A 72089-nucleotide genomic window follows, 5' to 3' on the forward strand; every position below is an offset into this window, starting at 1 on the left:
GAGCCTATAAAACCTTTCATTTAAAATAAAAATATTAATTAAGAATTTAATTTTAACAGTATTACTGATAGGCCTAAAATATATAACTTTGAAAACAGTTTTCCCACTTCAGAAAATATTTGCAAAAATTGTTGCTATTATTGAAATAAAAATTATAAATTTTAGGAGTTGATTAAAAAACAAAAAGGATATAAAATAAAAAAGTTCACAACATTAGATAAAATTCAGATGTACATTTACTTTATTTTGTCAAAAATAATTATAAAGAATGGAAAAGTACACGTCTTTGTAAATGTTATTAATAGCTTTGGTAGCATAAAGACTTAAGATGTAAAAAAAGAATAAAGCATTTTCTTATTAAAAAAAATGTTAAATAAAAGCTGTAAAAAAGAATCAAGTTTTTTTTTACAAAACAAACTTGTTAAATAAAACAACTTAGTTAAATAACAACAAAGCTTGAATGTTAAACATTAATATTTTTTAGATACAATGTGAACATATAAATTCAAACATAAAGATTTTTAAACATAAAATATACTATTTTTCTTTTTTTTAACTTGTTATAAATTTATAATACAATTGTACACTTGTTAAAATAAATAGTAATAACTTATTCATTTTAATCTTATATTGAAAAAGTTATATAAAACTTATTTCAAAAACTTTTCATCAAACATAGATAAAAGAATTTAACTGATATATATTTTAAATTTAGTAAACCACTCTAAAATGTATAAACTTATTTTACAACAACAGATACAATCCATATTCTTAATTCATTTAAAGAAAATATAAAATATTAAAATATTCATACCATTAACAACAATGCTTGAAGAAAGATAAAATTTACAGTAATATTTAAATAAAATTTGAAACAAACTTTATATTTTACATAGTTGTCTGAAAACATCATTCAAAGAGCTTTTTCTTGAAGTACTTCTCTATAACTCATTGTAACAAACTGAACTTCAGATTGATTGACTTTTTTAATAGCTTTGAGTGTCAATGGTATTTAGTGGGTGGTTTACTTTCAAATGATATTTGCATAATTTTAACCTTAGAAAACTTAACTTTTAAACTTAGTTTAAAAAATCTGTGAAACAACTAAATTTCATAAAATCCACACAAAGTGTACCAAGTTTACAGTAGTAAAACAAATAAAACTCAAAACAATTTTAAAAATGTAAAGCTAACTAGAAAATACAAATGTACTAACTTATTTTTTTGTAAATTTGTAAACTACTTAAAAGTTTTTAATATAAAGATGAAAAAAAACAGAGATAATGAAAAATTTTTGAAAGTTGGGAATAAAACCAAAAACTCTGAAAAGTTCTTCATATAATAAAATAATATGCATAGAAAACAAACTCATTGTAAACAAATAATATAACAATACAGGTAAAATAGGTATTAACAACAGCTCTACCCTTTAACCAACACCAATTCCAGGATTTTATTTTTGAATTTTTCTTTTTATTTTTTGAAATAAGACTAACTTGTTAAATTTATCAATGTATTTTTACAAAATTGGTTATAAAATATAAATTTATTAAAACTAGCTAGTAAAATCTTATTCAAATCTAGAAAAACATCTGTTATGACATGAGTTATCCAGAATACTTTGAGTGTGTGGCTACAATGTACAACTTATATCTTTCAACTTTTCTAAAAAATGCAATAAAAACTTTAAGTAAGGTAAGCATTTATAAAATCTTTAAAATCTGTTTTAATTAAAAAATTAAGTTCTGAAATATAATAAAAAAAAACTATAATTTGTTTATATTAATCTTGAAAAATAAAAACTTTAACTTACTAAGAATTTTAAAAATCTTTAAAACAAGTTTTAATTTAAAAATAAAGTTCTAAAATATAAAAAAAAAATATTTGTTTATATTTTTCTTAAATAAATGTTTATATTTTTGAGTTTTAAAATTTTTCTTCTTCTTGCAAGCTATTTGTCTTATTGTGATATTTTTTCTGATTTAATAGATTCCAATCTTCTTGATAAAACTTCAGGAAATCATAATAGTATCACTGTTTCAAAAGTTTTTCATTTTTGTATATTTGTCAACCACAGGGATTTAATTTTAAAAAATTCAACTTAGATAGTCAGCTTGATTTAAATCAGAAGTTAATTCTTCATGTTACTTTATTTTGAGGTTCATCTATTCTAAAATTTATCATTTCATATATCTTCTATCTGTATTTGCTCTTTTGTAAGACAAAATAATGTAAAGTTCTTTTTGACTCACCACAAACATTTTATACAAGATCCTCTCTCACACTTACTTTTTTTTATTCTCACATCATTTAAACCAAATAAATCTACAGCCTCGAAATGGATGTTTTTACAATATTTTGCTATTTGATAATATTTTTTTACACCAAGCCATTTGTATACAATTTAGATGTATTCAATTTGTTTAATATTTACGACACTAAAAGTGGTACAGAGTCCGTAAAAATAAAATCATTTCTCAGGAGTGCAAAACTAAGTATAAACGATTACTTGAAGCTAACGAAACAAGGTCTTAAAAGCTGAATAATTGAAAGGGAAGCGAGTTTTTTCGCACAAATGTTTACGTTTCTGTAGATTTTCAGAAACGTACCAAGCTACGTGCCTGTATTAAACTAAAGTTATACAAAACAGTTTTTATTTAAACTACAGACCTTTTTGTTATTGATAACTAAATAAACAACTTTTCAAATTACTCTTTAAATTGATTACTAAGACTTTACTTTTTTAATAATTAAGTTTGATAAATATATATGGAAGATAAGTAAAGTCCTAAAATTTTTAATTATTAAACTTATAGTTTTGAACTTCAGTTGTTTTGATTACCATAGTAAGTTTTTAAGTTAATTAAATTATTCATGTGCCAATACGAATGCATCTTAAAAAAAAAAAAATTTTATGTTTTTTTAATATTTTTACTTTATAAAAACAAATTCCCTCACAATAATATCATTTAAATTTCAACACTTTAGTTTTAATTTTGGTAATTACCTAGCATGATGTTAAAACAATATCGAACTGAAATTATATTATATTCCATGTCTTTACGTTACTTAAGTTAGACACAGATTCGAATACAAATTCTATATTCGACTTACCCTCCATTACCCATCCATTACTCTTTGAATGTCCTTTAATTCAAGTTAAAATATATCAGTCCATAATATCAAGAAAAGTGACGATTATTGACGTCATAGTCAACTGTATAAACCAAATACTCGTAGAACAACAAATTATCGGAAAAACTTCTCCATTTTCCCTCCATTACTCTTTGAATATCCTTTTAATATTTCGTATATACAATTTAGAACATCTCCTCTTGACGTTAGTATAATATCAAGAAAAGTAACGATTATTGCCGTCATAATTGACTGTATAAACCAAATACTCGTAGAACAACAAATTATCGGAAAAACCCCTCCATTACTCCTTTTACTCCTAAAATATTCTTTTAGTATTTTGTACCAAAAACTTATAGTTTTTTTTTTGTTTTAATTACTGTACATTTGTTGCTGTTTCTACTTGTTTTTTTACTAATAGCATTCTGAGTGTATAATTATGTAAAATTGAATATTAAAAATGACATAATCTAGTAATACTAATTTATTGTTCATAAAGTAATTACTATATTTTTAGTAATTTTTTCAAATAATTTTTTAATAATGTAACATACTTTAACTAGTTAAAGAGTGTCATTAATTAAAATAACACCTTCGCATATAAAAAACCGTCAGTCATATTGAAAGCCAAACTTATTATAATCAAAATAAAACTAAACAAAAAATATCATCTCGTAAGTATTAACTATTAAACAAGTTGTATGTGTTTATAAAAAAATCTTCTTTAAAACACTCTTCGTCAGAACTTTGGACGTATCCACAAAGTGCGCAATACCACTTCTTCTTAACAAAAGACTTAAATATTTCGTTTTAGTTATTGTATGGAAGACAACAGAAATAAAACTATTTATTGCAGTTTGAGCATCCTAACTGAAAATAAAGATAAGTTTCTAACACAAAAAACTAAAAACTGTTGTTTATTTACAATAAGATAGTATGGATGGACAATTAAAAAAAATAAATATAAGCTTACTAACCCATTTTACCTTTTCATTCTTGTTTTATTTATGCATAGCAGGGTCGGCTCTATGGCATCGATAGCAGATGTCTTGATTTATAACTGAAAGAAGTTATAACTAGATTAATTGATTATAAAAAAAGCAACTTCGTTTATCCTTTTTATTTTTGCTTGGTAGTGATTTTTATTTTATTTAACTTAGTTTTACCTTCGTTTTTTATTAGGCTTGTCGCAATTTCCAAACGTTTACAAACAAGGTGTTTGCTGTTAGTCTCTACATGTATTTCTTTTAGTTGGTGAGGGAAGCGAGAAATAAACTGTTCGGCAGCCTAAAATGTAAAAACACACTTAAATAATAGAATACTGTCAAAACACTGTAGGGATAATAACTGCTTCTTAAAAAAAAGCTACTTGTTCTTACCTCAATGACATGTATCCCACAGCTAACACCATCATTTTGTCTGCCATGACTAAACCAATAGTTTGAAAATGTTCTGCTTTTTCTTAAAAACTGTTGTCGTTTTTTAATTGATGTCTATTAAAAATAAATGTACATTTAAGAAAATGATAAAAATTTAAAGCTATAAGTCTGTCATAATTAGAAGTTATAAATTAATTATTAACTACCACTAAAGATATTAATGAACTTAAAAAAACTTTGGCTTTAACTTTAACCTTTTATTTGTTGTATATTTACAATAAATGCCAATAATAAAAGTTAGAAAAGCTATCTGATATCTTTTCAATATTGTTAAATGTTTTATTTCCGTTTTTTAACTTAAACTTTAGTTTAAAATAAAATTAGACCCTAAAACGTGTAAATTGAGTAAAACCTGGAAGAAGTTGTTAAAACCTGGAAAAATAGGCCAAAACCATTTGGAAACCTTGCAATAAGTTAAAGTGGGGTAAATACGACAAATTAGTGTTTTTACGAGTATTTGGTTTATACAGTCGATTATGCAACAATAATTGTCATTTTTTTTTCGATATTATACTAACGTCAAGAAGAGATGTTCTAAATTTTATATACGAAATATTAAAAGGATATTCAAAGAGTAATGGAGGGGAAGTCGAATATAGAACTTTTATTCGAATGTGTGTCTAACTTGAGTAATGTCCATAATTTTAGGCTAAAAAATAAATGTTTAAAGTCTAAATATGCTTTATTTTAAACAAGCTATATAAATACATAGTAAAAATTAAGTTTATATATGATAAACTAAAATATCTAATCAACTTTATTTTACAATATTGTAATCATTATAAGTTATTGTATTGATATAATGGCTTTATATTGCCAAATAAAAGCTATAAAAATTTAAGTATTTTAGTTTATGATAAATAAGTTTAATTTTGTTATGCATTTATAAATTACAAATTCTTAGCTAAAAAGTTTGGTTGTAAATGACATTAAATGAATATATTTTCAGTTTGATATTGGTTCAACATCATCCTTTGTAATTACATGTTTAAAGCCTTGTGTGTTTAGTCTAAAAAGATACTTTGTTTTAAACAAGGTTTATAAATACATAAATAGATTTAAATTTATTTTTGTGAACTATTTTTCACAATTTCAACTATTTAGTTAAATAATAATTTATTTATTTCATTTAGTTCTTACTAAGTTACAAGATGCATTTAACAGATTTCAAAAATTCAAAATAATATTTGAGATATAGCCAGTGGAAGAGACAACAATAGATTACTTATGGGAGATGCAAACTAAAAAAAAATACTATTTGACTAGTAATTTATATTCTTCCACATTTTTTGAGATAACTACCTCAACCTTTCAGGAAATGTTCCTTGGAACATTTAGGAAATTCTGTTGCAAAAATAAAAAAATAGAAAAAAAAGTACAAAAAAACAGATTTTTTTTTTGTTATAAAATTTTATTTTTAAAATTTTCAAAATTTTGTTCCGACAGAATTTTCTAAATATGCATGGAACATTTCCTGAAAATTTGAGGTAGTTAGCTTAAAAAATGTAGGAGGAGATAGATTTTTAGTGATTTCTAGTTATTTACTGTTTTAGTTTGCACCTCCCATAAGGAACCTGTTGTGGCTTCCAACTTTGACCAGCTATATCTTGAAAATTATTTTGAATCTTTAAAATCTGTAAGAAGCATCTTTCAGCTTAGTAAAAGCAGGGTTGCCACTTTACCTGGAACCCTTGAAAAACAATTTAGGCACAAAAAATCTGGAAATACCTGGAATTTTAGAAATTTTCACATGTTTAGTAGTAAAATTTTAATTTGACTCAAAAAACCTATCATGTAAATAAATTTTTTTTCTCCTTATTAAAAAGTTTTTTTATTAAAAACATATTTAAAGTAGATTTACAGTATCTTTTCATTGTTTTTATACTTTTTAACACAGTTTCTTACCTTTAACTTACTCTAAACTATAAATAGACCAAAAAATGTGTACTTTTAAAAACCTGGAAGAAATTTGGAAAGCCTGGAATTTTTTTTGAAAAAATGAGTGGCAACCCTGTAGAAACTAATTAAAATAAGATGAAATTGTGAAAAAAGTATTCAGCCCCCTTTACCATTAAAGTGAAAAATTTTAACATACTATAGTATGTTAAGGACTTCTTATCTTTAATTATAAAAACATGGTTTTGGCAAAGTTATAGAATTTTGTTATAGATTATAAAACTGATTATAAAGTTATAGAAATTTGTTTGCATAAAAACCAATATTTAAAATTATTCAAATTTCAAGTCACTCAAAAAAAATATCCTTAGATTTTTACTTTTTTTTTTTGTATTGTTATGGTTTTATAATAACTGAATGGATTGACTTAAAATTTAATTTGAAAAACATAATGTTCTTTAATAGTATGTAGAAAAACTTTTGCAACCATAAGTGTAGAAACTTTGTTAAAAACAAGGTCAAATCAGAGTGGTCTCTCGATAAGATGTCTTCAAAGTATGGTTGATAGAACTTAAATAGTTAATTAAAATGAACTATTTCAGTTCTTAATATTAAAAGCTACTTTGTGTTTAAAATAAATAATCCAATATCAATCAAAATTCCATGCTTAAAAGCGTGTGGGAATTAGTATGGTTGTTATAACTCATCTTAAATATTTAAGTTTTTATTTTCAAACGGCCATGTGTAATCATACAAGCTATTGCTAGATACTGAAGCTAATTTGATACTTATGTATACAAAAATCAAACTTACTTGTTTTTGTAGTTTATTACTATACAAGATACTTATTTTGCCTGGAAACCTAGAACTTGAAAGTTTAGGAAAAAAAGATAAACCTGGAGTTTGATACTTCCTTATAAATATTGAAATTTTGACTAACTTTTTCAAGTAAAACTTTGAAACTAAAATTAGATACATTTGTTTTTTTCAAATTCAAAATACATATAACCATTTTCTTAGAGGTTTGTTTGTAAAAAAACACACTTGAGGACCTCACATTATATTTTCAGTACTTTTTACTACTATAACCTTTTTTCTTAAGGGCATGGGGGGATAATCACTTTTTTTAATAATTAAATCTTATTTTATAGAGTTTTAACAAGATGCTTTTTACAGATTTTAAAAGTCCAATTTTTTTTTGAGATATAGCAGGTCAATTTCAGAGGCAACAATAGGGTCCTTATGAGAGGCGCAAACTAAAATGGCAAATAACTAGAAATTACTAAAAATCTATCTCAAAAAAGACTATCTCACTAAAAATATTTCAAAAAGCTTAGGAGATATATTTTTAGTGATTTCTAGTTGCTGTATTAGTCTGTGCCCCTCATAAGGAACCTATTGTAGTCTTCAATTTTAGCTAGCTATATCTTTAAAAAAAAATGTTGAGTATTAAAAATTTGTAAAAAGCAACTTGTAGCTTAGTTAAAACTCAACAAAATAAGACTAATTTGTAAAAAAAAGTGTTCACCCCCTAGGACCTTAATTTAATTAGTCTACTTAAAAGATATAAAAAATAAAGATGAAGTTTGAAAAATCAGGAGGAAGGTCATAAAACCTGGAAGAAATTGAAAAAGGTGGCCACCGTGTCCAGGCCAATTCAGGTTAGTTAGAAATTTCATAAAAACTCAAGAAAGCTTGTTTGCAGTTTTTATTCACTTGTCATATTGGATTTGTAATAAAATTTTAGGCTAGTTTAAGTGAACCATAATTTTTTGTAAAAACTTATGTTTTATGCTTCAACATACAAAGTTCGTTCTTATTTTTCTGATGTCAGGGTTGCCACTCATTCAGAACACTCAGGATATTCTGAAATTTTTGAAAATATCAGAATATTTTGAATGTATTTTTAAACTTAAACTGACTCAAGATAGTTTTAAGATTATTTAAAATCTCAGGATAGGTTATTTTTCTAGATTTTTAATGAGAGCTAGTTGATTTAGTTTCAATATTTGTTCTTTTATAACCAGTTTTGTTCATTTTATAAGCTTTTTTTTTTAAGATTTGAAAAAACTTAAAATGACTCAGGACAGTAACTTTGACAAAAAGAGTGGCAACTCTGTAATGTTTAAAATGAATTACAAAAGATTATTATTGAAATTTTTCAATATTTAAAACTTAAGGTTACACAGGCTAAATTGTAGCTAATTTTTAAATTAAAGTTTAAAATAAATAACATAATTTGTTAAAATAGAAAAACTAGCACATTCAACCAAGGCTTATAGCAATAATAAAACATTTGAATTTCTTTAATTCTCATTTTAATGAATTAAAAAGTAAAAATGTTATAAAACACCAAAGTAGTTCATTATTTGTTGTAGATTTTTTAGATTTATAAGAACATTATTTTCAAATATAACATTCTTATTAGCTCATTTTTTAAGTAAATATGTCTGAAAATCCCAAAATAATCCACGATGACAGGGCAGAAATGCTTGAGTTGGTAAAAGTACAAAAAGAGTATGAGGTTTGTAATTTTTTTTTATTTAATTTATATGTTTATAATTAATTGTATATTGAGGTTTTTTCAAGTTTATAAAGGTTTATTGTTTTTTGATTATGTTCTATTTTTTAAGTTATTTATTGGTAATTGAAAAAAGTGAAAATATTTTTTATTTATATTTATGAGGTTTGTATTTTTCATTAATGTTGTTTCTTTTTTTCAAATATTTTATCAAAGTTTAAGTTGTTTATTAATAATAAAAAAAATAAGTATAAAATTTTTTTTAATACAAAATGACATTGAAGAGTATCTTGACATTTTATTTACATCAGAAGCTTTTAAAAGCAAAATTCTTATTGTCCACTGCTGAATATTTATTTTTATATGTAGGCATCATTTATAGTATACAAAGACAAAAAAGTAAATAATCTTTTGAAATGTTAATTTTATTTTTTGATATATTTAATGTTCGTTTGTTAATTAAGATAAAATTTAAAACATCCAAAGAAAAATACAGATTTAAGAATGTAGAACTTTTATTTATAAGTTTTCAAAATGTTAATCATTTTCTTATTATTTCAGGACAGTCTCCAGAACATCCAAAGACAAATCCACAATTTTGAAGGAAACTATATTGAAGAAACCAAACAATACGGAAATATCCTCGATGGTTGGGACAAATATTTGAGTAATAAGTAAGTTAATCAATTTATTTTATCAAATTTTTATTATTTATCTTAATGTTTAAGCAATGTGGTAACATAAGAAATAAAACTTTATAAGTAACAATATTTTTAATATCAATACACATTAATGTTTATATTAAAACACAATGGCAGTATATTGGATGGGTAGGAAAAATGTTTTTGAAATAAGTTAATTCAAAAAACTTAAAATATATTTTAAATGTTAATTATTGAAACATAATGGGAATATTTTGACTGGGTGTGTTAAATGTTTGAGTAATATGTTAATTTATCAATTTAATATAGTTTATTTTTTTGATATTTATCTTATTTTTCAAATAGTATAGAATTATTGTATATGGTTATGATACATTATAAGTAAAATGTTAGTTAAATTTTATTGTTTTTTTAAGGGCATAGGAGGGGAAGTAAATCCCTTTTTCACAATTTAATTTATCTAAAAGAGTTTTAACTAAGCTACAAGAAGCTTTTTACAGATTTTTAAAACTCAAACTAAATTTTGAGATACAACAGGTCAAAGTTGTAGGGGCAAACTAAAATGGCCTATCACTAAAAATCTATCTTCTACGTTTTTTGAGAAAAATATTCCAAACTTTCAGGAAATGGTTCCACACAATATTTAGAAGATTTTGTCAGAAAAAGTTAAAAAAGAAATTATAAAAATAAAAATATGTTTGTTTTTTTTTTTTTTTTGTCATTAAATGTCGCCGCTGATTTTGACCTGCTGTATCTTAAAAGTTAATTTGAGTTTTAAAAATCTTTAATTAACTCAGTTAAAACTCTTTAAAATAAAACTAAACTGTGAAAAAGTTGATAATTCTTACTCCCCTATGCCCTTAATATTTATAACAATGCAGCAATATTTTAATTGATGGGTAATAAGTAAAATTTATACTATTATACATTATTTAATTAACTACAACAATATATAAAACTATACTAGGCAATTAGGATAGATGTGTAAGCAGAATGTAAATTTATATTTTGTCTAAACAATACTGGAATATTTTAAACAAGTAGGGTCAATACTAGAGTAACAAGGTTGTTTAAAATAACAATATAAAACATTTTCTATCTAATTCAACAAAGTTAAATTTCATAAATCAAAACAACATGCAGGGTTCGTGCGCGTCAGGCTAAATCAGGCCAAGTCAGGCTAAATCAGTTTTTTATTTAAAAATTTGAGAATCTCGATTTTTCTCAGTTCAAATGCTTGAAAATTTTTGATTAAAAAAAATTGAGAAATCTTTTTAAGATCAAATTGAGATGTGAATTTATTTCCAAATAAAAATATAGTTATTAAAGACAAAATCAGTCAGTATTTGTAAAAATAAATGCTTATAATCTTTTGTTGAATTTAAAAAAAAATTATAAAGTTTTCATTATTTTGTTTTGAGTAGATTATATTCTTCATAATTATGAAAATTTGTAAAAAAAAATCAGTTTAAATTTTACTGTTTAGTTCAATAACTTTGCTGTTTGTTCGAATTTGTTTACATCAACAATGTTTTAAGAGCTTAGTCGGTTGAACTGTTTTGATTTATAATTTAAAGTCTTTATACCAAATACTTTTTAGATTAATACTTTTAGCAGTTTATTCATATATTTTACTGTTTATTTAAAGTCATTAGAGATTATCACAACACTAAAACTTAGCTTTAAGATATAAGTACTAAATTTTTTTGGGAGTACAAATTTTAGGTACAATTCATTTTTCTTTACACGAATAAAATATTAAAGGGGTTTTTAACTTAAAATTAAGCTTTTTAAATCTGATACGACATCAACAATCAGTGTATCTATTTAGAGTTTAGGATTTATAATTATGCATCAATTTTAAGTATTAGTCAAAATGCTATAAATTTTATTTATTTATTTTAATACTTGTGTAAGCGTTATATTTTAAATGTTAAAAAACACGACAATGCAGGTCGCTTTATTATAAAACTTCCTGTTATAATGTTTTTACTTAGTGCTAAATTAAATTGAACAATTGTGTTTAGTAATATATATTAAATTATTACACTAGTAATAGATTATATATAACACTTATTTTAAAACTTATCACTGAATTTGTTATGTTAAGGCATAGGAAGTCAATCACCTTTTTCACAATTTAGTCATATTTTTATTGAGTTGTAACTAAGCTATGAGTTGCTTTTTGCAGATTTTTAAAGCTAAAAACATTTTTGAGATAAAGCTGGTTGAAGTCAGAGACTACAATAGTACTAATCAAGACCCCCCATTACCTAAAATGACTTCTAAGGGGGATTTTCTTTACTTTGAAAAAATGTCAGGCTAAATTGGTCTCAGTCAGGCTAAATGAAAAAAATTTCGCGCACGAACCCTGAACATGGGAGTATACTAAATGTATTGAATAAGTATTTTATATAACAATAGTATTTGTTGAAGTAGAATTAACACATATTATGTACTTAATATTACACTATAATTTATAACAATAGCTATATATGAATATAATTGTTTGGTACTATAGTAGTAAACTTGTTTAAAAAGTTTATCAGGTTCTATATTTAAATTTCCACAATTTTAAAAATAATACTTTGACATGTTGAAAATTTTTATTTTTTAGTAAATCTTGTCTGTTTCTCAAAAAGGCTGCTGATACCTCTAATAGAGTTTTTTTGTAATAGTTATTTGAAAGTTTTCAAAATCATAACAAAATAAATTCAACAAGTAAAATAAATACTCAGCTTAATACATTTTTAAGTTGATAAGAAGTTTTTTAGTAAACAAAAGGACAGGGTTGCCACACACCCAGCCTAGCTTGATTTTTTTATATTCAGGCTTTTTGTTTAGTTAAACTTTATTTTTATGTAACTTATTAAATGTATATTTTCAAGGACCTTCAACACCAAAGACAAGAACAACGCGGGCAAACACAAACCATACAAAGTCAAGGAAAGTGACAGGCTGTTCAGTTCATCCTCCGTTACTTACAAGTCATCCATATCACAAAAGAAAATTAGCCAAGGTAAGTATAATTAAACATTAAAAAATTAATAATAAATTACCTTTTAAATACAAAGTTTTATCTTCCGTTACTTACAAGTCATCCATATTGCAAAAGAAGATTAGCCAAGGTAAATTATATTTTAGATAATATCATTTTAATATCTTGGAATTAATATAATTAATTGATAAGTATGAAGACAGATTTTTAATAAATGTATTTAAAAATCTTCTTTATCACAAAAGAAGATCAGCCAAGGTAAGTAAAACATAACTATTAGGAAATTAATATCATTTAAATAATGTAATTATAATTGATAGATGTGTAGACAAACTTTTAATATCTGTATTTAAAAGTATACTATATCACAAAACAAAGTCTGCCAACGTTTATAGAACTTTTTTAATAACTTAGTTACTATTTAAATAAAAATATAAAGTTCTGCAACATGTTACCCTACTTCTCTCAAGAAAATTGAAGGTAAATATAATTAAAAATGCTATTATATAAATGTTTTTAATCCTATGGTTAATTACTACAAAAGAAAAGATGATGGTTTAATAACCCATGACTAACAAAAGTTACCTGAGATTAAAGCAAAGAAATTCAAACCAATTTTTTAGGATAACTATGACTCTTTATGGTTTTACTGCTAATAATGTTGATGGTGAATGAGATATAATTTCTACAAAATAGTGGAACTTTCACTTCTTAATTTCTGATGTTGTTTAAGAATAAGTTTAGTTTTCACAAGCATTAAAGAATGTCATCTATTCAGGGTTGCTAAAGAGTGTGGAATCCTTGAATTTGACAATTCAGGCTAAAAAAACGTAGAAAAATCTGGAACTTCAGAAATTTAGATAAAAAACCTTAAATATTAACAAAAATGACTAAAAAACCTGGAATTTAAACAGTTTGTACATGTCTAGTAATAAAATTTTAATTTGACACAAAAAGTATATCATATAGATAAAAATAAAAACACATTTAAAGTAGCTTTTCAGTATATTTTCAATTTTCTTATACTGTTTCAGCCAGTTTCTTATTTTAAACTTAATTTAATACTAAAATAGACGCAAAAAACTTTTACTTTTGAAAACCTTGAAAAAAAAATTCAAAAACCATTGGCGACCTAGTTTTAGACACCACAAATGATACCAAAAAAAAAAGATTAAACTGAACAGAAAACATCATATTATCTGCTGATAACAATATATGTTTAAATTAGTTTTATTAATTTAAATATTTCAATAATTTACTTAAATATTATACAGTTGTCACAATTACAAGTGACACTGAGTTAGATAAAACTAAACATAAATTATTTTTATTTACAATTTATATTGCATATTATCATGAGTAATTCAATAATATTTTGTAAAAATATTTCAGTTGAAGACACAACTACAAGTGATACTGAATCGGATAAAACTGAACAGAAAAATGTTAAAAGAAAACTCAAGTTGGATGCGAGTGAAACTACAGTTGTTAAGTAAGTAAAAACTGTTATGTGTTACAAATATACTTAATGTTTCATAAGCTAGATCATGGTTTCCAAAGCTTTTTTTTTCAAATGGCCCCTTTAAAGAAATTAAAAAAGCTATGGCCCCCCAACATAATTACTTAAAAAAACTACCATTAAAAACACCTAAAACTGTATTGTATTTATTGTTGGAAGAAAACTTAAGTTAAACGCAAATGAAACAACTGTTGTAAAGTAGGTGAAAATTATCATATATATTTAAAGTTACACAAGTTAATTGAAAATATATTGTATTAATTCTAATTACATTGTACTTATCGTGAATAGGAAACTTAGATTAGATGCAAACGAAGCCACAACTGTAAAGTAAGTAAAAGTTTTATATACATTCAGTATTTCTAATGTTTCAATATTTAAATAGCATCAAATTGTATCTCATTAGTACATTATTGTATTTGTTATCAGAAAGAAAGCTTGTATTGAATGCAAAGCAAGCCATTGTTGTGAAAAATTAGTGAAATGTTACACATATTTTTAACTTTTGTAGCCCATCATTTGTAATGTATTGAATTTATTAAATTTTATATAATTTCAAGTTAAGTTATAAGTTGAAAAGTAAGTCAAAACATAATGTTGGCTGTATCCTATTTTACACATTAAGTAAAAAGGATACTTGAAATAGGCTGAATCAAGTTAGTTTGTAAATTTTTCATATAGCTAAGTATAAATATTGTTTATATTTATTGAATTTTAAATGGATGCAATTTACAAAATAGTTGTATTACTTTTACAATCATTAAACAAATATACCACTATAGTACAACTATTTTTCTAATGATTGTTCTTAAATAAGAAATGCAAAAAATTTAAAACTCACATTTTAGTACAAATTGCAATTTCTAATGATGAAAGTTAATAATAAGTAAAAATTCAAAACTTTTAATATTATTTGTGTAAGTATATTGGTATATATATTATCTAAATATAAATTGATTTTTTTGTAATTGTAACAATTTATGCAAAGGATGTTTTTGTAGTTTTTTTTTGTACTTAAGTTTAAAGATAAGTGACAAAAATATTTCAAGCCTTTTTTTTTAAACTTAATGTACCTTAAATCAGTCAGTATAAGTCTAAAAATATCACTAAAAATTTGTAAATTTGAAGTTCTTTTTGGTCAAAAAAGTTGATAAGTTATTAAAATGTTATAGTTTTATTTACTATTTGCCTTTGAAATGTTAAAAATCAGTTTGGTAATAATTGATAGACTTAGGTACTTATTGTAGAAAGATTAAAACATTGCAATTTTTTTGAAACATTAAAAAATAATTAAAAATCGCGGAGTAAAAGCTTATTTTAAACTTGCACTATTAAAAAAATAGAGAAATGTTTTGTATAGAAGTGTATATATTCGACTATTAAAATGATGTGTATAAGTTCGAGTACTTTTAATGAACATTTGGATGTATATATAAGTTTAACTATATGAAGTTTAACATTTATCACTGATGCTTCTTCTTTTTTATTCTCTTAACAGAAAAGGACCATTGAATGAGAACTTATGCAAACTTATTATTAAAAACTTGAACCGGTAAATTATTGTGATTACAATTTTTTTAAATTTTGTTAAAAATGCGCAAAGTATTTAAAAATTTTTTGGAGCACATAAGGCTGTAACGGTCTAACTTATCAGTAGTATATAATATTCAGGGTTGCCACACACTCATGGAACTCAGGAAATTTTAAAGTTGTAGAAATTATTTTTGAAAATCTCAAAAAAATTTTTTCTAGATCTAGAATAAGATTTAGTTAATCCAGTTTCAATATTTTGTACAATAAAGTTAATTTTATTAATTTTTAAGAAATTCATTTTTAAGAAATTTATCTTATTTAGAAATTTTTAAGCATTGCGGCAAGTTCTTCAATATTCTTAGAATTAACATGGTAATTTGAAAAAAATAATTTTTTTTAAGGACTTGAAAAAACTCAGGGAAGTTTCTGGTCACTCAGGGAAAATTTTTTCAACTCAAAGAGTGGCAACCCTGAATACTACTAATGCATTATTTTTTAATTAGCGTATAATTAAAATTTTTAATAACTATTACAGTTTAAGTTTTAAACTGTGAAGAAAGGTATATAGATTGAAAAATAAAACACAGAAATTATAAAACCATTTAAACCAACCTAGATTTGTCAATAGTTTAGAAAAATGTTTTATAATTATACCTATATTTTAAAGTATTAAAATTATAGCATCACATGCTAATCTATATTGTTTTCTTTATTTTTTGACAGAAAAAATCCTACAATAGAGAATTTATGTCCAGTTTTAAAACGAAAAACAAAAAAGGGTGAATGCTAATACTGGTTTACCTTTACGTAGATTAAAAAAAAAAACAACAATTTAAATTAATTTTGATAGTTTTTATAATAGTTTGAAAGTACTTTTTAACCAGATTAAAAATTCTCATTAGTTTTAAAACAACAATGTAGAAATAAACATATCCATAGTATACTTATTTTTATACTCTTGTTTGTTTTTACCAAGTAAATGAATACGAATTTAATTTTATAAATATCAAAATGATGTTACAAAAACAGTATCTACTTTATTTATACTTTAGTAAATCTAGAACTAAGTAATAATACGACATGTGGTTTATTAATAAATATTTTTTTTAACCTAAAAAAATACAATCTAATATAGTTAATATTATATGTATATTTTTTAAAGTACTTAAATAACTACTGTTCACTATTTTATTAAAGAAAAAAAAGTTTATGATTCATCTTTATCTACAGATTTTTGTCTAAGTTGATTATTTTTGAATATCCCACTAAAAAAATAATATAAGTAATTTATTAGGGTTTCCCAAATTAATTTTCAGGACGATACCCTTGAGCATTAATTATAGAAATTTTCCATTTATTAATTCGCTTCCTTGTTATATTCAGGGTGGCCACTAAACCATGAAAAGCTGTAAAAGCTGTAATTTGAAAATTTAGGCTTAGAAACCATAAATTTGAGAAGTTTTGAAAAAAAAACTGGAAAAACCTGGAATTTTAAGCAATTTTTACATGTTAAATAGTAAAACTTTGACTTGACACAAAAAATCTGCTGATAGATAAAACCGCCCACTTTGGGAAACCCTGATTATAATGATCATAGTTAATATTTATAACTTAACATAATGTTTTATACTACTAATACATTAACAAACTATAACTTTTTTGTTTCTAGTCTACACAGATAAATACTACAGCAGGAAAAAGCTTCCGTTTTGATTAAATCTAAAAGTAAAAAAAGTTAATAATAATGTCACAGAAGCCTTTCTACAATTAAATGAAGAGTACTGTCTGTCATTACTAAATATTATATAAAAGTTACTAATATTATATGCATTCTCTTATTATTTTTATAGGAGAAAAGTTTAACCTACCAAAAGGTTTTTATTATAAAAGAATGGTAAGTATTTATTCTGACTCTGTCCTGAACCAATATTGAAAGTATATTTCACATATATAAAGCTTGTCATTAATAAGAAAGAAAATATAAATAATTTAATTTGTCCATTACTGTGAATTTAAACTCCGTCAATTTCGCCATTATTTTTTAAATGAAGTTTTGTTAAGTGCATTATATCAAGTGCTTCTAAAATTGCTGTAACTTTAATTTTTTATTGTGTAGGTAAAATATTTTGTTCGTTTTAATACATACAAATAATTTGTTTATAGAATAGTTTTTACCAGTATCTTATAAGATTGGTGGTAAACAATATGTTTTTAAATTAAAAATTTAGTAAAGTGGTTATACAAACTAAATAAGTATTTAAACAATTTGAAAACTGTGGTGCTTGTATTTAGTGTTCCTACTAATTTTATATTGGAATGATTTCAAAGTTTAAAAATAGTAGGTTATAATGTTTTTTAATTAACTATTCGCTCATTAACGGTTTAATTATTCATAGTTTCAGATAAAAACAAACTTTAAAATATAAAGTAATCATAATTTATTTTTTACTTAAAAAACTGGTTCTCTGAAAATATAAATGTATTTTTCCAAAGAAAATGTCTTGTAAATTATTTCAAGCAAAAAATTAAAATTCAAGTAAATTTAATTAAAAATATTAATTGATGTTTATTTTACAGAAAAACACCCGTGAAAGAGAACTTGGTGCCTTCGTCGAAAGAAACGAAAAAATCTGAAAAAACTCCCAACAGTGCCGCTAGTGGGGAAAAAATTCAGGTTTATTAAAGTCTTATTAATAAAATTAAAATAAACAGCAATATAAATAATAAATTCAGGTTTATTAAAATGCTAAAATTAGAATTAGGTTAAAATCTGCTCTTAAGAGTAAAATATACAATAATATGAAGATTCAATAGTAAAATCATCTAATGATAATTTTTAACTAACTTAAAATACGGCTGAAAAGTTAAACGTTAAATTATAACAAGTTTAATATGTGTTTTTAATTGTTTTTTTTTTAAATTAAATTTTAAATAATTTGTAAATCAACTATATAAAATACAGATGAAGAATTCAGAAAAGAAGAAAAAGAAGGTAGCGAAATGATTATGACGTCATAATAGATTAGAAGTTAAAAGGTCATTTTCTAAACGATATCACAATTGTGTGGTTTTAGGATGAAAAATTTTAGGGTTTTAAATTGATGTTTTGTTGTCAAATAGTTAATTTCTTGAAGTTTAAATTAAAAAAAATAGTTTTGTATGTTTTCATTTTTTAATAAATTGTTTTTAATTTATCTTTGGTTTTATAAAATACTTAAAATTTATAAAAGTGCGTAAATTTAACATTTTAGAACGTTTATATAGTTATTTTTGAAATATTTGGTTGGATACAGAACTGAATTAAATTTCAAAACTAAATTTTAAATGTTTTTTCAACGCATTTTAAAATAGAGAAAGTTGTTTAAGAAACTTTTAGAATTTGAACTGTTTGTTTTTAAATATTAGCTAGTCAGTATATACAGGGTTGCCACTTTACCTGGAAAAACCTGGAATTTAAGAAATTAAAAAAAAAACCTGGAAAAACTTGGAATTTTTAATAATTTTCAGTTGTAAAATTTTGATTTGATTTAAAAAGTCTATCATATAATTAAAATTTTTTGTCATCATCAAAATTTGATTTTATTTTAAAAACATATTTAAAGTAACTTTACAGTATCTTTTCAATATTTTTATACTATTAAACACAGTTTCTTAAATAGAAATTAACCTAAAACTAAAAATTGACCCAGAAATGTGTAATTTTGAAAACCTGAAGAAATTTGGAAAACCTGGAAAAAAATATTTAGAAAACGGTTGGCAGCCCTATATATATTTCAGTAATCGATTTATAAAACTTCAATTTTGATTAAAGTGTTTGAATATTTTTATTATTTTTACATAAGTTCTTTAGATCTGGTACAAGTCACTAGTTTTTACAAGACATATTAAGTTCTAAAATATTTGATAGAAACTACTAACTTTTAAATGAGTAAATTTGATTTGAATTTTTGTATAAGTTTTAGAACTATTTCATTATTTAACATAAGTTATAGAACCTTAAAATAATGTTTTATTTTTTTTTACAATATTAAGTTTTTAACAGATTTCACTAAAAAAATATTTAAAAAATTTAAAATGGTAACTATTTTATTTAGTATGAGTGTAAATTTCAATTATTATCACATTGTGTTTTAAATGATAAGAAAATTTGGAAAAACTAGTTAACACGAAGATTTTTGAAAAATTAGTTTACAATGGTTTTTGAAAAACTAGTTTACAAAAAGTTTTTGAATAGCCAAATTGTTATAAATTTTGTTAACTGTTTTCATTTGAACAATTTTTGTAATAAACACTGGAAATTGTATTTAAATATTGTTATAAAATTTATGTATTAATTCAATTAAAATATAATAGTTGCAGAATAATGTTTTATGTTATATTCTTAGCTCTATTGTTTTGATTTTAACTATAGTTACATATTAACTTTTTGAATTTTTGTATAAGATATCTTAAGAACTAGTTATTAAATAAAAAGAAATATATAACTAAGTTAAACTATTTTTTGATTGAATTCTTCCCTGATAAATTTAAATTAAACTAATTATTAAAGTTGTTGTTTCTTGGTAGTCTATGAAAATAATTTTTTCATAAACTCAGTGTTCTTTAAAATGCTTGTTTCACTTATACAATATTTTGTTTACTTGAATTCATCAACTGTATATAATTACTTTTTTGAAAATGCGTAAGAAACATTAACAAAATGAAAATATCCTTTAAAAATAAATATCTATCGTTGTTTAGTAATTTAACATTAATTTAGTTTCTCTATTAATTACGACGTTTCATAAACCAAATTTTATGAAATAGTCACTTCCAATTATTAGATATCGCCCCTAAACTAGTTTATTACCCATTTACTTTTTTCCTTCCTACTATTTAAAGTTCCCTGATAGCAAAAATTTCCCCTAAAGGACGATATTTCTTATATTGGGAAACCCAGCTGTAGTAAATTAGTTTATCTTAAAATAATTTATTTAACTGTTAATTTTTGCTATGACCAAGCAATTATTTAAAGAAATACACTATGTACTCTAGCATTAGACATGCATAAGTTGTAAATACATGTTTAAATAAAAATTTATGGCTGTTTTAAGATTAATTTTTCCGTTATCTACGACGTTTCATAAACGGAATTTAATAAAATATTTATTAGATATCTCCCATTTACCAGATATCGCCCCTAAACCAATTTATTACTCGTTTACTTTTTTGCCTCCCTACTAATTATATTCCCTGATAACAAAAATTTTTCCTAAAGGACGATATTTCTTACTTTGGGAAACCCAGCTGTAGTAAATTAGTTTATCTTAAAATTTTTTATATATGTTAATTTTTTTAAATAATTCAGCAATTATTCAAAGAAATGCATTATGTGCTCTATCATTATACTACTAGTTTTTTATACAAAAAAGTTATGTTTGCAATTTTAAAAACTGAAAAAAAATTGTACAGATTGAAAGCAAAATATAGGAAAATATTTTTTTTTGCATTTTACCAAATTTAGCTAACGCGTAAAGAATCTTAATTGTAAACAAATTATACAAATACTTTTCACAAATAATTAAAAAAAGCTAAATTTTTTAGTTTGTAAATTTTAGTAATAACTAAAGTTTATTAATATTATAACTGCAATTTAAAAGGTTTGTTACTTAAAATCAATGATTAAAATGATCATCAACTATGTACTTTAAAAAAAATTTAATATACAAAAAAAAAAATTAACATACGGTCATGTTGTTTAAAAAGAATATGTAAGTTTTTCGACTTGCTATATTTTATTCCAGTTTATTGTAAGACTAGCTCTAGTCTTTAGATCTTATTCTTTAGTAAATTACACATAAAGGTTTATTACACTGTTCTAACAATAAGTATTATTCAAAAGTTAAGAATCAAAACTTTGTTAGACTATTTTGAGTATTTTTAGTTGCCATATATAGTGTGGTACACATATATGCGTAATTTTTTTTTTAGAATCTCAGAAAAAAAAAACATTTTAATATTTTTGTTTTTAAAATTCCTCATAATCTAGAAATTATGTTAAAAAATAACAAAGCATCATTTTGTTTTATGTTTAAAAAACAGCAGCTTTTTTATACATGTTTAAGCTTTTTTTAGCTTTTTTTTTAATTAAATAACATTTAACACCAATTTAAAAATGAAGAACTGGGTTATATTTTTCTATTTAAAGTTTACCTTACTAATCCAAAAGGATAAAACATTTGGTGGATAAATAACAAAAATGTTGAGCAACAAGAAAACTTAGACAAAATAGTTAAGTTTAGATAAGTAAATGCATTTTAATAACTTTAAACTTTTCGTCACAATTATAAATAATTCAAAATAACGCACAAAATACTTGGCTTTTTAAGATTGAGTCTGAAAATCAACCTGAAGTTTACAAAAATTTTCAAAAATAAGTAGTAAGAGTACTATACTAACCATTATTGATACTTAATTATGTTAGCTTGAATGTTTTTTTTTGCACAGTTAAAAGTTTGTTTTTTTTTCTTTTGGCATCAGGTCTTTATTCAGGTTAAACATTTATTTTAAACTTTACAAAATGTAATACCACTAAAACAATTATTTAATAAAATGCTTTTGTTGTTTTACTTAAGTTCTTTTCATAAACCTCAAAATATTTTTATAGTTTCACTGACTTTAATAATTTGTGAATGTTCAGAATTTTTACAATATAAAAAACATTCAAAACACGTAAAAATAATAATTTGTAATTAATGTATAATGTAATGATGAAATATACTTTTTTTTCACTCAAAAATACCTTTAGTATGAAACAAATAGAAACTTACAAGTATGTTTAATAAACTGTTTCCTGTTGGTTAAAATGGTTATTCCACACAAATATTTTTATCGTATTTTAACATAAAGTTAATAATTATTACTTAAGTCAATTAGAAGTATCTGTTTTTTCGCTCTCTCCGCAAACGATCACTTCAGTGCATATGAACTTAAGCCCGCTCGATTCTTTGCGACTTTCCCTGCCTGAAGAGCCATATAAGGACCATTGTAGTCTTGGATGCTGTTAGTTTGGTGAAATTCACTATCTGTTACACTTGTACGTGGTGACACTTTTACAGTTGATCAAACAAACTTTAAACGATTTCACTAAGTTGAGTGTTAAAAACAAAAGAATACTTAAATTATAGTGTTAGTTGTTGAAATGTTATTTTACTTTAAATTCTGATTAGAATTAAAAAAGTTAAAGTTCTGATAAAAGTAAAAACAAAACTACATTAAAAATGAATGATTAAATATTTGTATCATGATTACACTAAAAATAAGTTCTTTACAAAACTAATTTCTACTACATATTCAACATAAAAGACTAAGAATAGTTTTTGAGTACATGGTACTTTTTGATTTTTAATATATTTTTTTTACAATTAATGTTTGATTGTAAAAAAATCGAATACTGTATTAATTTAAATTGTTTATATTATGCATTTACAAAATTTCCTTTTTAGTTTAGCACATAAATTACCTTTTTATTAATGAACTTTTTTTTTAATTGTGCAAGGTTGCCACATATCGAGCTGAATAAAACTCCTGACTTTACCTGAAGATTTCCTGACTTTACTTGGAAATTTCCTGACTTTTTATCTTGGAAATTTGGTCCAAGGCCAAAGTTTATCATATTTGACAATTTGGTCCATATAATTCAGATGTGTGTAATTTTTGCATCAAATTTTGTTTCTTGTAGTTTTTTACAGATTAGTTTAGATTTTCACTGCTAAGCATTTTTTTTCTATCACACTATGACTTTTTGTTAACTGTAGTGTACAACTTAATGACGGAGAGGTCTTTTAATACACCCAGGACCTTAGACCTAAATTTTAACATTGTCACACGAGTTGGCCGAGTAATTGTGCTTGACAACGTGTGAAACCCACAAGATTACAGCGGTTCTGGTTTGCGACTTACTCTTATATTTGCATTATTATTTATTATATATAAAACTTGTTTATCGGCTCACACTACTACCACTGCTCTCACAACTTGCTACTCTGCTGCTTTCATCACACTCGAACTTGAGCATTATAGAGATTAAGTTTGGTTGACTCCTCTTCTTTTCTATCTATGTCCTCATATGAACATAGAGCGCCTTTTAAACTATATTGGAAAGTGAAAAAGTGCACATATTGCGTTAAAAATGTTTTAATGAGCCATTCAGAATTTGTTTTTAGAAAGCCAAGAAGAAAGTTGGTTTTGACTTTGACTAATTAAAATATCATATACGTATATAAAATTTACATAATTAATGAAAAATTATCTGAAAAGAAAAATAACGATGATTAGTCTGAGTAAATGTTTAACATAACTTATTAGTTTTTTGTACAACTAATTCTAACTAGACACCTAAAATTGAAAAATAAAACTCATACTCTTAATTAATACTCCAATAAAATCAAAATATATTTTAATTTATTACAAAAATTAAATAAGACCCTAAGAAAATAGAATCACAGTAGCATAATTAAAACAAAGACATTAGCAAAATGCAGTTTTTTAGTGGTGAAAAAATTTCTTACAAAGAGCATAATTTTAACTTATTTGCTGTTTTTTTTTTTTGGAAAACCCCTTTATTTCCTGATTTTATGGCAACCCTGTGGAACTACTGTAAGACTAAAAAACATTTTAAAAAAGTTGTTAATTGCTTATTCAATAATTTGCTGTACATACTAATGATCATCAAATTTAGGATAAGTTCTAAAAAGCTAAAGTAGGTAAATACTAAACTTGATTTAAAAATTGTTTTGTTTTAACGTAGCTCTTACTAAAAATAATCTAAGATTAAAATAATGTTATAGAAGGGTTTATTTAGATTCCAATAATGTTTCAAATAAAATGGTAACTTAATAACCATAGGTATGTTTTAAAATAGTTAATACAAAAAAAAAACAAGTCTGATTTTTAATTTAAATATTCGCATTTATTTTTTAATAAAGTTATAGTTGTTAAAGTTTTAAAACGTTTTAGTTAGATTTAAACTAAAAAATAATTTTATAAATAAATTTGTCTTAAGTTTAAATAAATAATTACTTTAACGGTAGATAAAATATTTTTAAAACATACCAGAATAATTACGTAAACTGTAAGAAGTTTTTGCTAAATTCGAATTAATTAAAATATTTTTCTTCTGAATGTCAATTAGTAATGTTCCAAAGCAAAACTATATGTTTTGCAGAAATAAAAACTACTGATATATTAAATTTTATAGTTTGAATATATCTGTATAAATATTTTTATACAGCTCAACAACCTCGTAAAATTTTAATTGAATTACGTAAACAAAAATTTTTACAAGAACTTAAAACCAAATTGTTTCTTTTACTTTTTAAATTAAGCTTCCAAAAAATTATTTTCGTATACAGTAGATGTAAATACAGTTTTAAGAAACTAGTAATCTATAAAAATAAGTAAATTAAATGTGATTAGAATACTTTTCTTAATATATAAGTAAGTTAACAAAATAAATAGTGTTACAAACAGAACTAAAGAAGTTTTATAATACATTTTAAATTTAAGTTTATCTAGATAGAAATATTAAACAGTTCAACAAACCCATTAACTTTTAAATTAACTTACATAGATATCTATTGCTACATCGAACTAATATTAAGTAAAATATTTTGGTCTAAACTCAAGTTCGTACAAGGTTATGTTTTAAATTTATATGTAAATGAAATTTTTAATAGATAGTTGCTGACCAAAATTACATAAACTGAATGTATATTCAAACTTTAAAATAATGCCTGAAGCTAAATTACACAAATATTTGTAAAAAGTATATCTGCAATAAATATTAAGCTTTTTAACTTTATAAAGATGTTTTATTAAAAAAATATTTACTTCATACCTAAAATCTAAAATCATGTTAATTGAAAAAATTAATTGTTGTCTTTTACAAGCATTAAACAATATTTACTACTTTATATAAGAACATTTTTATACACTAACTTGATTAAAAAAAAACAAATTAAAAACTTATTTTTTTGTTATAAAAATTAATAAAACAACAAATTTGTTTTAGTTTAATAAACAATGTCACTATTGCACACAGTATGAATAAATAAAAAAATCACCTTTTAAACAAAAAATCAAAAAAATAGTTAGAATGAAGTATTCCGCAAATGTTAATTTTACTATAACAGTTTGAAATAACTATTTTGATGAAAAACAAATTTTTAAAACCAAAACCACAAAATTTTAACAACTTTAATTTAACTAGAAAAATTTAAAATAAAATGTTTGTTGCAAAAGTTTAACACTTAAGTTTTTAAACCATGTAAAAATTAATGAAATTCATACTTTTCATGAAAATTTAATATTCCAAAAACATATTCATTACTTATATTAACACTTTGTAAAATATAAAAATGAAATTAGTCATGTAGAAAATATTAAAAATATTAAATAGTACAAAAGAAAAACTTATTAAGAAAATCAAGTACAATGAATTATTTATAACCTACACTTGTCATGAATATTTTTTCATAAACACACATAAATTAAAAAAAATCCAAAACCTTGTAAATCGTTTTTTCTAAAAAAAATAATTTGTATCAATTTAAAACGGGCTGGTTTTGATTTCCGACATGTAAAAAAAAACCCAATGAAATATGAAAAAAGTTTTAAAATCAAAATAAAATAGTAATTTTGCTAATGAGTATTTGTCATTAAAATAATCTATGTTGCTAACTTTTACATACTACGTATTTTTGTACAAAAAAACAGAACGTAGATAATAGTTTGGCAAATAAGAATAAAAACAAACAGTACAAAAAAAATATTTTGATTTTACATCAACAAAATAAAAAGTTTGTCATTTTAGGAAGCGTTTCATATAAAGAAGGAAAACATTTAGCACTAAAATGAATAAAAATCACACTAAAAAGGCCATATATTTGAAGTAAAAAGTATTTGATACTAACATAGAAGCCAGCATAAAACATACTCTCTTTTAAAAATTTGATTATAATTTTGAAACTTTTAGGGAAACTTTTTTTTATTGAAGAAACAAAAATTAATACCGCAACGTTTGAATATGATTGTTTGTTTTTTTTTTATTTCAACTTGATTTTTAAAAAGGATTAAATTTTATATGAAAAATTTTTCAAAGACAATAGTTTTTTCTTTATAAGATATGTATGAAGTTAGCAACTTGTGTTTAAAGTTTTCTCAAAGATATAAAGAGCAGTATAATTTAAGTAAAAATAGCCAGTGTAAAATTAATAATTTCAAAAGATTTCATAAAATTTAGTTAAAAATAAAAAACTATAGACAAAACTTTTAAATATTATACATTTTCTTGCAACATACTAAACTTTAATTAAGAAAACAATTTATTTATAAATTACTGAAAATTTTAATGAAATTACCAAGAATTTCTAATTTTGATAAAACAATATTTTTATATTAAAAATAATTTATAAGTATAAAGCGAAAAAATTAGATATTGAATTAAATTCAATCTTGAAACAGCTTTCAAATAATTTAAAACTGTATCAAACAAAATACCAATTAAATTTAAAATAAAGTCCAATAACCCTTTACAGCTAAACAACTTAAAAAAAGAATAACAAATATATAAACTCAAAAATAAAGTTTTTGCGTATTTTTTCAACTTTAGTCAGGTCTAGAAAAATAGTAATAATATACTTAAGTTTTTAGATTAAAAAAAATTTAAATTTTCTTAACTTAATTAAAACTTAACCCACAAGCTAAAGGTGAAATAAATTTTTGAAACAAAGTTAAAATTATATACGAACCATTTTGTAGAATACTTTGAACTCAAATAAAAAAACACAAATAAAATATTAGAGCTCATGAGTATTTTTTAAACTTCTGAATGTTTAAAGTTGAAACGGAATTATTGTATACTTCAATATTTTTTAAGCTGTATTTTATTAATGCACCTTTTAAGAACTTAAAAAACCTTTTAAGAAAATTAAACTACCATTGTACTATTACAAACTTTAAAACTCAAAAAAATCATATTTTAAACAATAGACCTTTTGAAAAGTAAAGTCTAACAGTTTTAAAAGGTCATAGTATTATTTCAAAAACTCGAAACACCTTAAAACCTTACGTTGGTCAAACATTTTACGTCAAATATTTTCGAGATTTTAGCAGGCAAACAAACCAACTGTTATATTTTATTCAATTTTTTTTTAAATAGAAAACCAGTACACCCTTGAAGAACTCATGTAACCTTAAAACGTCATGACGTCATATTACACTTCTTACCCAAAACACCTTACAAAATTCCCCAATAAACACACAAACTTTCATCGTGACGTAATAACTGTGGCGTCATCACCAATACTACGTCACGACTACTTTGCTTCCAAGTGACCGGGTTTACTGTTAGTTTTGTTGTCGCCACCAGGAAAATACTTGCTAAAGTCTTTCAGGTCATTAGCAATAATAATCACCACCAACGCAATGAACAGCAACGTGACAACCAAATAGCATTTCCAGTTACTATGGTTGCTACGCGACGATTGGTTGCTAGGCGCCCTCAGGGGTCGGTACCCCGTGGAACCCAGCGTGGAGACCACCTCCTGGAGAACCTGTGGTTTAAAGGAAGTATTAGAAAGTCAGTTTTACCAATAAAGTTACTGTAATTTTCATTTTAATAATATACTTTAAAAATACTTATTTTTGGGTGAAGTTAAAAAAAGAGTTGAAGAAAATGTTTTTTTTTTTTAAATCAGGTCTAACAACAAAAAGTAATTAATTGTATTTTAATTTATAATTTAACAATAAAAACATACATATTTTAAATTATTAAACTGTTTTAACTTATTAAACTTTACTGCTCATGGCCCTCAAGGGAGCAACTTGGCCCACTTTGAGAAGCTGTATATATGGTCTAAATTTATTAATATCAACATTTTTTACTTGTAGTAGAACAAATTTATTTAATAAAAACTAAATATTGATATTTTTATACACCTTAATATAAAACATTACAACATAGTTTTTTTTTAAAGGCTAAATAAAATGTCATTCAATAGAAGATAAAAATCTTACAGATAAAAAAAAAGATTTTTTGTATTTTAGTTATTATTACTTTAAAATTAAATGCACATTAGACTAACTAACACTAGACCATTATTTGCATCATGAATCGAATTTATGTCTTTAAACTATGACTGAAGTAAGTTTAAAACAAAGAAGTAAATTTAAAATATATTAGTTTTAAATTAAATGTTTTTTTAATTAGCTTACAAAAACTTAAAGCTTATAGTTATTTTAATTAATGGCTTAACATTAAACTTGAAACAAAAGAGTTTTTGTTTTTATACTATATTTATTCTAATTTTTAAACAAAGTCTCAACCTAAATAATTAACCAAAATGCTGATTTTAAATGCTATACCTTCAAAACTATAAACAATTCATGAGTTAAAAAAATATTTTTATTTTTAACTCTAAATCGTGAATTTCGATGAAATTAATTATTAATTAAAGCAGGTTTTCAAGTAATTTTTAGATAAATAAAACTTTTTTGAACACGTTTAATTACAATTTATAGAAGTAGTAAAACTTTATTAGAAACTGTTACTGTTTACTAGCAATTATAGTATACTTAATTTCGTTGTAACTTTTATTTAATTTTAATAAAACATAATTTAAAAACAGAATCGACTATAAAAAGCTACTAAAGAAAGCTATAATGTAAACAAAATAAAAAAAAATATTAGCAAAATTTAAACTTCTCAAAAATTAATAATACTGCAATCAAAGGTTTTCTTTTTATAAGTAAATTCATAAAATAACTAGTTATAACTCTAAAAAAAATTTCAAATAGTATTTCTTGTTATAAAAATACCAAAATAATTTTTAAATATTAATTTTACACAACAATACTTAAAAACTCAAGATAAAATAATAACCAATAAAAAGTCAAAGTCATTGTTCAAGTTACAATGGTATAATTCAAAAACCACTTTTTATATTTTAAGAACACATGAACTATATTTTAAACAAATTAATAACATTAAACATAAATAAGGAATTAGTACTTCCTATACATAAAACCACATACAAAAATTTGCTTATAATGAGTAATTACGATATTAAGTTACATTATTACAGCGGTTTTTATTTCAAAATTAGCAATGAGATAAGTAATTCATTATAGAATAAAAACTGCTTGCCGTTTTATAGAAACTTGGCTTTTATATAATTCTAATTAAGTTTAAAATATTACTAACAAGTATCAGTATTAACCTATTATAATAAAAATAGGTGTACTATTTAAAAAAATACTTTTTATATTTAATAATGTAAGTTAAACAACATAACTTTTCATATTTAAGGTTTTTGTAATTAAATTACAGTAATTAAGTTTTTAAAACTCAGTAAAAATAAAAAGTTATAATTAATAAACTGTTAATATAATAACTACAACATTATGGTTTCTGATTCTTAGTCTATGGAAACAACAAATAAACATAAATTATAAAAATTCCAACATTAAATTCAAAAACTTTAGCAATGAAACTGTTTATTAATATTATTATTGTGCTGTAATGATAATAACTTTATATGATTGTTATTAAACAAACTATTTATTTATCAAAAAAAAAAAACTGAACGTTTTTGTAGTCATCACTTTTTAAGATTTATTTTTAACTTCATAACTAAATACAATTAAGGCAAACAGTATCATTAACTAGTTTATGAAATTTAATAAATAACTATTAAAAGTTACAGCACTATATTGTTACTATCATAGATTTGCTTTTAGGAAAACAAATAAGATCTCTACTTCACACAATTTTTAATCATTTTCTCAAAATTTTCGAGCAAAACTTAGTTTGCTGGTTATTTTTTACTTTATATTGTTTAGTACGGGGTTGCAAAATGTTTTTGGTAAATTTTATCCAGGTTTTCAAACTACTTATTGTTAATTTAATGAATACTAATGACCTGATTATCGATTTTACTATCTCATTTTTCAAAAAAATTACTTTCAGAAAATTTAAAAAATAAACAACAACAAAAAATAAAACTTTTATATCTCAATATAAAGCATATTTGTTTACCTTTATTTTATCTATATATATTCTAAAATTAAAATAACTTAACAAGTTGATTATTGAATTGAACATTCTCATTTTCCTGATTAAAAAACTTTATTTCAAAAAATAATAAAAAAAAAACACAAGTAATAAAGTTTTCATATCTTCATTTTAATTTAATTACAATTTCAAAAAAAAAAATAATAATAAAATATACTAACAACCTGGTTATTTATTTGAACGTTCTCAATCTCCTGATCCAAACTTTTCAGGAAGACGCTCCCGTCCTTGGTCTTCCTGATTTTTTCAGGAGTTTCAGGTATGAGCGGTTCCTCTTCGTCGCATATTTGTGACGTCATAATCTGTTGTGACGTCACGTTTTGCTCGTGGAGGGTGCCGTGCCTGCGGACGGGGATTTTTATTTTGCGGAGGACGAAAAAGTCCTGCTCGGTTGTCAGGTTGTTTGCTTTCTTCAGTTCGTTTACCTGGTAATGAAATAAAATTATAAGGAATTAAATTTATTTAGAAAATAACAAAAAACGAGTTTTTATTACAATCTCTTTTATTAATTCATTTATCAGAAAAAAATATAATTTAACAATAACTTTTTTACAAGAGAACTAGATTATTTTCTCTTCTTTAACTCGTTAACCTGAAAAAAAAATGAAAATAATAAAAAACGATATTTTTTACAGGTAAATAAAGGGTTATATTCTTCAGTTCAATTATCTGTGAACATAATATAACAAGTAATATAATGTGTTCAAAAAATTAAAAGTATTAGTTAATAAACTTTTTGCTATGCAGTAAAACCTAAAAACAATTAAAACAATATTAAAAAAAGGAAAAAAAAATACTGTTTTGTTTTCTTAATTCATTAACCTGTGAAAACCAATACAATAAGTAGGCATTAGAAAAACTAAAAGCTTAGTAATTCATAATTTGCTATGTAGTAAAATTTGAAAACAATTTTAACAACATTGATACAAATTGTATTTTTATTTTTTAAATTCATTTACTTGTGAAAATCAACATAAATAGTATTATACAGATTTTGAAAATTAAGCAGATTAGTTAATTTAATACTTGGTCGGTAGTGAGATTGCTCAAAAATCTCGTTTACCTACGTTGTACCTGGAAATTAAAAAAAAAAAAAAACAATATTTTTTTACAATAGAATTAAGTTGTATGCTATTTTTTAATTAATTAACTAAAAAAACAGTAAAAATTACAAAAATATATAGACGCATTTAAAATGTCTTTTTACGTATTTAAGTTTATTATACATTAAAAGTATAAGTATATGAGTTAATTAACACTATGCATTAATTTGAAAGTATAAGAAATATTACATATCATTTGCTTTGTTGCAAGCTTGTTAGCTTTATTTAAATTATTTACCTAGAAAATCAATTAAATAAATTGAAACTAAAATGTTTGAACGAACCTAAATAGGCTGATAAACTATATATGACATTAATATTTTTTACCTTTAATATCAAAAACATTTAACTAAAACATTTGCATTAGATCAGGGTTGCCAAATTTTTTGTTAATTTATTCCTGGTTTTTATAAAACATGTTTTTGGTCCATTTTTAGTATAAAATTAACTTTAAAAAACTGTGTTAAATAGTATAACAACATTGTTAAGAAACTGTACTGCAACTTTAAGTATAGCTTTTTAATTTAAAAGAATTAATAATAACAAAATAATATGATAGATTTTTTGTGCAAAATTGATTACTCTTCATTTTCATTAAAAGTTGCTTAAAATTGCTCAAGAGTTCTATGTGAGAAAAGTGAGCTTTAAAACCTAATAATATTTGAGAAAATCAACAAAACTTAACAATTAAATTACCTCAAATGGTAAATCAAATTATTTACTAACTAGAACATTTTCATTTTCAATTTGTTTGCTTTAACCATGCTAAGATACTATTATTTTAAATGTATATGAAATAATACCTTAAACACATACTATAAATAGTTAAATTATTGTGTAATTTTAAATATATTTCATTACTTGATAATGATACAAAGCTTTGTATGAAAAAAAAAATAAAAAAACGTGTTTATTTATACTAAGTTGCATATGGTATGAAAAAATAAGGGTTAATAAAAAATAAAAAAATGACTTAAACTAAACACTATTGACCACAAAATGAAAAATTAAAATGACACTAACAAAAAAAAACATTATTATTTTTTATCAAACTTAACTAAATACTTGCTAACTTGGCAAACTTTCACAAGGTTTTCAAAATTTCCTCCAGATTTTTATAAGTACACATTTTTGGGTCTATTTTTAGTTTAAAGTTAAGTTAAAAAACTGTGTTAAATAGTATAAAAACATTGAAAAGATACTATTATGCTACTTTAAATGTGTTTTTTGTTAGACAAAATCTTTAACAATGACAAAATCTTTTTTATTGTTATGGTAGATTTTTTCAGTGAAATCAAAATTTTACTACCTAACATGTTAAAGTTGTTAAAAATATCTGATTTTTCCAGGTTTTTTTTCAAAATTACTCAAATTCCAGATTTTTTAGCCTAAATCGTCAAACTTCAGGTTTTTTGGGATTATTCCAGATTTTCAGGTTTTTTGGCAACCCAGATTACCATAATACATCAATAAAAACTAACATTGCAAATATAAATAAATAAAATGTCTCTGGTATTTCTAATAAATTTTAAAATACAGATGTGTCAGTAAAACATGAACTTACAAGAGTATAACTAAAAAAAATCATAATAAATTATTTTGAATGTTTACAACAAAAAAAAACATTACATTAAAATATCAATGAAACGTAAAATACTAATAATTTAGTTACAGAAAAATATGGCAAAGTTTCTCCTTTGAACTAAAGTAAGTACTAAGAGAAGACCTAATGTATAAATTATAGTAAAAGTGTATTAACTAAGAGTAGAAAAATTGCATTTAACTATAATCTAAAAAAAATGTAAAACTAACCTTAATAACCACAAAGTTATCAAAGAAAATCAAAAACCTCTAACTAATAATACTAAAAATAAAAACTATCATTGCAATCATACATGGTATTTATTATATTAAATTAAAAAAAAAAGTTATTATAAAAATGTTTAACTTGAACAAAAATACTAACACTGCAACTATTAGTCAACTAAAATCTAAAACTACAACAAGTATTGAACCATTAAGTAATTCATCAAAATCATAAACCTAAAATAGAATCATACCCAAGAGAATAGTGAAATATTGACAATCCAATCATACATGATTTTATATAATTGTAGTATAACTATGTTGGACTTAAACTAAAAAACTAAAATTCCAATCGTACATGATAGTTATTGCACTTGTAATATAATTATATTAATTAAACAAAAAAACTAATACCACAACTGTACAATATAAATTATAATTAAATTATATAAAATTAAAGTAAAAAATAACAATGATACTATTAGTCAAAAAAATCTAAAACTTCATCAAGTATTCAACCATTGTGTTATTCATTAAAATTTTATAATTATAATTTATAAAAAATTAAAAAACTAACATGGCAGTTGTACATATTGGAAAAAGACAGCAAAATATTGTTTTCAAATACTAAAATACAAATGTATCATTAAGACATGGACCTAAATGAATATAAATAAAAACTAAATTGGATTTTAATTTTTATTCAACAGTTTTACAGATTAAGACACAATTTAATTAGATTATAATCAAAAAATGAAACTTGAAACACTAACATTGCAATTATACATAACTAAAAATGACAGCAAAACATTTTTGTTCAATATTAAAATAAAAATATACTATTTAAACATGGACCTAAATGAATAAAACTAAAAAATTAATAAAATTATTTTATATATAAAAACACAGTTTAATAGATAACAACCAAAAATTATTGAAACTTGAAACACTAACATTGCAATTGTACATGATGGAAAAAGACAGCAGCGTATCATCCGGTTGGATTTCTCTTTCAATGTAGACGACATTGTCAGAGAAACTTGTTTGTGATTGTGACTGATAGGAAGTGACTGTTCGTGGACGAAGTTGTTTCAATTCATTATTGTCTAATTCCATTTTGATAATTTATAACTAATCTAAACATTAGTTTTTCACTTTATTAGTTTTTATTAATGAATGTTACTGTAATCTCACATTAATACACCAGTATACAAGCAATAAAAAAAATATCAACTTTTCAACCTGTGTTATATTGTATTATTATAGGAAGGTTTTTGACAAAACAAGGTAAAATAGGTAAAAAATTTTGGTGAAACAAAACTATTAACAATCTTTTAATAAACATACCTTTACTTCAGTTTTACTAGCTAAATCTCTTAAGTTTGTATTTATTTGAGTTTATTCATATATCATAATTTATAGCTATTTTTTAAGCTATTCACTTACCAAAAATTTTTTCAAATTTCATTTAAAATTTATCACTTGAGAATGAAACTTGTATAATTTTGAAAAGCTTTGTGTAATAAAATATAAAACAAAATGAATAATCTATTGATATTAAGTTGCAAATGGTATATAAATGTACTTATTAATTTTATTTAATTATTATCATTTTTTTGATTAAGACTGATAAAAAGTTAATATTCTAGGCTGCAGTTGGTTCAAACAATATTGTCAAAATATTATTTATAACTAAGCTAAACATAAATTTTTCAATAGTAAATGTTACTGTAATATATATAAATAATACACAAATATAAAAGTAATTTGAAAAAACTATGAAATACCAATTGTTTTACTTAAGTTATTAATTGTACATATTAAATATATATTTAGAAGTTTTTTCTGTGATTTAGACTAGTAAGACGCTAATGTTCTAGGTCAAATTTGTTTCAATTTGTTTTTGTCAAAATCCATTTTAAAAATTAATGACTACCTTAAAAATTATTTTTTAAATTGTAAATAGTACTGAAATAAAATAGTAATACACGAGTAATTTTTATGAAATAAGAAATACCAATTGTTTTACTTGAGAGTTAAATTATACTTATTAAATTCATAATTAGTAGTATATCTTGTGATTTAGACTGGTAAGAAGCTAATGTACTAGGTATAAGTTGATTAAATTTATTATTGTCACATTCAATTTTTATAACTTATAAAATTGAAACACTTTCAAGTTCTAAGATTTTAAATACAAAAAACAAGCAATTTAACAAAAAAAAGTATAAATAGGGGCATAGAACTAAAGAACTTCAAAACTTTTGAGGTATGTTCAATTTTATAAGTATTTTCTTACACAAAAATACAAACCACTGTTTATTCAACAATCATTCTCTTACAGTTTAAACTTTCAATTAAAACCTTTTTGTTTGTTCTGTGGATAAAAAAATAAATAGTTTCTTTAAAAATATTAAACTGTTTCCTTATACAGATTAATATTAGAATACTTTCTTATTTACACTAAAATTTGCTTTTGTTTAAATTCATAATTCTTGAAATCTATCCAGGGTTGTCACTTGTTTTTTCAAAATTTTTTCCAGATTTTCCAAATTTCTTTTAAGATTTTAAAACTACATATGTTTGTGTCTATTTTTATTATAAAGTTATGTTTAAGGTAAGAAGCTGTGTAAATTAGTGTAAAAACATTGAAAAGATACTGTCAAGCTACTTTAAATACACTTTGTAATAAAAAATATTTTCTACAAAAACTTTTTATTTATTGATAGATTTTTTGAGTCAAATCAAAATTTTACTACTGAATATGTGAAAATTGTTAAAATTCCAGGTTTTTTTTGCCTAAATTGTCAAGTTCTAGGTTTTTCCAGGATTCCAGGTAAAGTGGCAAACCTGTCTGTTTTTATAACTTTACTTTCAAATATAAAATATTTTACTTTCTGTAACTAGACAATTGAAACTAAAAAAACTATAAAATAATGCTACATAGAATAAAAGTTTTGTTACATAAAAATCAACATTAGGTCATGTATAAAAATGAAAAGTATCAAAACAATAAAAGATACTTGAGCTTTAAAGAACCAAATTTTTTTTAAACATTGAGATAAGGTTTTGTTTTTTTTTTAATGTTTCTAGGAAAACCAATACTCCACGGCAGTTTCAGATTTTTTAGTTTTTTTATAACTTTTTTTTTTGTACAAAATTTTGCTATCAGAAGTTGATGGTCAATTCAGTTACTATATACTTAACCTACTATATCACAAAAGCTGTTTCTCGCAATCCTATCTGATGTGTCCTAATAAGGATGCTGTTGTTTATGGTCATGTAGTGAAATTCAATGCTTTTTATCATCAATGATGAAAAAAAAACTCAACTTTGTTGATAATAAGCAAAAATGACAATCTTAGGTTAATAGCTTTAAGATATATGTTTATGTTTAACTATTGTTATAGTTTTGAGAAGAATGACAACGTAAAAAAGTGTAGTACATATGTTTGTTTTGGAAACTTAAAATAAAAATACTTAATTTCAAAAATAAATTTAAACATATATTTTATAAACAAAGACTATTTGAAAAATTATAAGTCTCTGTTTTTCTTTTTAAATAATGCACCTTTTTAGAAGTAAGCACATGAACCAAAATAAGACTTTATAAGGCCAGAGGGGGTCAATATCTATTTAAAATAAAGCAAATAATGTTAAAACCAAAACTAAAAAAAAAACAAAATATTACAAAATACAGTAGACTACCGCTTAAGTACGCAAATTGAACCCAACCAAAAAGTGCGTAATTAACCTGGGTAGTGCGTACTTTTTGACAACATAGTATAATATGAAATTTAGTTGTTTGGTTTCTTTCTTACAACTAGCTACCAAATAATTAAGCCAAATAAACAAGTCTTTTTATTTACTTTAAATTGGTTTGGTTTATAATAAACCTAGCTTTGTTTTTTATACTGAGATTTTTATTAAACATTTGATTTAGAAAGTAATACATTTATTATAATTTTCCATTAGCTAAAAAATGTTTGATTTTTTTTATTTGAAAGAAAAATGTTTCAGGACTGTTTTTGTAAAAAAGTTTATACCATTAAAAACATTTATAGTATAAGTACACAATGATAAAATACTCATTAATTTTTTTTTTTAACTTTGGTTTTTTGTTGTTGTTGTTTCTTTTTTTATGTTTATTTTGACTTTATAAATTTTGTAACTAGTTTTTGTGGTTAACTAGTTTTATATTGTATCACATTAAAACTAAAAAAAAGTTGCACCACCAAAGCCAACATATGTCTCCCAAGATAATATGAGGGAACTTCTTAGGATTTTCAATGCTGAAATGGGATGGATTCTTGCAAAAAATCTGTGAAAGCAATTATTCAGTTATTTGTTTATTTAAATTTGATATAAATATATAAAATATTAATAAAAAATAAAAAAAAATTTAGATTTTTTTTTTGTCTTTCTGGATAAGTGCATACTTAAGGCGGGGTGCGTAGCAAAAAAGTGCTTTCTCAAGCAGTAGTCTACTGTAGTCTAGTTTGAAACTGTTTTACAAATAGGCAGCTGTTTTTTTTTTCTCAGAAACTTAAATATTTTTTTGTTTTTTGTCTTTTGAGCTAATGGTTTAAATTTTTCCCCAATTATTTTTAACAGTATTATTTATAGTGTAAATAACTTTTATTTAAGTAGTTTGTAATCAGACTGATAAGGTGTTTAACTTCAGTTTATTTGTTAGTTTGTTACTGTCAAACTTTAATTTTTATAAAATAACTGTAAAATTAAAATAAGGGTTGCCACTAGTTTTCTGAATTACTTCCAGGTTTTTGGAAGTACATGCTTTATATTATTGTTTAAAACAGAGTTTAAGGTGTAAAACTGTGTTAAGTACTATAACAACATTGAACATATACTTTAATTGTGTTTTATAATTATAAAAAAAATTGTTAAAAATGACAAAAAGTTTATATATGGTAGATTGTTTGTGTAAAATTGAAATTTTACTACATATCATTTAAAAATAGTTTCAAATTTAGGTATTCCAGGTTTTTAGCAACTCTGTAAAATACAAATAACTTCATAAATTCTTTTTTGAAATCAAAATACAATTTTGGAACAATTTAATTATACAAAATTTTGGTTGCTCAAAAAGTAAGCCACAAAATTATAAAAATACAATAATTTCAGACATTCATGTAAAGACAAATTTCAGACATTAAACAGCTGATATAATTTGCACAGATTTACAAAGCCACTTAAATTTACACATAAGTTTGTTGTTTGCTTAAAACTGGGGATTTCCCTACTTCATAGTAGTTTAATTTCATTTTAAACTATTTGTTCTCAAACGTGTCTTTACCCTAAAAATTTAAAATTTTAAGTTTAGTTAAAAATAGTAGTTATGGTCGTTATTTAAATAAAGGCATAAAATGAAATTGTTTATTTTAATAAATTGTAAAAATTTGTATAAAATGTAAATTTTAGACAACAAACACTAACATTATTATTAAGTTATGAAAATATGTAAGACCTCACCTCAATTTAATCTAAACAGTGTTTTGAATAGAACAGAATACGCAAAACCGAGCACACGTTTAATTAGCTCTGAGTTTTCTAAATAGTTTATATGATTAGGAATAAACTCCTGAATTGAAAAATAAAAGCTGTTTGAAAAGAATCAAACGTTTCACTGGAAAGAGTAAATGTTTTTATTTTAAATTTTTATTTAGTTAAAACAAACAACTATTACGTGCTATTTATTTTTTAAATAAAATCAAAAAATAATACTCCAGAGGTAATAAGTTCTAGTTATTTCAAAAATAACAAAAAATTTTACAAAAATTAAACATGAAATTGTTTTTTATGCTGTCGCTAATTTGTATCATTAATTTGTATATTTACTTTTACTTTAAGTGCGCTAAGTATAAACAAAGAGTTCATTTTCTATTTCGGTTTAGACGAAACCAGTTTACAAGAGTTTTCCAATTGAAAAATACTGTTAACATTTTAACAATAAATATTAGTTCTACTTAACCTAATTTTTATTTTAATAATTGCAAAGAGTTATAATATAAGTTCTGTTATAAGTTTAATTAGTCGTTTTATGTCAGTAAAAAAGGAAATAGTTATTAACCTTCGTTACAAAAACTGAAGTAATAAGTTTAAATTAATTGATATTGCCTTACTGCCATAAATTTTTGGTTTAAATAAATTTTTGGTTTTTTACTAGTCATTGCCTATCGAGTATCGACCTACGAAAATCGCCGAAAAAAAAGAAACTCTGCTTTAGGTGCAAAATAATAAATTGATAAATTGAAAATATTTTGTTTTTAGAAAGTAAAAAACATTCAAAAACTTTTTTTTAATTATTTATTTCATTATTATAGTTCCGAATGGCGGTTGTTATATAAATATGTGTGAAAAGTTAGTATAAATTATGATTTTCTTTTTATTAATTGTAGTTTTAATTCAAGTAGTTCCCTTAAATAGTGCCGCAAATAGATAATATTTATGAAAGGTTTTAATTTTTCTTTTTTTTATAACTTAAAAGTTGTTTGTTGAAAACAGAAACAGAAAAGTTCAATAAAATATTTTTTTTTTGTAAAGTTAAATAGTGTTTGTGTTAAAATATAAACATAAATTAAAGTCAATTTTCATTTGTTAAATCTTTGAATATTTTACTTATTTTAGAAAAAATAGTTAGTCGTAAAAATTTAAAACTAAGCTGACTTCATTAAAAATTAAAAAAGATGATTTTTTTTTTATTTATACTATACAATATATACTTTATAAATTAAAATGGGATAAAAGTAGTGTTCCTCTTTTGGATTTAAAGACCGGACATGATTGAATTTTAAATAAACAAAAATAAAAAATGGTTAGAACTATCAAAAAAATCAGTCTCAGTCTTTTACAAAATCTTTGAAGAGATCTTTCGTTTACTAAAAAACAAACATTTTCAATTCTTAGTTATTTTTATTTGAATAAGAATTGAAAATGTTTGTTTTTAAATAAACGAAAGATCTCTTCAAAGCGTTTGTTTAAGACTTAAATTGATTTTTTTTGATGGTTCTAACCGTTTTTAATTTTTGTCTAAATACTTTATACTATATCCTAACAGAAACTATTAAAGTATTAAGTTTCAGATGAACCAATTAATTAATTTCTGTTAATAAACAATGGAAATTAATTTCTCGAATTGGAAAGGTAGGTAGTGAAGTTAAGTATTTAGTAAATAATTTAGTAAATTAGTAAACAAAAGTATTTAACTTTGTTAACTGATTGAAGCTCTTTATTAACATGAATATTTTTTATTACTATATTTTAATTAATGTTTTAATTAATTATTTTAATTTTAGTTTACGTTAACTCTTTAGTATTTATGTATATTTAATTTATAGCATAGTTTATTAAGAACTAAAGTTTTGTTTTTATTTTGAGATTTACTTAAAAATTAACAAAAACTTTTTTTGTGTAACTCAAAACTTTTGCTGTTTAGATAAAAATTTATTTAAAAAAAAAAATTACATTAAGTATTTATTTAATTTAACTGTTTACAAACGAACACTAGAAAAGTATCAGATAATTGAAAAGGCGTAGTGAATAAGAAATAAATATAAAATTTTATACATTAGTTTTTAAACTATAAAACACAATAAAAATGCAAATATATATACATAAAATTATTTTAATCATTTGATCGCGTTATTACAGATATATTTTTGTTTTTAATTTGTTACATGTGCTTAAGAAATTTTGAAAGTTAAAAAACAGATAAAGCACATTTTAAGAAAAAACACTAGAAAAGTAATACATTTTAAGTAACCTAATACAAACTAATACTTTACTTAGTTTAAACTACAAAGTTTTTAACTAACAAAAACATTAGTTTGCATTTTTATAGATTGCATTTAATTTTTTCATTAATTATTACTATCATCATATATGAGAATTTTCGAAAGTCAAAAAACAAATTAAGTACATTACTTATTACTAATTAAAACAATCATTATTTTTTAAACAATGAATACCTTTAAAAACAAGAATATCAGTTTTTTAGACTTTTAAATATTGTATAACGTTTAATTCTTTCAAGGTTAACCATAACAAAAGTAGAAACTTCATTATTTTCACTAAAGTAACCATTTTCATTTATTGAATTAATTTCAATTACTTGACCATTTTTTATTTTGTCAATATTGTTCGCTGTACAATAATAAACTGAAAAAACGTTTTTCTTATCAACTGGTGAATCAAAATCTATAACAAATAAATCGTTTTGCAATAAATTAGATACAGTTTTAGTAACTTGATTATTTTTAGTTAAGTGACTATCACAATTTTCATAATAAACATCGAAAATATCATCTTTTTTAAACAAAACACAATTTTTGTAGGTATTGTCAAAAATAACAACTTTTATTTGTTCAAAATGCTTTTCTTTGTGAAAAGAGACACAATTTCTGCATAATGGTTTTACCAAACTAATATTAGATTTATTTTTACAATAACTCTTAATTTTCATGTTGTTAGTTTTTACAAACCAAGAAACTTCGCTACTGTTTCTATTGATTTCTGATAAGTTAAAAAACTTGTAGTTTTCAAAATGCTGTCCTAAAGTAAGAGTGGTATAATTTTTAATTGGTATGTTAAAAGCAAAATAAATGTAGCAATCGTGTTTAGAAAATTCACCTTTATTTGCCATAATAGGATTACTATCAATATGATAACAAGAACATAAACCAGTCAGTGTTTCAAATCCTTTCTTAAGCCTTATTAGTTCGTTACCATCTTTTGTACTCCAAACAGTGTATGTTTTAGATCTTTTGAATTTTTGTAGAGCAATTTTAGTAAACGAAGGGTCAATTAAGATGAGGGCTCGCTGTACTCTATTTTCTTTCGATATACTTTCATTTGGCACACATCTACAAAATATTATTTTTTATGGTTAGCTTTGAATTTGCAGTGTTTAAAGATCAATATAGTTTAACATCTTTTTATATTTAGATTGCTACTAAGTATTTTTTAATCTAATGAGCAAATTAAGGAAAATGGTTTGTTTTTAATGTCAGCTTTTTTTAAATTTGATTTTATGACAGTTACAAAATAAACAAAATTTTAAATAAATGTTATAGTTTTAAATAAAATTGTAAGCATTTTTTTAATACTTAAAAATTGTATAGTTAAGTATATTCTTGTTTTTGAATCTTTAAATTTCTTTTAAAAATGTTACGTAATAATAACTGTTTTACAAAGTTAATTAATGTATTAAAAGTTATCAACTTTTTATATCGCAAACTAACTTTTGAACAAAGTCATCATAGTCGTATATTGCAAGTTCTGACAATTTCGACTCAGGGCATTGTTTGATCATTCCTTTAAAAAACTCATCATTTCTACTCATGTTAGGGTTTACACTATTTCGTTTCCAACTTAATACTTCGTCACTTGGTAGATTTCTTGCAAATGGAAAGTTCCGTGTACTATTCAAATGTTTTCTCAAATCACTTGCATCTTTTATTTCATGTAAATAATCTTGCATGTATTTCCTCCATAAATATTTATAAGGAGGCTCGTAAGTCTCCTTCATTTGTTTTAACTTAAAATTCGTTTGACTGTTTTTTTTTTAATAAATAGTGATATTTATATAAAAACGTTTATGTTTAAAAATTATTAAACCTTTTATTTAAAAATTACAATAATAGTTTTAACGAAGTGATATGGTTATAGATACTAGTATGTATATATTTTGATTTGTGAAAACTTGTTTTCTAAACAAGATTTAAACATTTCTCAAGTAAATCAAACTAGTTTATAAATATTAAGGACAAATAAAATTATGCTTAATACTTCTAGTTCTCATTTAATTTGGTCTTTTGTTTGTACTATATCTAAAAATTAAGTGTTTGATAAAAAATTAGACATTTAAAACATACACAAAACTACTTATGTTGTATTAATACTAATATTAATAAACTGCAAGTTAAAAAAAAAGAAATTGTAGCACAGGAATATAACTTTTCTTAATGTTTTAGTGCACTTTTAACTTTAAAGTCAAAACTAAAATCAAAAAGATTTTATAAAAAAAATTAAGAAAAAGTTTTGAAGTTAAACGTTATATGTATTTCTTTGAATATTTTATAAGATAAACAAGTACTTAGTAGTTTATCATCATACTAAACACTCAAAATTTTAAGTTTAATATTAAACTATAACCATATAACAGAAAGATAATAAACGAAAATTTTAATATCTTCTTGTTTTGTGACCAAATTTATCTTCTAAAGTGAACAAGAAATGTTTTTTGTTCTGTAAAAATGTATTTATTGGGCTTAAACAAAGACTTTTATTTAATATGTTTTATTAAATGTATTTTTTCTAATACATTTATAACACTAATGGTTGATGTTTAACAAAGACTTATTGGATAACACATGTTAAAGAAATAAAAAACAAAAAACTTTAAAAAATTTAACTTAATTTAGTTGTAATAACTGTATTCGTTTAAAACATTACTTTTTTAGAAGCTTCTTTTTATTATGTTTCAAAGCTAAATACTTATCTTTAAACATACAAGCTGCAACGAATCTTTTTAACATTATTTCTTAACAGTTGTAACAACCAAACATTATATTAGTTATTTTTTATCATAATTATTTTTATAAACTGTAGAACTATTGTTTTATTGTCTACTTTTGTTTATAAATTTCATGATTAGTAACTTTTTTTTGCAAAAAACAAGTTTTAAGATTTTCAACGAGTTTTTCAGTAGTAGTTAACTTAACATACAGCAAGTTTTAATAAAATTAACTATTAAAGCGATAACAGAAATAATTGATATAAACTTATTCTTATTAACACATTCTTAAATTAAACAACAGACTCATTTTAAAAACTTTTAATGCATATTTTACCCACTGTATTCTTTATTTATGTAAAAGTAATTTATTTAAATTCAATTTTAAATGAAAAAAATATACTAATCTCAAACTGTTCACTACAAATTTAAAAGCTATATACATTTAGCACGTAAAATCTTATACGACATTTTACTAAAGTCAAGAAACAAAACTTATTAATTATTAACGTTGTTAACAGCGATTTTAAAACATTAAATGTTTATTTAAAATATCTTCTTGTTCTATTTGTGTAAAACCTGATGAGTGATGATAAGTGATTTTATTTGCTTAATTTGAAACATGACGCAAAACAAACAATTTAATTCGAACAAGTCTAGATAATATTTCGCATTAAATTAATATCATAAGCTTTTTTTTCAACTTTTATTTATTAAACTATTTTTAATTCTAGACAACAGAATTTAATAAAGGTCTATAGAATGTAATACTTCGTTAAAAAAAATTACATAAAGTTCTATCGAACCGAAATAGGATAAAATAAATACTGTTTAACACTATTCAGGCATTTCAAAAACTATTTTTTTAAGAAACTTTAAAACTGTAACAAACTAAAGTAAAATAATGATTTATTTGTTGAGTTTTAAGTTTATTCGATTTAAGTTAACTTTCTTTAAAGCACTTTTTATGTTAAACATACAACCAAACTTTCTAAAACTTTGTCGATAAGTGTAATGATAACAAAAACTTGGTTGAATTATCATTAATGTTTGAATTTACTAAAACTTTTCAATTTTTAATTTATGACAATAAATCTAATTAAAACTATGTGTTGAACTAATACATAATTAATATATAAAAGTTATATTTACAAAATATTATCTTTAATTATATGTTTACTTATAGAAAGTAACTGTAATATCGATTTATTTTATCATAACAAAAATTGCAAACATATATCATAAACTTAGTATTAAAACAGAATTTTTTTTAACACTATTGTTATCTTAAATTTTTTTTGCTTTTAGTTCTTAAAACCAGAAATTTCTTCAGCTTTCTGAACAGATGCTTTCAATAAGTATTTTATATTATTTATAAAAAGTAGCTAAAAAAACAATGTTGTCTTTATTTGAGAACGTTTTAGATTATCTGTTATAAACCGCAAAGTTAATAGTTATAAATTTCATTTTAAAGTTTTTAAAACATACTTATTAAAATTAAACATAAATAAAATTAAATATAGTAATCTAAATTTATTCAACTTATTAAATTTTAAGTTTTAAAAAAAGCTAATACAGTAACTGAATTTTTATTTTACTAAAAATAGTAAAAAAAAAACTAGATATATATTAATGATTTTTACGTCGATTTAAAGTGTCTAAGCGGTTTATTTTCAAACTTTTGCATTGTTATTTGTTTAGCAAATACGTAAAAGGATTGTACGACATAAACAAATAAAATCCGTTTTGAAATGTTCAATTGTCTTTATGTTTCACGTGAATATTTAAAACCAAAATAAAGTTTTTGATTTATAAACCAAAAATATACTTGAGTTGAATCTAGTTTTGTCACTTAATTAACAAGTTTTGTATGTCCATTTAGTTAAAAAACTAAAACCAAAATATAATTTTTAAGTAAAATAATTATAGTATATACCAACTTTGAAAACACATTCATTCAACGCTAATTTAATTTTTTAACGTTTTGAAATTGTTCTTGTCATGATAAATACAGTCAGACAAAATAATATTCTAAGTAGGGAATTTCAGTTTTATGTAAAGACAATAAACTTAAAACTAATTATGATTAATCTTAGTCGATTATACTAAAAATTTGCAGACAATAATTTTATTAAAGTAATTTAATAACAAATTTGAAAATAAATAATAAAAAAGTTGGAAAATTAGATTTATAAAGTTTTAAATCTATTTTATTTTTAAGTTTTAACAAGTATAATGTTTAATGTTTGTTATTTTTGAAATGCATTATAATTTGCACAATAAGTGATATATTTTATCTAACTGATTTTTTTTTACTTAATTTGATTAATGATGTCCTAGACAAGACGTTAGAAGGTATCCGTGGTGTGCGACTCGATAAATGGAAGGTTATTTTGTGCATCAGGTCCTAGGACTAAACATTTTGAGAGTTTTTTTTTTGTATAACAAACAATTGATACAGAGCAAATGATCAAAAAAAGTTTAAGGGAATTACCTTTGTATTAAAATGTTTTTAATGTAAAGTGCTATTTCTAAAAACCAGTTTATCAGAACTTAATAGTTTAATTTCAAATAGTTCTTCGTAAAGTTGATGAAGTTCTATAACTTTCATGTATTATTCTTAACCGTACTAGAATTTTTTACAACAAACTAAAAAATGAACATAAAGCAACGAATAGCATAACAAGCTTTATGGTTATGAATTTCGATCACAACATTCAATATTCAAATTATGTAAAGGCTAATTTAAAACATTGTACATACTACAAAGTTGAAACTACAACTATAATATTTTTCTTAATTTTGTAAAACATGATTAATTCAGCTTGTAGTGATACGTAGTTTTAGTTACTTAATTTATTTGATTAATGACACGGAGAAAACACGTGCATAAAAATTGAAAAAAAAACAAATTGAATAAAATTTTTTATATTTAACTTTTAGTAAATTAAAATTCTATATACTGGAAACAACTTACCAGATTTTTAGATAGCACAACTTGTATCAATTGTTTTATATGTAAAAATTGTTTTTTTTTTATGAAAAAAGCTCGATACTGGTCTTACAAACTTCTTCAAAGGAGAAAATAATACCATGAATACTTTTAAATATTTATTCTTATGACAATTAAATGACTTAATAACCAATTAAATAATTTTAATGTCTATTGTTTAGTATTTTATGAAAATTTTATTTAAGTAAAAAACTACTATCATCGCGAAACGTAGAAAAATAAACTAAATTACAGACGTTTGATTATTATGAAATTACTTTATAAGGACAAAATTTATCAAATGCAAAGAATTGTTTAAACTTGAAGCTATGATTTGTTTTTTGTAGCCCAATGAAATATCCAATACATTACGCTATTTTTATTAAAATTAGTCTAGTTGCTTCTAATCAGTATAGATGAAAAAAAAATTGTTGTTAAAAATTATTTTAACAGCGATTCTCAAAGTTCCACAATTTACACATTTACATATTTAGAATACAGAGTTTTGAAAAGAAATCATGTTCGAGTAGTTTTGGATTATACTGTAATCGTCACAATTTTAACAATTAAAACGGATTAATGTAAAAAGTAAATGTAAAATTTTAAATTTTTTCAATAACATATATAAATGTTGAGCAAACAAAGGTTTTTTTAATTTACAGGAAGTTTTAGTTAAATTATAAACTTTAGAAAGTTACTTTTTCGAATCTTACTTAGATATGTTTCTAATAATTCTCTAAAACGTAACAGTTTTAAATCTTTTAGACTTTTATAAGTTTTTTAATTGTTAACTATTAAATTGTTAACTGTTTCGAACGCTATATATAATTTATAAATTTTACATTCAATAATAAATGCTAGCAATACATCCATTTACATAATAAGTGCTTGTTAAGGCTTAATAAAAACTTTTAATTGTGTAACTTATTATTTATAGTAAAGCAATATAAATAAAAGAGAAGCGTAAATAAGTATTTGTTTAGTTTATTTGTTTGCAAGTAGAAAGATTTCGAAAAACAAACAAAATTACACTTCAGTGTTGTTACAAAACTATATAAAGTAATAATGTTAGATAAAATTATGGAGTGTATGTTATAAAATAAGTGATAATTTTGGTTATTTATTTTTCTAAAGACGCTGTGTTTTTGGTATAGTGAAAAAAATCCTTGTCAAAGTATTTCTCAGTTTTTTTTTTATTTTTTCAGCTTAGAAAACAAACAAATAGTTAAAAGTAATATTTGTTCAATAAAAACTAAAACTTTTTTTTTTTTAAACAAAAAGTTGTTTAAAATGACAAAATCATTTCTAAATTACAAAATATTAGTATATTGCAAAAGTGTAAAGCGTGAAAAAACTAGTGAATATTCAATTAAATACATTATTAGACTAAATTTAAAAAAATAAAAACATAATTCTTATTTAAATAAGAAAATATAGATGTTATAACATGTTATTAATAAATAAACTCTTATAAGAAATATTAAAACACAAAATTGCCTTATTAAGAATACGTACTCTTTTAAAAAGTTTTTAAATTATTGAGTAATTTTCTAAAGAAGCATTAAGATGCTAGCAGTTAATTTAAAAGTCACATCATAATTAGAAAAATATTTAATACAAACTGTAATACTTTTAACAAACAAGAATATCAGTTATTTAGACATTTGAGAGTTGCATAGCGTTTAATTCTTTCAAGGTTAACTATAACAAAAGTGGAAACTTCATTACTATCACCAAAATAACCATTTTCATTTATTGAACTAATTTCGACCACTTTACCATTTTTTATTTTATCAATATTATTCGCTGTACAATAAAACATTGAAAAAATATTTTTCTTTACAATAGTTGACTCAAAATCAACAACAAAACAATCATTTTGTAATAAATTAGATAGTATTTTCCCAATTTGATTATTTTCGGTTAAATTTTCATCAAAATTTTCGAAATAACAATCGAAAATGTTATCGTGTTTAAACAAAACAAAACTTTTGTAAGATTTGTCGAAAATGAATAAATTTATTCGTTTGATGTGCTTTTCTTTATTAAAGGTCACACAATTTTTACAAATTTCTTTAGGCTCAAATAAAACAGTTTTACCGAAACAATAATCTTTAATAACATCTATGTTTTTTGTTACGAGTTTATCAATATCATCTCGTCTGTAACTTATGTCTGAAATGTTTAAAAATTCATGTTTTGCAGAAAAATGCTCAGTTGAAGAACTAAAATATTGTTTTATAGGCACATTTGTGGCAAAGTAAATATCACAAAAACCATTACTAAAATTTAATTTTACGCGTTTTACAGTATCTAAGTCAATATGAGTACAAGAACATAATCCAGTCAATACTTCGAACCTTCTTTTAAGTTTTTTAAGATTTTGTGGAAACGTATAGACCCCATATAGGTTTCTATCTTTGAATCTACACAATGAAACTTTTGTGAAAGTTGGGTCTATCATGAACACGGCTTGAAAAATGCGTTTTTTTGATGTAGACCTACAAGTGATAAAATATTTAAGTACTAGAATTACTAAAAGTAACTCATTTTAAATGCTGACTTTGTTTTACTGTGATCACTTATATATGCTAATCCAGATTGTTAGCTTACCGTACAATACTGCTTAAATTAATCGACCCTAAGTCTTTGTCTAGTAACAAAAAATAAACTTACTTTTTAGCAAAATCTTCATAACTTCTTATTCCAAGTTCCGCCATAAATTCAGAACCTTGTTTTATCATTCCTCGAAAGAATTCGTCTTTTTTGTTTATTTTATTCCAAATTAAAGCTTCATCATTAGGTAAGTTCCAAGTAAACTTGTAATTTCTAGTTTTAATTAAATGTTTTCTCAAATCACCAGCATCTTTTATTTCATGTAAATAATCTTGCATGTATTTCCTCCATAAATATTTATAAGGAGGCTCGTAAGTCTCTTCCATTTGTTTTAACTTAAATAATTTGGTTCTGGTAAAACAATTTATAACTTAAAACTAACTGTTTTAAATCGAGGGAATTGTTAACATTTGTATTTTATTCATACATCTTATATTTTGAAAACTATTCTTATTAAACTATTTAATTAAACTTTAAAATTAGTTATTATCAACTAAACTTTAAAACTACACATAATTTTAATTATTTATTTTAGTAAACTAATAACAATTTGATCCATACTTAATAGATTAAACTTAATTATTAACTAGTAAATTTTTATAGATATCCTGAGCCATACTTAATAGTTTTTGTAATCTGAAATAAATAGTAGTCTTTAGCAAGCAAAAAGATTTTATTTCCAATCCTTGAATAAAATTTTACTAGATTCTACTAATACTATTCTTACACGTTTTAAACGTTTACAAATAAACTACGGACGATATTTTATTAAAGGTTTGTAAAAGTATACAGGTTAAAAACCCATGTATGAAAAAAAATAATAAAAATACAACTTGACTTACTACTAAAAATTGTTTTTTCTTTTGATATTATAATTAAAAATGTAGTTGTTTTTTATATTGAGTTTTTTTTCATAAAGCAATACTAACAGCTACGTATCTAAATTCATTTTTATGTTAACACAATATTTAAAAGTATTTAAGAAAACTTAGCTTATTACATTAAAAAAATAAGTGATTTTTATCACAAGTCATAATTAAAATATTTAAGTTATACTTTTTTTTTTAATTTCTTTGCGAACATTTTAGTATAACATTTTTAATGGATAATCTTTTTGTTGTATTAAAATATAATTAAAAAAATAAAAACTATAAAACCAATTTCAAACAAATAATCAAAGACTGTTTGTAATGAATACTTTTAACAAGTGTTAAGTTTCATAACGAATTCTTTAGTACTAAAACAAAACTTAAACTGCTTAAATAAACATTTAACAGTTATTTAGATGTCTATCTTTTTTGTTTACACTTATTTTAAATAGCATATTTTAAATGCAATAACAGACTTGTTTTAAGTCTTTTATCTATATGTATCAAATATTTCTTTTTTATAAACTATTATTTTTTTAAAACTAACTTGTTTGGAATCAGTTACTAACTGAAAAAATATACTTCAATTAATCATTTACAACTTTTAAAATAGGCTTTAACTAATACTAAAACACAAAAAACGTTTTAATGAAATCGAAAAACAAAATTTATAAATTGTTAATGTTGCTATGAGACATTTGATAATTTTAATACTTGTTGTTAAACATCTTCCTTTATTATTTGTGTAACAAGTGGTAAAGAAATTCCATTGTTCAATTTGAAATATGACGTCAACAAATTTCATCAATTTAAACGAGTCTCGGTAAAATTTTGTTTAAGGTGAATATATAATACTTTTTGTTTTGTTAGTTTTAACTTCACTTAATAAACATTATAAATTAAAAAAATGCTTACAAAGTTTTATACTTTGTTAATAAAAAACCAATAACAAAATAAATGATTGATTTGTTTAATTTTTTTTTATCTACTAGTTCTTATATCTTCTAAGATTCGATTAGTTTTATTTGACATGTTTCAACTGTTCAAAAAATCAAATAAAAACAATAATTTAAATATTTCGAAACACTAGCTATGATTGAAAGACAATTGAAAAAAGACATAATTCTAAAAAGAAACACTTAAAAAGAGATATTTCTTCTATATATATTTCAATTCTGCTTATTTAAATAAAATGTACTAAATGCGTAAAACTTTAGTTGGTGAATTTTAAGTATATTTTTTGTACGTTAAATTTCTTTTATACAAGTTTTATATTTAAGTATGTTGCTGAAACAGTTTGAACATAGAATCAATTCAAATTAAACATTTTTATTGAAATATTTGTACGATTACTTAGTTTTACCGCGAACCGATAATTAAATTTTAATATAAAATCAAAACTATAAATCCCTTAAATATTTAAAATGATAAAAATTAATTGAAACTTACTTATATAAAACAAAAATAATTTTCCTTGTTCAAGTTAGTTACATAATCAGCATTTAAACATAAAGTATTAAATTTCTATAAACACTATTTTTAATGGAACAATAAAATTGCAAAGATTTTTAAACAATAACAAAATAGTTTAAGAACTTGTTTAGCACAACTAACAACTAAAAGCATGATAACACACTAATACTGCCTGAAATTTTTGTGCATTGATACTTAAAGTTTGAAATTAGATAAATGTAATTATTTGCACGCATACGTTGTTTTAACACAATATTTGATTATTGGTGCAATGCAAATAAAACAAATTATAATATAAATATTATCCGGTTATCGAAGTAAAGGTTTGTTCAATGCTTTTGCTTTAAACATACTTTATTTAGGTTATCAAAAAAGTTACTATTATTTAAAACTTACTACTGCTAATTCGTCTACAAGCAAAAATTATTACTTTTTCTTTATATGAAACGATGACTTTCATAACTTTTTGTATCACTTTATTCTGATAATAAGACTTTACTGACAATAAGGCTTATAAGATTATAAATATATAAATATAAAAGTTATAAAAAAAAGCGTCAACTACTATAAAACAAGTTTTAAATAAAAGTAATCATTACTTTGTGTTTTACAAATAAACTTTTGAACAAAATCTAATTTATAACTGAAAAGCCCTGCTGGTTTATAACTTAGATTACAACATTTAATATACCACTTATGTAAGGCTAAATTAAAACATTGTGATATATAGCTGAAACTACCTACTTAATGTCTTGTCAATTTTTGTAAAGCATGACTAATTGAACTATGAGTCATACGTAGTTTTAATTACTTAACTCATTTGATTAATGACACGGAGAAAATAATTAAAAGTTCAAAGTGAATAAAGTTTTATATATTAAATTTTCAGTAAACTAAAGTTCTATATACTGGAAACAACTTACCAGATTTTTTAATAGCACAACTTGTATCAATTGTTTTATATTTTTTTTTTTTTTTATGAAAAAAGCTCGATACTGGTTTTACAAACTTCTTCAAAGGTGAAAAAAAATACTATGAAAATTTTAAATTTTTATTTTGTTGGCAATTAAATGAGTTAATAACCAACTAAATAGTTTTAATGTCTATTGTTAAGTATTTCATAAAGATTTTTTTTAAATAAAAAATTACTATCTTCGAGTAACATAAAAGATAGTTAAACTACAAACGTTTCGTAATTTTAAATACTTAATGAGAACAAAATATATCAAGTGAAAAGAATTGTTTAAAACTGATGTTACGATTTTTTTGTAGAAGAATTAAATATCCATTACATTATGCTAATTTTATTTAAATTGGTCAAGTTGCTTCTAATCGGTATAAATGATAAAAAGAGGGTATTAATAAAATTTATTATAATCGGTATTGTCAAAATTCAAGAATTTTGAATACAAAGTTTTGAAAAGAAATCATGTTCGAGTAGTTTTGGATTATACTGTAATCGTCACAATTTAAACAATTAAAACGGATTATTGTAAAAATAAAACGTAAATTTTTAAATATTTTACAATAACATATATAAATGTCGAACAAACAAATGTTTTTTTTTTTAATTTACAGGAAGTTTTAGTTAAAATATGAACTTTATAAAGTTACTTTTTTGAATCTTACTTAGATATGTTTTAAATATTCCTGTTAAACGTTATAGTTTTAAATCTTTTAGTCTTTTATAAGTTTTCCAACTGTTAACTATTAAATTGTTAACTGTTTAAAATTCTTTATATACTTTCTAACTTTTACATTCAATAATAAATGCTGGCAATACATCCATTTACATAATAAGCGCTCGTTAAGGTTTAATAAAAACTTTTAATTGTGTAATTAATTATTTATAGTAACACAGGTTATATAAGGGAGAAGCGTAAATACATTGTTTTAAATTTATTATTGTTATTTTATATATTACAATTAGTTTATTTGTTTGCAAATAGAAAGATTTTGAAAAACAAACAAAACTACACTTTAGTGTTGTTACAAAACTTTATAGAGTAATAATGTTAGATAAAATTATTGATTGTATGTTATAAAAATAATTGATAATTTTGGTTTTTTATTTTGCAAAAGATGCTGTGTTTTTGGTATTTTGAAAAAAAATCCTTGTCAAAGTATTTCTTAGTTTTTTTTTTCAGCTTAGAAAACAAACAAATAGTTAAAAGTAATATTTATTCAATAAAAATTATAATTTTTTGTTTAGAAATTTAAAAACGAAAAGTTGTTTAAATTAACAAAATAATTTCTAAATTATAAATTATTAGTACATTGCAAGAGTGTAAAGCGTGAAAAACTAGTGAATATTCAATCAAATACATTATTAGATCAAATTAAAAAAAAAACATAATACTTACTTAAAAGAGAAAAAAAATGCTGTTATAACATGTTATTAACAAATTAACTCTTATAAGAAATATTAAAACACAAAGATGCTTCATTAAGAATCCGTGCTCTTTCTAAAAGTTTTTAAATACTTGAGGAATTTTCTTAGGTGCATTCAGATGCTTGTAATTAATTCAAAAGTCATATCATGATAAAAAAAATATTTAATATAAACTGTAACACTTTTAACAAAAAAAACTATCAGTTATTTAGACATTTAAGAGTTGCAAAGCGTTTAATTCTTTCAAGGTTAATCATAACAAAAGTAGAAACTTCATTACTATCACTAAAAATAACCGTTCTCATTTATTGAGTTAATTTCAACTACTTTACAAATTTTTATATTATCAATATTACTTGATTCGCAGTAATACAAAGAAAATATATTTTGCTTAACAATAACTGTATCAAAATCAACAACAAAACTATCATTTTGTAATAAATTAGAAAGCATTTTCCAAATTTGATTATTTTCATCTAAATTTTCATCACAATTTTCGAAATAACAATCGAAAATGTTATCATGTTTAAACAAAACCAAATTTTTGTAAGAATTGTCAAAAATTATTACATTTATTCGTTTGGTGTGCTTTTCTTTATCAAAAGTCACACAACTTTTACAAAGTTCTTTAGGCTGAAATGAAACAGTTTTACCAAAACAATAATCATTAATGATATCTATGTTTTTTGTAACGATTTTATCAATATCAGTTCGTCTGTAACTTATTTCTGAAATGTTAAGAAATTCAAACTTTTCAGAAACTTGCTCAGTTAAACAACTAAAATATTGTTTTATAGGTACATTAGTTGCAAAATAAATATCACAAACACCATTACTAAAATTTAATTTTACGCGTTTTACAGTATCAAAGTCAATATGAGTACAAGAACATAATCCAGTCAAAACTTCGAACCTTCTTTTAAGTTTTTTAAGGTCTTCTGGAAACTTATAGACGCCATATAGGTTCGTATTCTTAAATCTACACAAAGAAACTTTTGTAAAAGTTGGGTCTATCATGAACACGGCTTGAAAAATGCGTCTTTTTGATGTAGACCTGTAAGTGATAAAATATATAAGTACTAGAAGTTACTAAAAGTAACTCATTTTAAATGATTACTTTATTTTACTGTGATCACTTATATATGCTTATTAGATTGTTAGCTTACCGTACAATACCGCTTAAATTAATCGACCCTAAGTCTTTGTCTAGTAACAAATAAAAAACTTACTTTTTAGCAAATTCTTCATAAGTACTTATTCCAAGTTCCGCCATAAACTCATAATCTTGTTTTATCATTCCTCGAAAGAATTCGTCTTTTTTATTTACTTTATGCCAAATTAACGCTTCGTCATGAGGTAAGTGCCAAGTAAATTTGTAATTTTTAGTTTTAGTTAAATGTTTTCTCAAATCACTAGCATCTTTTATTTCATGTAAATAATCTTGCATGTATTTCCTCCATAAATATTTATAAGGAGGCTCGTAAGTCTCCTCCATTTATTTTAACTTAAATAAAATGGTTCTGGTAAAAGTTTAGAGATTAAAACTCTATAAGTTTAAAACTAATGTAAGTTTTAAAATCGAGGAAATTTTTAACATTTGTATTTTATTCATACATCTTATATTTTAAAAAACTATTTTTATTAAATTATTTAACTAAATTTTAAAATTAGTTAATATCAAATGAGTTTTAAAAGTACACATAATTTTAATTATTTATTTTAGTAAACTAACTACATTTTGATGCATAGTAAATAGATTAAACTTAATTATTAAATAGTACATTGTTATAGATATCCAAAGCCATACTTAATAATTTTAGTAATCTGAAATAAATAGTAGTCTTTAGCAAGTAAAAAGATTTTATTTCAAACTTTTGAATAAAGTTTATGTAGATTCTAATAATACTATTCTTACACTAGGTTTTTACGTTATTAACTAAATAAATAACAATTTTTATTGAAAACTTCTAAAGGTATACATGTTAAAAACCCATGTATGAAAAAAAAAATAATAAAAATACAACTTGACTTACTATTACAAATTATTTTTTGTTTTGAAGCTAAAATTATAAATGTAGTTGTTTTTTATATTGAGTTTTTTTTCATAAAGCAATACTAACAGCTACTAATCTAAATTATTTTTTATGTTAACACAATATTTAAAAGTATTTAAGAAAACTTAGCCTATTACATTAAAAAAATAAGTGATTTTTATCACAAGCCATATTTAAAATATTTAAGTTATAATTTTGTTTTTAAATTTCTTTGCGAACATTTTAGTATAACCTTTTTGATGGATAATCTTTTTTGTTGTATTAGAATATAATTAAAAAAATAAAAACTATAAAGTCAATTTCAAACAAATAATCAAAGACTGCTTGTAATGAATACTTTTAACAAGTGATAAGTTTCATAACGAATTCTTTAGTACTAAAACAAAACTTAAACTGCTTAAATAAACATTTAACATTTATTTAGATGTCTATCTTTTTTGTTTACACTTATTTTAAATAGCATGTTTTAAAACGCAATAACAGACTTGTTTTGAGTCTTTTACCTATATGTATCAAATAAGTTCCATTTTATAGCTTATCTTTTTTATAAAACTAACTTGTTTGGAATCAGTTACAAACTGAAAAAATTAAACTTAAATTATTCATTTACAATTTAAAAATTAAGCTTTAGCTAGTAAAAAAAGGCAAAAAACGTTTTATTAAAGTCGAAAACCAATTTTAATTAATTATTAATGTTGCTATGGGACATTTAATAATTTTAATACTTGTTATTAAACATCTTCTTTTATTATTTGTGTAACAAGTGGAAAAGAAATTCCATTGTTCGATTTAAAACATGACGTAAAAAAATTCATTTTAGAACTTCAAATTATTTAAACAAGTTTCGATAAAAAATAGTTTTAGATGAATATAAAATTATTCATGTTTTGATTGCTTTAATTTCACTTAACAAACATTATAAAATAATAAATCCTTTAAAAGATTTATACTTTGTTAATAAATAATCAATTAAAAAAAATAAATATTAAATTATAAAAAATTTGTTTTATTTTCTATGTTTTATTTTTTGCTAAGATTTTATTTCATTTAAGATATTTCTATTCTTGACAAAACAAATTAAAACATTAACTTAAAGTTTTAGTAACATTAGCTATGATTAAAAGACAATTAAAAAAAGACAATATTCTAAAACGAAATTTTGAAAAGAGATCTTTCGTCTTTTTAAACATTTTCAGTTTATCTTATTCAAATAGAATGAACTTAAATGCACAAATTATAATTTAGTGAAATTTAAGTTAATTATTTGTACCTTAAATTTCTTTTATACAAGTTACATACTTAAATATGTGCTTAAAACAGACTGAACATGCGAGTCAGTTCAAATTAAAAAAATATTGAAAATTTTATTCGGTTACTAAGTTTAATCGCAAACCAATATTTGTAATTTAATATAAAATCAAAACTATAAAATCCCTTAGTTATTTAAAATATCAAAACTGAATAAAAATTAAAAAAAAAACAAAAAAAAAATAATTTTCTTTGTTCAAGTTAGTTACAAAATCAGCATTTAAACAGAAAATATTAAACCTCTATAAAAAAAAATTTTACTGGAACAATAAAATTGTCAAGATTTTCTAAACAATAACAAGATAGTTTGAAAACTTGTTTTCTACAACTAACAACTAAAAGCATGATAACACACAAATGCTGCCTGAAATTTTTGTACACTGATATTTAAGGTCTGAATTGTTGAAATTAGTTTATATTTAGTTATTTGCACTCATACGTTGTTTTAACCCAATATTTGGTTATTGATGCAATGCAAATAAAACAATTTATAATATAAACGTAACCCGATTATCGAAATACAGTTTTGTGCAAATTCATGTACTCTGGACTTAAAAGTGTTTATTCGATAAGTATTAAAATGTATTTTGAATAAATGGTTTTGCTATATATATATACTTTATTCAGGGTACCAACAAAGTTTCTATTATTTAAAACTTATTACTGCTAATTCGAATACAAGCAAATGATTGTACTTATTCTAATAGAACGACTTTCATAATGTTTTGTAACATTTTATTTTGATAATAGTATTTCATTGACAACAAGGCTTATAAGGATATACAGTAATAAATAAAAGCCTTATTAACTACTATAAAACAAGTTTAACAATGCAAGTAAGCATTATTTGGTGTTTTAAAAATAAACATTTGAACAAAACCAAATTTATAACTGAAAATCCCTGCTGGCTGAAAACTAGTTTTGTCATAAAAACTAAAAGAAAAATCCTGCAGATTTATTTCCATAATAAAACTTTCAATAAGAACGATAACTTTTCAAGAACTAATAGCAAAATTATTAAAAAGTACCTTTCAAAACAAATATAAACACTTTGTTAGCAACTATACGAATGTTGAACAGATATAAAAATTTGCTTTTTTACAAATGACTACATTTATCTTAACTATAGCAACGTTGCATATTGAAATTAAAAAATTGCATTAAAAAAAGTTTAAGGTATCTTTTTATTTAATTTTTATCAAGTTATAGTAAAAACAAGCGCTAAAATTGTCAAAAATTTTAATCAAAACAAAACAAGCTATCCAAAAATTCCAAATAATTTAAACTAAAATAAACACTTGGAAAAAGTATTCAGTTTAGAAAATAAAAACAAGAGACCAATGAAAAAAATTAATTTTGTTATATATTTTTTAACAACAATGCAAAACAAGTTAACTTATCTACAATGAAATTCAATTTTTTGTCTAAATTTAGGACTAAAACAAAAAAATAAATTAAAAATTTATGTTAACATTTGTTATATCAAAGCACTTTACACATATGTTTCAAAATAAAATTTTCGATAAAACAAATCAAAGTAATAATCAAAATAGACATATATGAATATATGTTGAATAAATAAAGTTGTAGAGATTCTTAAATTAAAATATTTTTGTTAAACTTGAACTACAGTTTTTAAATACTTTATAAAATATATTTTCACGTTTTAGTATTAAAAGCAATGTTAAAAGTTAAAGAGTTATAGTTTGTTAAATGTAGTTTTCAAAACAAAATCTTAAAGAGACTTTTTAGTGCAGGGTTGGGTTTTAGTGTTTTACAAAATAATGTTTCAAATTACTAGTTAGATAATAAGATAAATATGTTTACTAGAAAATTCTTTGGTGTGCCATACTTCTTAATAAAATTCTGTAGACTTATTAATTTAACAAATTTTACTATAAAGTTAAAAATACATGCTTTACAATTTTCTAAAATTTATAAAACGTGATCATTATTTGTGCAATAAGTGATACGTTTTTAAATCACTTAACTTACTTTATCAAGGACACATAGCAAATTATTAAAAAACAATTATTTAAAAGTTCTTTTGGTGCTAAAAAACCAAACTTTTAAAATAAAACATACTTAAACATAGCTCTTTAGGACGTGTCATTTAACTGCAGTTTTTATGTGAAAGTTGCTGTCTGTTATTACAGACAAAAATAATGTTATAACTTTAAAATCGAAATTTAGAAGAGGCAAAATATGTTTTTAATAAAAAATTGTTTGGTTTTGTTAGTTTTTAAATGGTTAAAAAACGTAAAAGAATTAACCAGATTAATGTTTATTTAATTTTTCAATATATGTTCATTTGCGCAATTAGTGAAAAAGTTGTTCGGATTGTTTTATTAGATTAATGATGAAAATGTTAAATATAATTACCCTTGTGGTTTGTTTTCAAACGTTTTCATTGTTATTTGTTTAACAAATACGTAAAATGATTTCTTTATTTGTTTTTATGTATGTCATAAACAAATAAAAACGGAAAAATTTGAACTTCATTATGTTACAAGTGAATATTTAAAACCAAAGTAAATTTTTTGTTTTTTTAACGAAAATAAACTTAAATTGATTCTAATTTTGTCACTAAATTTACTATTTTTTATCGATATAGTTAAAAAACTAAAACAAAATATTTACATTTTTAACAAAGTAATTAGAGTTAACACTAAATTGAAAAACACAGTAAACTCTATTTGAAATTTTAAATGTTTTGAAAATGTTATTGTCAAGGTTAAGCTAAATAAATTAACCTAAAACAATATTCTAACTAAGGGGCTTTAGTTTTATGTAAAGACAATAAATTTAAAACTAGTTATGATTAATCTTAGACGATTCTACTAAAATTTTGCGGACAATAAATTAAAATAATAATATCTTTTTACAGTAAAATACATTAATAATCAACCTGTAAAAATAAGTACGGTGGAAAATTAAATTTATAAAGTTATAAATTACTAAAACATTTTTTTAATTTTATAAACTTCCATGTTTAATGTTTGTTATTTTTGAAACACATGATAGTTTGCACGACAAGTGATAAATTGTTTTAACTACTTAACTTATTTTATTAATGATATCCTGAACAAGACGTTAAAACGTATCCGTGGTGTGCGATTTGATAACTGGAAGGTTTTTTCGTGCACCAGGTCGTAGGACTATATATTTTGAGATTTTTTATTTTGTCGCTTAATAATTAATTGATACAGAGCAAATGATCAAAAGAAGTAAAAGGAAATAACCATTTATTAAAATAGTGTTAGGTGTAAAGTGCTATTTATAAAAACTAATTTATAGGAACTTAATTGTTAAAACTTCTTTAATAAGTTGATGAAGCTTCAAAATATTTTTTTATTATTCTTAACCCTACTAGAATTTTTTACAACAAACTAAAAAATAACAGGCTTTATGTTTATAACTTAGATTACAACATTTAATATTCCACTTATGTAGAGGCTAAATTAAAACATTGTGATATATAGCTGAAACAACAAGCTTAATGTTTTGTCAATTTTTGTAAAGCGCGACTAATTGAGCTATGAGTGATACGTAGTTTTAGTTACTTAATTTATATGATTAATAACACGAAGAAAATAATTAAAACATTTTTAAACGGAATAATCTGTAAACATTTTTATATTTTTTGATTTCAGTAAACTAAAGCTCTAAGTATTGGAAACAATTTCACAAGATATTTAAAAAGCATAACTTGTATAACTTGTTTTATACGTAAATGAAATGTAACAAATTTCATATTTTATTAGTCGATAGAATAAACTTAAAAGTAGTTATAAAGCGGTAACAGAAAAACGATTTTATATTTAAACTCTCGATTGTAAAATGAGATGTTCAGAATAACGGAATAATAACTTTTCTTAACAGTTGGCTAGATTTACTTGAAAAAGTCTTCGGCGGGCCTGTTTTATTTTCGGCTACCTAAGTTTAAAAAACTTTACAAATAAAAAAACTTATTAAATATAATTATTACTAATTACTTATTAGCGACAACTAAGTCAAGTTTTAATTATATCATAAAATGATATTCTAGATAAAAACTCGATGTTATATTGTTTTATAATCTTTTTCAAAGAAAAAAAAATATTAAAATTTATTGGCAATCAAAATTATTAGTTAACAATCGATTAAATAGTTTTGATGGTTATTTATTATTAAAAGTTAAAATATACTTAGCTCGCAAAATATTTAAAAAAATAGTAATATAACAAAGGTTTCTATTATTAGTTAATTACTTATTGAAAACAAAATTTATCAAGTTAAAGAGTTGTTTAAATTGATGCTATTATTTATATTTGTAGTTGAATTAAATATCTATTACCGGACGCTATTTAAAACAAAAGATTATAGTTAAAATTATTTTAGTCAGGATTGTATGAATTCCCGAATGTCAAACACATAATTTTGAAAATAAAATCATGCTCGATTAGTTTTTGATTTCTGTAATTCTGATTGTGATCGTCACAATTTTAAGAATTAATTCGGATTGCTAAAAGAAAACGTAAATTCCTAAGTTTTTTACAATAAAATATTTTGAAAAAAGATTTTTTTTTAATTTTAATAAAGTTGTAATAAATCTATAATTTTTTTTACAGTTACCGTTTAGAATTTAATTAGATATGCTTTTAATTTTACGTTTAAACGTTATATTTCTAAATCTTTAACACTAAAAATAATTCATAAGTCTGTTACCTGTCACTTATTTAATTGTTAACTGCTTCAAATGCTATATATACTTTCTAAATTTTACATTCAATAATAAATGTTAACAAAACATCCATTAACATAATAAGCGCTCGTTAAAGCTTAATAAAAACTTTTAATTGTGTAACTTATTGTTTATAGTAAAACAGTATAAATAAAGGAGAAGCGTAAATATGTATTTATTTATTTATTTGTTTGCAAGTAGAAAGATTTCGAAAAACAAACAAAACTACAGTTCAGTGTTGTTACAAAACTTTTATAGAGTGTAAAAGGTTGGGTTAAATTATTGAGTGTATATTCGAAAAATAGTTAATTTATTTTTTGTCAAAAACGCTGTGTTCATCGTCATAAGGAAAACAAGCGTTGTCAAAGTATTTAATTTTTTTTAGTACATGAAATTAATAACTGAAGAGTATTACTTTTTTTTATAAACCTTAAAACCCAAAAAAACATTTTGTGTAACTTATCATTTATAGTAAAACAGTATATATAAAGAAGAAGCGTAAAGGTATAACAATTTATTTTATTTTTTTGCAAATAGAAAGATTTCAAAAAACAAACAAAACTACAGTTCAGTGTTCTTAATAAACTTTATAGAGTGTAAAAGATAAGGAAAATTTATTGTGTGTATATTTGAAAAATACTTAATTTATTTCGTGATAAACGCTCTGTTTATCGTCATAAGGAAAACAAGCGTTGTCGAAGTATTTAATTTTTTTTTAGTATATGAAGTTAATAACTGAAGAGTATTACTTTTTTTTAAAAAAACCTTAAACCTTTATGTTCAAGAACTTAAATGAATGACGATCAAAAGTTGTTTTAAACGAAAAGTTGTTTTAAATGACAAAATCAAATATAAACTATAAAGTATTAGTACACTAAAATTATGTAAAGTGTAAGGAGATAAAATGTTAGTAAATACTACAATTAAATGCGCTACTTGATAAAATTTAAAGAAAGCTAAATTTACAATTAAAAAATAAATAATCATCAATTATAACACGTTGTAAATAAATCAACTCTTTATAAAAAATTATTAAAACATAAGATTGCCTTATAAAAAGTGCATACGATTTCAGAATATTTTTTTAATACTTGACGAAATTTTTTAGTGAGCATTTATATTGTTGTAACTAATTAAAAACATATCTATCATAATAAAAAAAGTGTTCAATATAAACTGTGATATGTTCATTACATAAAAAAGCTAGTTATTTTAACTTTGTAGAGTTTATAAAGTTAAACTCATTCATTATTTTAAAATATTTGAGAAGTTTCTAAAGTCAAAAATAAATCACGTATATTGTTTATTATTGATTGAAAAACAAATAATTACTCATATGAACTGTAATACTTTTAAAAAACAAGAATATCAATTTTTTGCTTTTTCAAGGCTAGCATAACGTTTTATTCTTTCAAGGTTAACCATAACAAAAGTAGAAACTTCATTACCTTCACTAAAATAACCACTTTCATTAATTGAATTAATTTCAACTACTTTACCATTACTAATCTGATCAATAATATTTGCTTTACAGTAGTACATTAAAAATACATTTTCCTTAGTAACTACCGAATCAAAATCAACAACAAATAAATCGTTTTGTAATAAATTAGACAAAGTTTTTTCAACTTGGTCATTTTTACTTGAGTTTCCGTCGAAATATTTATAAAAAACATCAAAAATATTATCTTTTTTAAACAAAACTAAGTTTTTATAGGAATTATCAAAAATAACAATTTTCATTAATTCAAAACGTTTATTTTTGTCAAATAGTACACAGTTTTTGCAGAAAGGTTTTACTAAATCAATATTAGATTTATTTCTACAATAATTTTCAATAGTTTTAACATTATGTTTCACAAACCAAGAAATGTCTTTACGATTATAATTAATTTCTGATAGATTAAAAAACTGATAGTTTTCATTATGTTGTCCTGAAGTAAGAGTAGAATATTCTTTTATCGGTATATTAACTGCAAAGTAAATTAAACATTCACCTTTGTCAGTGTTATACACATTCGATACCGCAGGGTTTACGTTCAACGTATCAATATGGTAACAAGAACATAAATTTGTTAGTATTTCGAATCCTTTCTTAAGTTTTAACAAATCATTGTCATCTATTATTTTCCAAACTATGAGTTTTCCGGATCTTTTACATTTTTGTAGAGCGATTTTAGTATAAGAAGGGTCAATTAAGATCAAGGCTCGATATACTCTATTTTCATTGGGCACACATCTACAAAATTATTATTTTCTTATACTTAGTTTTGAATTTGCAGTACTTTAAGCTCATTATAAAAACAAAAAACTTTGGTTTTTATTAAATAATTTTAATTTTGTAATCACTTAAGAAAATATATTTCAATAGTTGTCTTTATAAATTTTAATTTTCTATTTTATGGCAGTTTTAGAGGTTAAAACTAATACAGCTGTAAAGTATATTAGCAGTTAGGTAACTTATATCTTTGATAAATTCTTTACAGTTTTGTTCATTTCTAAATATTGCATTTGAGTTTTAGAATTCTACAAAAATGTCAACGATAATAGCTGATTTTATTTTTAAATAATTGGCTGAAAACACACTTACTTTTGATGAAGATCTTCGTAACTAGTAATTCCAAGTTTCATCATTAAATCACCAGGACACTGTTTTATCATTCCTCTTAAAAATTCTTCATATCTGCTTAGCTGGGGGTTTTGGCGTCGCTTTTTCCAAATTAATACTTCGTCGCTCGGTAAGTGCCAAGTGAATTGGTAATTCCTCGTATTAGTTAAATGTTTTCTCAAATCACCAGCGTCTTTTATTTCATGCAGATAATCTTGCATGTATTTCCTCCATAAATATTTATAAGGAGGCACAAAATTTCCTTCCATTTGTTTTAATTTTAATCAAATGGTTCTGGCAAAACAATTTATAACTTAAAACTAATGTAAGTTTTAAAATCAAGCACATTATTAATATTTTTATTTTATTCATACATCTTATATTTTAAAAAATTATTCTTTTTAAACTATTTAATTAAACTTTAAAATTAGTTAATATCAACTGAGTTTTAAAACTACAAATAATTTTAATTATTTATTTTAGTAGACTAATTACAATTTGATGCATAGTTAATAAATTAAACTTAATTGTTAATAAATATATTTTTATAGATATCCAAAGCCTTACTTAATAATTTTAGTAATCTGAAATCAATAGTAGTTTTTAGCAAGCAAAAATACTTTATTTCAAATCCTTGAATAAAGTCTATGAAGATTTTGATAATACTATTCTTACACTAGTTTTAAACGTTTACAAATAAACTACGGACGATATTTTATTGAAAACTTGTAAAAGTATACAGGTTAAAAACCAATGTAATAAAAAAAACTAGTAAAAATACAACTTGACTAACTATTAAACATTATTTTTTGTTTTAAAATATAATTATAAATGTAGTTGTTTTTTAAATTAATTTTTTTATTAAGCAATACTAACAACTAGGAATCTAAATTATTTTTAATGTAAACTACATTATTTAAAAGTATTTTAGAACATTTAGTTTATTAAATTTAAATAATAAATGATTCATATCATAAACCATATTTAAATTATAAAAGTTATACTTAAGTTTCTTAATATATTTGCGAACATATTAGTATAACCTTTTTATTGTATTAAAACTTAATTAAAAAATAAAAACTATGAAATCAATTTCAAATAAATAATCAAAGACTGCTTGTAATGTATACTTTTGAAAAGTGTTAAATTTCGTAACGCATTCTTTGGTACTAAACTAATAGCTTGAACTACAGCAAGCTTAAATAAGCAATTAAAATTTATTTTGATGTCTATCTTTTTGATTTACACTAATTTTATTAACACATATTTTAAACAACAATAATAGACTTGTTTTAAGTATCTAACCTATATGTATTAAATGACCTCCATTTTGTAAAATGTCTTTTATATATTACTAAAATGTTTGGAATCTGTTTCAAACTGAAAAAAATTAAACGTAAATTAAACATTTACAGTTTCAGAAATAAGCTTAAACTAGTACAAAAAGACAAAAAAAAAACGATTTATTGAAGACATAAATTAATTTTTATCAAATATTAATGTTGCTATTGAACATTTGATATTTTTATAACTTGTTGTTAAACATCTAACTTTATTATTTGTTTAACAAGTGGTAGAGAAATATCATTTTTTGATTTGAAATATGACGTAAAAAAAGTTTATCAATTTAAACAAGTCTCGATAAAAAATTATTTTAGGTGAATATATAATACTTTTTGTTCTGTTAGCTTTAATTCCACAAAATAAACATTATAAATTAATAAATACTTATAAGATTTTATAGTTTGTTAATAAAAAACCAATCAACAAAATAAATACTAAATTTTTAAAAATTTATCTTTTATCTTGTAGTATTTCTTCTAAGATTTGATTAGTTTCATTTGAGATGTTTCAACTGTTCAAAAAAACAAATAAAAACAATAATTTAAGTTTTTAGTAACATTAGCTATGATTGAAAGACAATTGAAAAAGGACATAATTCTAAAAAGAAACACTTAATTAGAGATATTTCTTCTATATACTTTTCAAATCTGCTTATTTAAATAGAGTGTACTAAATGCGTAAAATATAAGTTAGTGAATTTTAAGTATATTCTTTGTACGTTAAATTTCTTTTATACAAGTTTTATATTTAAGTATGTTGCTAAAAAGTTTGAACATAAGAATCAATTCAAATTAAAGGTTTTTATTGAAATATTTGTATGGTTACTAAGTTTCACCGCAAATCGATAATTGTAATTTAATATAAAACCAAAACTATAAAATCCCTTAAAAATTTAAAACAATAAAACTGAATTGAAATTTAGTTAAACAAAACAAAAATAATTTTTGTTGTACAAGTTAGTTACATAATCAGCATTTAAACAGAAAATATTAAACTTCTATAAAAAAAAACTTTTACTGGAACAATAAAATTGTCAAAATTTTTTAAACAATTACAAGATAGTTTAAGAACTTGTTTTGTACAACTAACAACTAAAAGCATGATAACACACAAATGCTGCCTGAAATTTTTGTACATTGATATTTAAGGTTTGAAATTAGTAAAAATATAATTATTTGCACGCATACTTTGTTTAAACACAATATTTGATTATTGATGCAATGCAAATAAAACAACTTATAATATAAATATTATCCGGTTATCGAAGTAAAGGTTTGTTCAATGCTTTTGCTTTAAACATACTTTATTTAGGTTATCAAAAAAGTTACTGTTATTTAAAACTTATTACTGCTAATTCGTCTACAAGCAAAAATTATTACTTTTTCTTTATATGAAACGATGACTTTCATAAAACTTTTTGTATCACTTTATTCTGATAATAGTACTTTACTGACAATAAGGCTTATAAGATTATAAGTATATAAATATAAAAGTTATAAATAAAAGCGTCAACTACTATAAAACAAGTTTTAAAATAAAAGTAATCATTACTTTGTGTTTTACAAATAAACTTTTGAACAAAATCTAATTTATAACTGAAAAGCCCTGCTGGTTTATAACTTAAATTACAACATCTAATATTCCACTTATATAATAGCTAAATTAAAACATTGTGATATATAGCTGAAACTACCTACTTAATGTCTTGTCAATTTTTGTAAAGCATGACTAATTGAACTATGAGTCATACGTAGTTTTAATTACTTAACTCATTTGATTAATGACACGGAGAAAATAATTAAAAATTCAAAGTGAATTTTATATATTAAATTTTCAGTAAACTAAAGTTCTATATACTGGAAACAACTTACCAGATTTTTATATAGCACAACTTGTATCGATTGTTTTATATGTAAAAATTGTTTTTTCGGGAGAAAAGCTCGATATACTGGTTTTACAAACTTCTTCGAAGGAGAAAAAAAAAGCTATGAAAACTTTTAAATTTTTATTTTATTGGCAAATAAATAAGTTAAAAACCAATTAAATAGTTATAATGTCTATTGTTTAGTATTTCATGAAGTTTTTTTTCTAATAAAAAATTACTTTCCTCTCGGAACATAAAAAAAAAGTTAAATTACAAACGTTTCGTAATTTTAAATATTTAATCAGAACAAAATATATCAAGTGAAAAGAATTGTTTAAAACTGATGTTACGATTTTTTTTGTAGAAGAATTAAATATCCATTACATTATGCTAATTTTATTTAAATTGGTCAAGTTGCTTCTAATCGGTATAAATGAAAAAAAGAAGGTATTAATAAAATATATTTTTATCGGTATTGTCAAAATTCAAGAATTTCGAATACAGAATTTTGAAAATAAATCATGTTCGAGTAGTTTTAGATTATACTGTAATCGTCACAATTTTTACAATTAAAACGGATTATTGTAAAAATTAAATGTAAAATTTAATTTATTTTTTCAATCACATATATAAATGTTGAACAAACAAAGTTTTTTTTTAATTGCAGGAACTTTTAGTTAAATAATAAACTTTATAAAGTTACTTTTTTAAATCTTACTTAGATATGTTTCCAATATTTCTCTAAAACGTAATAGTTTTAAATATTTTAGACATTAAATTAAACATTAACTATCTAAATGTTAACTGTTTTAAGTGTTAAATACTATTGCTTAAGTTTTACATTCAATAATAAATGTTGACAATACATTTGTTTACATAATAAGCGCTTGTTAAGGCTTAATAAAAACTTTTAATTGTGTAACTTATTAATTAAAGTAAAACAGTATAGATAAGGGAGAAGCGTAAATATGTATTTGTTTAGTTTATTTATTTCCAAATAAAAAGATTTCAAAAAACAAACAAAACTACAGTTCAGTGTTGTTACAAAACTATATAGAGTAATAAGGTTGGATAAAATTATTGATTGTATTTTATACAAGTAAGTAATAGTTTTGGTTTTTTATTTTACCAAAGACGCTGTGTTCATGGTCTTTTGAAAAAAAATCCTTGTCAAAGTATTACTTAGTTTTATTTTTATTTTTTCAGCTTAGAATACAAACAAAATAGTTAAAAGTAATATTTATTCAATAAAAGTTAAAACTTTTTGTTTAAAAATTGAAAAACGAAAAGTCGTTTAAAATGACAAAATCATGACTAAATTATAAATTATTAGTACATTGCAAAAGTGTTAAGCGTAAAAACAATTAGTGAATATTCAAATTAAATACATTATAAGATCAAATTTTAAAAAATAGAAACATAATACACAATAAAATAAGAAAAAAAGTTATTATAACATGTTATAAATAAATCAACTCTTATAATGAAATATTATAACATAAAATTGCTCTATTAAGTATGCGTACTCTCTCAAAAAGGTTTCAAAAAAAAAGTAAATACTTAAGGAGTTTTCTAAAGAAGCATTAAGATAGTTGTAGTTAACTTAAAAGTAATATCAAAATAAATAAAAAGTTTAATATAAACTTTGATACTTTAAACAAACAAGAATATCAATTTGTTAGACATTTAAGAGTTGCATAGCGTTTAATTCTTTCAAGGTTAATCATAACAAAAGTAGAAACTTCATTACTTTCAGCAAAATAACCATTTTCATTTATTGAATTAATTTCAACTACTTTACCATTTTTTATTTCATCAATATTATTCGCTGTACAATAAAACATTGAAAAAATATTTTTTTTAACAATTACTGAATCAAAATCAACAACAAAACTATCATTTTGATATAAACTAGATAGTATTTTCCCAATTTGATTATTTTCGGTAAAATTTTCATCACAATTTTCGAAATAACAATCGAAAATATTATCGTGTTTAAAAAAACAAAACTTTTGTAAGATTTGTCGAAAATGATTACATTTATTCGTTTGATGTGCTTTTCTTTATTAGAAGTGACACAATTTTTACAAATTTCTTTAGGCTCAAATAAAACAGTTTTACCAAAACAATAATCATTAATGATATCTATGTTTTTTGTTACGAGTTTATCAATATCATCTCGTCTGTAACTTATGTCTGAATTGTTTAAAAATTCATGTTTTGCAGAAAAATGCTCAGTTGAAGAACTAAAATATTGTTTTATAGGCACATTAGTGGCAAAGTAAATATCACAAAAACCATTATTAAAAGTTGATTTTACGCGTTTTACAGTATCAAAGTCAATATGAGTACAAGAACATAAACCAGTCAATACTTCGAACCTTGTTTTAAGTTTTTTAAGATTTTCTGGAAACGTATAGACCCCATATAGGTTTTTATCTTTGAATCTACACAAAGCAACCTTTGTGAAAGTTGGGTCTATCATGAACACAGCTTGAAAAATGCGTATTTTTGATGTAGACCTTTAAGTTAATAAGATATTTTAGAGCAAATAATACTAATCTTAAATATTTACTTTATTTATCTGTCATCACTTATATATGCTAATTGTATTGTTATTTTACTCTACAATATCAAATACTTAAGTAACTGACCAAAAGTCTAAATCTAATAATAAAGAAAAACTAACTTTTTAGTAAATTCATCATAACTGCTTTTTCTAAGTTCCGCCATAAATTCTGAACCTTGTTTAATCATTCCTCGAAAGAATTCATCTTTTTTGTTTACTTTATGCCAAATTAAAGCTTCATCGTGAGGTAAGTGCCAAGTAAATTTGTAATTTTTAGTTTTAATTAAATGTTTTCTCAAATCACTAGCATCTTTTATTTCATGTAAATAATCTTTCATGTATTTCCTCCATAAATATTTATATGGAGGCTCGTAAGTCTCCTTCATTTGTTTTAGCTTAAATAAAATGGTTCTGGTAAAACAATTCATTATTTAAAACTAATGTAAGTTTTAAAATCGAGCACATTATTAATATTTGTATTTTATTCATACATCTTATATTTTAAAAACTATTTTTATTAAACTATGTAACTAAACTTTAAAATTAGCTAATATCGACTGAGTTTTAAAAGTACACATAATTTTAATTATTTATTTTAGTAAACTAATTACATTTTGATGTATAGTAAATAGATTAAACTTAGTTATTAAATAGTTCATTTTTATAGATATCCAAAGCCATACTTAATAATTTTAGTAATCTGAAATAAATAGTAGTCTTTAGCAAGCAAAAAGATTTTATTTTCAATCCTTGAATAAAGTCTATGAAGATTTTGATAATACTATTCTTATACTAGTTTTAAAACGTTTTCAAATAAACTACGGACGATTTTTTATTAAAAGTTTGTAAAAGTTAATTAATAACATTAAAAACCCATGTATGAAAAAAATAATAAAAATACAACTTGACTTACTATTACAAATTATTTTTTGTTTTGAAGTTAAAATTATAAATGTAGTTGTTTTTTATATTGAGTTTTTTTTTTCATAAAGCAATACTAACAGCTACGAATCTAAATT

The 72089-nt window shown here is 22.7% G+C and overlaps 2 protein-coding genes across 3 annotated transcripts; one reads left to right on the top strand and one right to left on the bottom strand.

Annotated features, from left to right (window-relative positions):
- The first annotated feature begins 8092 nt into the window (after positions 1-8092).
- Positions 8093-19545, top strand: LOC145831821 (chromatin modification-related protein MEAF6-like). The gene is made up of 7 exons (XM_082939161.1): positions 8093-8131; positions 8912-8994; positions 9553-9665; positions 12542-12672; positions 14044-14143; positions 18281-18377; positions 18666-19545. The coding sequence occupies exons 2-7, from the start codon at positions 8917-8919 to the stop codon at positions 18705-18707; spliced, it is 561 nt and encodes a 186-aa protein (XP_082795287.1). The 5' UTR covers positions 8093-8131; positions 8912-8916; the 3' UTR covers positions 18708-19545.
- A 7955-nt stretch (positions 19546-27500) lies between these two features.
- Positions 27501-34856, bottom strand: LOC145831824 (lysM and putative peptidoglycan-binding domain-containing protein 3-like). 2 transcript variants are annotated; one of them, XM_082939166.1, is made up of 3 exons: positions 34679-34856; positions 30980-31240; positions 27501-28296 (listed from the first exon to the last, which is right to left on the bottom strand). In XM_082939166.1, the coding sequence occupies exons 1-3, from the start codon at positions 34838-34840 to the stop codon at positions 28060-28062; spliced, it is 660 nt and encodes a 219-aa protein (XP_082795292.1). In that variant the 5' UTR covers positions 34841-34856; the 3' UTR covers positions 27501-28059. The 2 variants fall into 2 exon arrangements, with proteins under 2 accessions (XP_082795292.1, XP_082795291.1); XM_082939165.1 differs by having other exon boundaries at positions 30977-31240.
- Between the last annotated feature and the right edge of the window lie 37233 nt (positions 34857-72089).

This window comes from Thalia democratica, chromosome 3, assembly GCF_965202585.1.
Source record: "Thalia democratica chromosome 3, ktThaDemo2.hap1.1, whole genome shotgun sequence".
Classification (NCBI taxonomy): Eukaryota; Metazoa; Chordata; class Thaliacea; order Salpida; family Salpidae; genus Thalia; species Thalia democratica.

Bases quoted from the DNA above. Each gene is read 5' to 3' on its own strand.
- LOC145831821 (XM_082939161.1), top strand. From the start codon at position 8,917: ATGTCTGAAAATCCCAAAATAATCCACGATGACAGGGCAGAAATGCTT. The intron at 8,995-9,552 runs GTTTGTAATTTT...TTATTATTTCAG, and splicing joins AAGTACAAAAAGAGTATGAG to GACAGTCTCCAGAACATCCA. The intron at 12,673-14,043 runs GTAAGTATAATT...AAAATATTTCAG, and splicing joins ACAAAAGAAAATTAGCCAAG to TTGAAGACACAACTACAAGT.
- LOC145831824 (XM_082939165.1), bottom strand. From the start codon at position 34,840: ATGGAATTAGACAATAATGAATTGAAACAACTTCGTCCACGAACAGTC. The intron at 31,241-34,678 runs GTTAGTGTTTCA...TTTCATTACCAG, and splicing joins CCATCATGTACAATTGCAAT to GTAAACGAACTGAAGAAAGC. The intron at 28,297-30,976 runs GTTAGTATATTT...TTTAAACCACAG, and splicing joins TTCAAATAAATAACCAGGTT to GTTCTCCAGGAGGTGGTCTC.